The following is a 55,572-nucleotide window of genomic DNA, read 5'->3' as shown; positions in this document are numbered from 1 at the left end:
TTGGTTTTTTTTTTTTTTTTTTTTTTTTTTTTTAAGTGGACATTTAGATTAAGGTAGAGTAGAACTCTATTTCACATAAAAAAATTAAAAAAATTAATAATAAAAAAAATAAATTTGGTTTTTCCCTTAATAGTAAACTTAGTTGTTACACACCATATGCCGAAAATTATATTTAATTTTTTTTGAAATTTTATGTTTTTTTCTAATAACTATATGAAAAGTGTGAAGAGCCTTATCTACAGTAATATTATTTAGTCAAGTTTTGTCTTTTTGTTGAGCCAAAACGTGAGAACAGTGAGTTTGGATGAGAAAGGCAAAACTTTAATATTAAGGCGAAACAAAGGCTACCAATTAATTTTAAAAGACCAAAAAAAAAAAAAAAAAAAAACCTCAACACCTAAAATAGGCCAAGGAGCCCTTGCTACAGTCATTTTGGTTTAGTTAATTGATGAGCCAAACTCACCGTTTTAGTGGCCTCTTTTATTTTTTATTTTTTCTTTTTTTTAATAAATATTTATATGTACAAACATTGATTTGAGCTCACTTTAAAAAAATTATGTGTTGACACAGTGTTTTGGTTTAGTAGCAGTTATACGATATAACAAATTGTCACAATATTTTCATAATTGTTAAGTTGTTAGTTTTTTGTAGGTCAAAAAATAAAATATTTATTTGGAAATATTTTGACATTTTGTTTTTGTCACAATATTTTTTACAATTGTTGAGGTATTATTCCTTATAAATCAAAATAAAATAATAAAATATCAAACTAGGACCTACCACAACTAAAAACTAATTTATTATGAAAATGTTGTGATATTTTGTTGTTGTTACATATTTTTCAAAACTGCTGAGATATTAATTCCTCATAATCAAAATAAAATATCAAACCAAAACCCACACAATTGAAAATAGAGGTATTGTGAAAATGTTGTGACATTTAATTTGTGTCATATTATTTTCATGACCGGTGTAAGTTCCTTATGGGTCTATATATATATATATATATGTATAATTAGATTGATTGCAAACACAACTAAAAATAAAGGTATTATAAAAAATGTTGTGACATTTTGTTATGTTCCTAAACTTTTTTTTTTGGTTTAATCAACTTTGGTGATCCAAAATCCAATATTTCACACATAGTTTTCTCAGGTTGGCTTTTTTTTTTTTTTTTGTGTTTTTTTATTTACCACTTTAAGTAAAAAGAAAAATAGTTTTACACCAAAAAAAAACTTGGGAAAATGTTTTTTTTTCCTCTTTATATTGGGGTAATTCACAATTCCCCCTAAACTTTAAAACCAAACAATTTCCCCTTTTATATTTTATAAATTAGCAAATACCCCCTACTATTACTCTCTCAATTAAATTCTAAAGAATCTTATGATTTCTAAAATATTCCATTGTGCTATTTCTAAAATAGTCCCGACAAATTTTAATATCCCAAATTTATTCACATATTTTAAGTTTTATGGTAGTCATGTTTGAATTTCATTTCAATCTAAAACGAGAGCAGAGATTTTTTTTTTTGCATTATAGCCCATCCACTTCCCAATCATACTACATAAAATAAAAATAAAAAAAATAATTTCTTAACTTTTAAAATCAATATAGATGCATTAGAGTAGAGTTTTAAATAAAAAGAATGTTGGTATATTGCTCCTTACATTCATGTATTTCCAAAAAGGAGATTATTTGAAATACTTTATTAAAATTGATTGAGCTATAGATAAGATTATGCCTGACCTTGACATCCATCCCCACATACCAGGCAGTTGCAAGAGAATCAAATTAAAATTAAAAAAAAAAAGAAGAAGAAGACATGTGTACATTATAGAACATCATAATAAGATCACATAAATTAAAAATATATATATCATATTAATGTTATGGTTGTAATATAGGAAATCAATTGCCCATTGAAATCAAGACTAGCATACACTATATTAGCACACCTCGATCATGAGGGAGTCAAACCTCTGCAATAGATATAGGACATGTCATTATTGTTATCCTCATGCCCATCCTAGTTAGTAATCTTCCAAAGACAATATACCTAGAAGATTAAGCAACAACAATAGTAAAATATCCATGCTATAAAAAAAAATAGAAAAAATTATTGATTATTTCCTTCCAATTGTATATCATATAACTCACCTTGCCAGTATGAATACGATCAATTTTTGAAGCCATTGATGCTTATCAATGGTTGGAAAATCTTGGAGCATGCAGAATAGCACTCCTAAGATTACATTAGCAATCATGAAATATGTATAAACATATGATTGACTCCAAATTAATTTTACTTAACTCTACTCCATATAATTTTTTATCTATCATATGAGAAAGGAAGAAGTTTAAGAATCAACTTTTGTTATGGAAATAGTGTTTAGCTTAGAGATATTATGAGAATGAACCTACTACTGATCTAATGAACTCAAATGAAAGTAAAAAGGAAAAGAAATGTAAAGTTAAAGACAAATATTGTTATTTATATGTTTTATTAAATATTTTAGTACATATATGGTAAGTGAAGAATTTTTACTCAAAAAAAAAAAAAAAAAAAAAAAAAAAGCCTAATCTAAATGAAAAAAGAGTTGTTGTAAAGAAATTCAATCGCCAAAATTGTTACAACCTTATCGGCTTATCATGTGTAAGTTTTCCCTGTCTTGAAGAGTTGACTACCACATCTGATATCACCTGTCCATCTTGAATATTTATCTATACTCCCTCTCTCTAAGCAGTTTCATCATTATTTTTCTTCATCTTTCTCTTTTATCTTTGTCTCATAAATAACTAAATCATATCATTAAGGATGGAAAGACACCTCCAACCAACATCGCTTTTGACTTGTCGGTCCTGTCCCATTCACCCTACCCAGGTTTTTCCAACCACAAAGAATGGATGGGCCCTAACCCCATCACATCTCATTACCTTCCCTACAAATTACAATTTGAAACAAATGAATATATAATGTAACACATAGAATTCTCTCCCTTGCTTCAGAGTCTCACCATGAATTTAATTAGTGAAATTCACCATTCATATAAAATGAGGGAACGCCATCTCAATGTATGTTTAGAGTATTGAACAATCATTCATATATACATTATATTGAAGTTAAAGCTAATGGCATAATGTGACTATCATGAATGGAGATGTTGTATATAAGTACATTATTACAAATGTTATAGGTAGAGTGGGTAATTATTAAAAACTTTTGAAGTACAATAAATGCGTACTCATTTCTACTCTTTGTAATTTGGTTATCCTATGGCATGCATTTCTCTCACATGAATAATGAGTCGTGAGAGTGTGTGGGGTGGTAGCTTAGAGTGTCAATGATATTTCCTTGGATGGATCGAGGATTTGCTAGGTCATGCAACTTTTTTCTTATGAATTTTTTTTATTTTATATATAGAAGAATTTCATATTAACTGATTACTTTTTTTTTTTTTTAAGTAGTTTGGAGTTTCTGTTGTAATTTGTGATAGGGTATAGTTTTGATGTTATTTGTTGTTGGTTATGCAGTTTCTGCTCTTTGTAATTTGTATTATGTTGCTGTTAGAAATAAAACTCTTTATTCATTAAAAAGAAAAATTATATCGATATTATACTAAAAATGAAAAAAAAAAAAAAAAAAACTATACGGATAGATATGGTGATATATTGATATATATTGACCATTGTTTAAAACCTTATTTATTTATTTAACCTCACAGAGATGAAAAGAGAGAGGTTGTAGTAAATTGATTATGCTACAAAATAGCTAGAACAGGATTAGCTGTAACTGATAAAAGGTGTCAAAAGTGAGGGTGAGAAAAAGGGTGGTTGATATCTCAAAAGGGGACAAATTCATGCATGCCCTTGAAAGCTCTTTATTACTTTCCATCAGAAAATCATCAATCTTTTTCAAGCAAAGATTCTCAAAAATCAACGGAGTGACAAACAAGGAATTATCCTGATTAGCTTAATCCTCTAAATATAAGCTACTAAGCTAGCCTAATACACAAAAAAGTTCCTACTACTTCCTACTATAACTGTTATCCTCGGAGAAAACTATATGAAAGAATCTATTTCGAACATCTTTTTTTATTCGTGGACTTATCAAGCAGGAGCAAGAGATTCAAATCATCACTAAAGGACGAGTCAATAACATGTCTAATGATTAAATTATTTAAACTTTAAACCTTCATTCTTAGTGCGTAATATATATTATAACAAGTTGTGAAACAATCATATATATAAGAGGGGAAAACGAAAAAACATTTTTTTAATCATAAAAAGAGAGACTCACTACTTTTCTTTTGGTTAAAGAACATGATCACTATTTATAGAATAATTAATATGATTGGAGGTATTTACCAAATTTTTAAGTATCAATTAAATAAACATGGTTCGACAGCTTCAGACAATTAACAAACTTTGTCGATTGTGTGCAATGACGATTTTGAAGTCCTTGGAAAATGGTGATTTATGGTATGTTTAGATACTGTTAATTTTGCTGAAACTGAAAATTTATTATTGAAAGTATTGCAAATAAAGGTAAAAATTAATTGAAATAGTATAATAGAGCTCATGAATAGTGCCAAAAAATGCAATGGGACCCATGAATAGTAATAAAAATAAGCTAAATAGTGAATTAATTTATAATTTTAATTCACATCTAAACGCACACTAGTGTGCGTTTGGAACGCACATTGAACGTGCGTTTCTGCGTTTTGTTGGAAAATGATGGGTCCTATGCACTGTTCACGAGACCCACAAGCACGGAATTCAGCAAAAAAAATCTTTAAAATGGGTCTCACACGGTACTATTCACATTTAAAATTTATTTTACTATAGTGTTTTCAGTTTTTAGTAATAAGCAGTATTTAAACAAAACCTTAGATGATGAAGTGTGCATCTGGGACACTTTTCAGCTGGTTTTTTGGTCTAATGTTTGTGTGCATTTACATTTTTATCAACGGTAGCATTACTGTTTCAAGGGTCTCACATGCAGAATAGTAATATTACTATCTCTGCCTTGCAGTAATATTGTTGTTTGCGAGTCCACATTTAATATATTAAAAATCAATCATCTTATTCTATTTAGCTTTTACATTTTATCTACACAATTTTCAACAAAAAGTTAAATAAGTCATTTCCAAGTAGATCTGAAATTTCTATGTTTTTGAATGAACATAAAGATAGGAAGTAAGAAAAGTGTGGAGTCATTTTTCAATTAATGGTGTTCAAAGTTTGCATTTGATTAAAGGAGTTGATTTTTATGAAGAAATTGTAATATAAAGGTCGAAAATGATGGTTTACTATCCTAAGGGTCGTGGCTGTGCAGAGTTTAATGGTGCTCTTAACAATCTTAATATTCAAAATCTTTAGCTCTTTCTAGGTTACTTTCTGCATGCATTTGTGCGTTGATTCTTCTCTTTATAGATGGAGGAGTTCAAAAACTTAGAAACAAATTGGGACTTCTAAATTTCAAAGTTATTTAACTCATATTTATCTCCCAAGATGATTTGATAAGTTTACCAATTATAAAATCAAGCAAACATTCAAAATTACGCATTAAAAGTTCAAAGTGTTGATCAAATTGTTCCATATGCCATTCGAATACTGATTTTTTGTGAAAGTGCCTGAATTCTAGGCTTGTTTTTCAACTTTATCCAATTTATTTGGACTTATTTTTGTTTTTAAGGCTTAAACCAATGAGATTTGGACATATAATTAACCGAAATGAATTCTTTTGAAAATTAACCATAATTAATCTTGCATAATCACATGTATATAACTTTAATCCCAAGAATGTCTCTCGTTCATTCAAACTTGACATGGCTTGATCGTTCAATCCAACAGTTCAATTTTTGCATCCGAAATGTCATTTTGATCATTAGGATTTACGATAACATTTAGAAACAAGTTCTTGCTTATCTAAAAATTCAAATGACAAATTTCATTTTATGGATAAAATTACCCTTTAAAAATGATTATCAATTACAAAATGAGGTGTCTATATCTACGGACTTTGGCCATGATCTTGCTGTTAAACAAATCATATTGATTCTAAGGGAGTTTTCTCTACCATGGGCTTTAATGGTCCCTTGGGCTAAAAAGTCATCTTGATTTGGGCATGCTGGACCCATCCCACTCCAAAGAGTGAAAATAACGAAAGCAACAACAGTTGAATCAATCACAGTTGAGGGCTCGGCCATGAAGCAGATAAGAGAGAACGTTTCATATGGTAGCTTTCAACATGAAAATCCTACTCTTTTTTCAGTTCAATCCATAGGCAAAAAGAAGGTGAAAGCCCCACCATTTTCTCATACGCTTGCTCCTTCACCCTTTTATTTCTACCTTTTTTCCATCTTTTCCTAGTGTTTGTTCCTTTCACTATAAGATGCAGTGAATTAGTTGTAAACATCAAAGCAGCATTTGTACTCTTAAGGTGACATAACATGTGTACTTGAACTATAATGCATGGCCAAGAATTTGGTTAGGGAAAGAAACAATGTCAATCTCATCCAAACCTTGAATCAGTTGAATGCCATTAGTAACACATGCTCTAATACCTTCCTATTAGCCTTATATTCTGGTCCTGCACATTCTTTGTGGTCTCAATTTAACTTAGAAAAGATTTCTGTTCCATCAATACTTTTTTGAGCCCCCCCATTTATATTCCTGCAATCTCTGCCCTCAAAATCATTAAAGTTTTCTTCAAAACGTGTCACTGTAGATAAGACCACGAGCTGCACCAATGCCTAGCCTTTTTTTAATGTGCACATCAATTAGGCCAATCACAAAAGAACCAACAAAAAACCACTTGGTACTGACAGACAATAGAAGGTGTAGTTCTTCCTGTTTTATTGATGATCCACATTGTGAAAGTTCAAAAAAGTGTGCAGAGGTACATTCCAACTGTAAAGATTGGGCTGGCATTTTGGTTGCAGATGGACAATAATGGAGAGGATGGTCGAATAAAGTGGTCACATAAATCTACAAGAAGGACACCCCTAAAGTTGGGAGAGGGGACAGAGAACCTCCCACAAGTGAAGGGCGCCCATAGCTTTTTTGGGCTACCTTTTGTAAGGCTAAAAGTAATATTTGAATAATCAATTAACCGTGCAAAACTAAAGTAACAGTTTGTAATACCCGAGGAAAAAGAATATCTAGCCGAACAAATAGTTTGTAAATTTTCCAAAGAGTGTATATCTTTGGATGGAGTCATATCATTAAGGCTTATATTCATAGATCACCAAAGAACTTAACCCTATGTAAAAGCCTTAGATTTATGGGTCATTTGGACCAGGGAAACCACTAAATTTGGACATAGAATACTCCACATATACGCTTAATCTAGCCCAACTAAAAGCCTAGACATTAGAGCCCAAGTTACAGATTTCTCCTCTATGTTTTGCCTTTTTATTTTTATTTTTTTAATTTATTATTATTATTATTATTATTTTACTTTAATCAAGAAAGTACTAAAGGTGGACTACGTATATCCGAACCCATTGTTATTGAGCTTAGCTCAGGTCCAACTTTAATAACTTTTTTTTTCCTGAATTAAGGTTTAATAACATGAAGTTGCAAAGCTTTTGAAGTAATTGTAGTAATTTGCTTGTGTCTAATAGTACCATGCTACTTATGTTTGACAAACTGTAAAAAAATGTCAATGATCACATTTTTTTTTTTTATTAACTCACCGAAAAAAGGGAAAGCAAAGCAAGAACAAAAGCAAGCAAATAAAAAGAAAGAAAGAGAAAAAAAAAAAAAACAACAGCATGTTGGTTGTAATGTACACAGCTGTGGGGACACATGGATAAAACCATGATTGCAAAACCAAACACATCTTTCCAGGTAAGCAAGCGTGTGCTTACAGTAGTGTGATGGTATTATTTTTCACAAAAACATCATCAAGATTTCTTTCATCATAACCTTATATTCCTCTTATTAACTCATAAACAAAACAGCACACTATAATCACTTTTTTCTTATAAACAAAGTTATACTGACTTTTTCACAAAGCTCCTTTTTTGTCCCAAGTCTTTGTTGTTCTTCTTATTGTTCTTATATATAAAATTATCACAAACCCCATTCTTTTGATTCAGTATACTGTGTACATATATATATATATATTAAGAGTTCTTATTGTCTCCGGTGTGCCGGAATCTATGGATGAGTCGTGGCGAATGCGGATGGGAATGCCGAGCCTCCCGCGGCGCAGGTCCACGGAGGATGCATCGTCGAAACAGTTCATTTTTAGCCGCGGCGGCGAGGAAGCCGAAACTCTAGACCCGAGGACTTTGCCGATGTGTTTGGCGGGCCGCCGCGGAGCGTGCTTATGAGGAAATTCTCCGGGGACTTCTTCAAGAACAACGGGGAATTCTACGGGGAAGTTTTCCGGCCTCCGGAGTTTGTAACTCCTGCGGATAAGGACGGAAGGAGCTTGCCGGCTTTCAGGATTCCGTCGAGGGCGGCGGCGGCGGAGGAGGAGGGGGGTTTTACGGCGATATATTTGGATCGGAGGATGATCTCGACCGGAAGTCGAGGGAGCGGTCGAGGCCGAACTCGAAGGCGAAGTCGAAGTCGAAGTCGAACTCGTCGTCGGTGCTGAGCTCGGAGGATCTGAGCCCTCTCCACCGGCCGGCGATCGGAGATGACGTGGCATTGTCTTCCTTTGTTTCAAAGCTCAGGTTAGCGAGTGTACGAAGTATTTTTGTCCTGTGACTTCATTTCTAACCGTTTTTAACTTCAGTTACGTGTTATTTGACACTTGTGCCCCTCTAAATCTGTTATATTTGCCTGTTTGTGCTTTAAATTTTTGTAGATCGGTAAGGGTAGTATAGCAATAATGGAATAATGGTAGTACGACGTCGTTAGATTCCGATGATCTCTGGAGTGAAACTTTGAAAGTACTGTCTGTCATAAAGGAATGCAAACTTCACTGACATCTGACAATATTTCCAAATAAGGACAATCTTTCATTTCAAGTTTCAAGTTTCAACCTTTATAATCTCAAAAAAAAAGTTTCAACTTTTAAATGGAATAAAAGCAACATAAGTCTGACCCTTGCTTAATAAAAATAGAGTAATGTTACACAAACTTTTTTGCGTCGTACAGATGAAGCTGTAAATTCTTACTCGTTCTTACTTAGGATTATTATTTATATTATTTTTTTATTTATTAAATAACCACTCACTAAATTAACAATTAGTAAAAGATATTTTGGATCTAACATTTTTCTTAAAAATCTCGGGAAAGATAGAATTACACAAAAGTAACAATTTTTTTATTATAAATTTCAATATTTATTCAAGAAGAATTAGAGGAATAGTAGTTTGCTTTGCAAAAGTAATGATTATTTCAATCATAATAGTCTATGTTAATAATTATGAAAAAATTACAATAATAATGCAAATACACTTTATTTCACAATTTATTGAAGTAGTCATCTGTAAGTGGTAGAAAATATTCAAAATAATAATAATAATAATAATAAGGGATATATAATTATATGTAAGAAGTGGTGGGTAGAAAATGTCCACAATGAATCACTTTAATGAATTGTGAAATAGGATGAATCCTCAAATTTATTAAAAAATTTGTGAAGAATGTTGTATCTATTTTGGTAGCTGATATATGTAGTCTCCCAAATTCATTGCTTTACAGAAGAAAAAAAAAAGTATGAATTATTATAGAGTTTACAATTCAAGTCTTTCTTTTGTGAGATATGATGAAAATATGTCAATCAAGCGTGCCATTTGTCTATTTTGGTAGCTGATATATGTAATCTTCCCAAAGACATGTTAAATTTGGCACCAACTTGAGAAATTACCTAAATCAAGTCATTTTAGAACATCCTATATTTAAGTATTTGAAGGCTCAAACCATCAATCTCTATAGGATGAGGAATTTTGGAAGATAGACTTACTAGGCTATATATGAAGGCCAATCATATATAAATCGCAGCAAGCACTTTAGTCTTGAAGTTCTTCCCAAGTTGTGCAAGGCTCATAGCCTCATATGCAATTTTTGTCTGTTCATCAATCATCACTTATGAATTCTTACAATGAAATAGAACCTTACACATGTTTTATGTCACCCTCTGCTCAAAAAAGTTCACTATCTAATACAAGTCATTGGAACAATTGATATTATGATTTTCAATATCTCAGCATCCAAATAATTGAGACTTTAGATAACTTGATTATTACTGCAGGCCAATCAATATCCCATCCAGATGGAACTCATCAATTATGCCCAAAGAATATTCTAAGAAACAAGGGAAGCCTACATTTCTTAGCAATAGTTCTTCCTACACCGAGCAAGAATTCATCGAAAATGAGTACAATGAGAATTTCAGAAGCTTCTATAATGGATTCCCAAAACGGGTATCGTCCCCAGAAACCATTAGTCTTGAACCAAGTTCGTATCAAAGTGTCAAAGTATCTGTGGATGATTTGGAACTCATGAACTCCCCTGCATCAGTTGTCTCTTCACTTCATCAGGACCGAGAGGCTGAATCTGGATTTCAAGATCATGTACTACCAAAAGAAGAAGTGGGACAAGAAGAAGATGAAGTTATGAGCTCTTATGTCATTGAGATCAACTTTGACCATAGAGAGGGAACCAGTGAAGCAACTTCTATTGACGAGGCAATTGCATGGGCCAAAGAGAAATTTCAGACACATTCTGAGAAAGATTTGAGCACGAGACCACATGACAATGAGCAAAATGTTGAAAGAGAAGGTAATGTGGTTATTTTATTTGACATATATTAGGAGTCCAACTAGAAGAAAAATAACAAAATTTTCATATCATATGATACAGGAAGGACTAATGCAAGTGAATTATCAGATCAACCAATAGATGAGCATGGAATGATTCAGTCTACAAAGGTAAAGGTGTTTTCTGAGAGCATAAAAATCAAGGACTTTCCATGGTGTATCATGTATGCATTGTTAATAAATCTAATAAATAGAACGAGTAATGGTACAAATACAACGATTTTTACAACTACTAATATGGCTTGTTGTGATTGGAATATCACTTTTACCTGAATCCACCACTAACAGTGTTTTAATCATGCGCCAATCAGAACAAGCCATTTTAATAGTGGTGAAAATGTTATGTTATTAAACTTATTGAAATATGACAACCCCCACATAAACATTAAATGAATAGAGTGAGACCGTTTTGGGGGCCAAAACCGAAGGAAACCTTTCTTACGGCAAACGTAGAGAAGACAAGTGAAATTTATGTTGGGGGGCAATGCCTTGGCTACACAGCACTGGTGTAAGCATTAGCCACCAGAAAGGAGTATTCACAGTTTTGGTCCCTTGTAAAGTGTCTTCTCTACAACAAGAGGAGAGTCAATACTCTTGTAAATGCCATTTGCCTGGCCTCATCTAAGTCCCCCTTCATGAAAGAAGACAGTTTAAAAATCAAGTAATGACAAGGCCAGTGTGTTGAAAGTTCTTTCCCATCAACTTCTTTTGCAGGAAGAAGAACAAAGAAATTGGACAGCTGAAGAAGAAAAACTACAGCCAGAAAAAGATGTAAGCTTCTAACATGCCTTTATTGTAGGAAGTAATACAAACTTCGTGTCTTTTTCCCTCTCTTCCATTCTAGATAGCTCAAATTATCAACATTGGCATTTCCCTACATTTTTTATAATGAAAAAGATCTCTACTTTCATGAAAACTGTAGGTGGAAGTGGAGCTATTGGATGAATGCATAAGGGTGTGGTCGGCTGGCAAAGAAACCAACATAAAGTTGCTGCTTTCAGAACTACATCAAGTAAGAACTTTTGTGCTTGACTACATTCATAAAGAAACCATTGTTGTTAACACTTTTATTTTATGGCCATCATAGCTTCATAATATTGGATGACCAGTCAGTTGTATAACTATTTTGCTTGACATTGATTCAGGTTCTATGGCCCAATAGTGGATGGTATGCTATCCCTCTAACAAGCCTAACAGAAAGTACACTAGTGAAGAAAGCTTATCAAAAGCAAGGCTTTGTCTCCACCCTGACAAGCTGCAACAAAGAGGAGCAACAATCCGACAAAAATATATTGCAGAGAAAGCTTTCTCCATCCTTCAGGTAACTTTTGGCTCTTGCAAAGAATTTGTGCAATTTAGACACTAACAACTAGAAAAATATTTGAGAGAAAAAGGAATAGTAAAACCACTGTTGGTAAAAAGTTTTCAATTTTGATCTTTACTACGTTTAAGATGATGCGACTTTCCTGTGTTGCTATAGGATGCATGGGCTGCTTACGTATCTCAAGATATCTTCCTTGACTAATGGGACAGTATGGGATCCTTCTTGACTTGGAAGTTGAAAACACAATTAACAAATCTGAAGATTCGATTGCTGAAGCAGTCCCGTGAAACATGGACAATGAATGAAGCTAGTGTTATTGGTAAAAATGGTTTGAAAGTCCACTAGATCATCATGTATTCAAAAGTTTTGTTTGTTTGTCTGTTTGACTTTTTTTTTTCTTTTTTTTTTTTGGTGCAATATGCCGCATCTCATTTGCTGTTGTAAAACCCAATAAGAATATAAGCAATGAGGATGAGACTGAGAGTGATAGTGATGATGATGACGACTAGATTTACCTGTATATTATGCCAAGGTTCAGACAAATTATTTTGACTGTGATCCCACGCGTCTTTTGTGTTGAAATATTTCCGTTAGACATTTGTCAAGATTGTCATCAGACTTTGAAGGACCAAAATAGGCATGGCCCACGAACGGCTGTGACAAACTTTGTAATCTATGAAGCCAACTTACCTCATATTTTCATATATATAAAAAGTTGGGTTAAAATTACACATAATATAACTTTAAGCAATATTACACTTACACTCTCTTAATATTTTTTTAATCAGATGCAAATTTTAATAAATTCATTATTGGATTATACTATTTTCGTATATTCTCCATGTTTGCAAAATTTCAAAGTAATCAAAGATTAATAGTCATGTCATCAATTAATTGTTTAAATTTAAGTTTTTGTAGTTTAAAATAATCCATAAAAGATAAATTTATGGATCGAATGGTAAATTACATTCAATTAGCATACATGATAAGAACATATAGAACATATAATCTAACTATGAGATGTTACCTGTGGCTTCCCATATGCCTCACAAGGCACTGCTACCTTTATTGCCCAAGCTTAATAATTCATGTTTTTGCGTTTTTTTTTTTTTGCTTTACAGGTTTTTGGGTTCTTGTTTTGCTAAAGATGCTGGAGGAATGAGTACAGTAAGTGCTCCTTCTTAGAAAATGGTTTTGTCATAACTTAGATTATGTCAAAAATATGTCCTTCTAACTAACCGTATGAGTTTTCCCCACCTCAAAGAGATGACTATCTAGTTCCACGTTATCTCTCTCATGTCGAATATTTATTTATATTTTCTCTCTCTCTCTAAGCACTCTCATCATTATTGCTCATCTTTATCTCATTAACAATGAAATATCCTCGTTATAAATGGTAGGACACTCTCAAACCTATCTTGCTCTTGACCTGTCTTATTCACCCTACAAGCGTTTTTTTCCAAGCCCTAAAGAGTGGATGAGCTTTTCCTTTTGAGTCCCGCCATGAATTTAATTAATTAGTATCACCATTCATATGAAAGAAAGAAATACCCCATCATTGTACTTTGAATAATTACTTATATATTACAATTTTAGACTGAAGACAATGCTAAATGGCATCGTGTGACTATCATGAATGAAGATTTTGTATATAAGCACATTATTACAAATGTCATAGGTAGAGTGGGTAATTATAGTATTCTTCGGAAGTACAATGCATTCATACTCTTTTTTCTCACATGAATAATTAGTCCTAAGATGCGGAATATAAGCACGTCATAGGGAGGGGCAGGGTAGCTTCATGCAAGAGTATTTGCTAAGTAATGCAACCTTCCCATTAGCACTATTTCATATTAACTGATTACTCTGATTTTTAAGTAGTTTGAAGTTTTTGTTTGTAATTTGTAAGAGGTTATCATTTTGATGTTATTTGTTGCTAGTTCTCCTGTGTGGCATGCAATTTCTGGTGTTTGCAAGTTGTATTATGTTGCTGGATCAATAGATATGGTGACATATTGATATTTGGCAGTTACATAAAACCTTATTTATTTATATAAGGTGAAAAGAAAGAGATTCTACTAAATTCATTATGCTACAACATATTTAGAAAATGATTATCTAGTAAAGTTGTTAAAGGTGAGGTGAGGGAAAGGATGGTTGATATCTCATAAGGGGACAATGCATGCCCTTGAAAGCTTTCTACTTTCCAATAGACATCATCAATCTTAATTTCAAGCAAAGATTATCAGCAATAACGGGGTGACAAACCAGGAATTATCCTGATTAACTTAATTGTAAATATAAGCTAGCCCAATAGATAAAAAAAGTTCCGAATTCTTCCTACTATATATAACTGTTATCCTCGGAGAAAACTATATGAAAGAACTTTGTGGACTTATCAAGCTGGAGCAAAGATGCAAATCATCACTAAAGGACGAGACAATATCTCTGTAACATGCCTATTGATTAAATGGTTTAAGCCTTCATTCTTAATGCATACTCCCTAGTCTCCCTTTGCTCCAAATTGTTATATCTATTTATAGAAAACCCAACTATTTAGGAGAACATCATAAAATGTCTTTTCTCTTTAAAAATAAGTTAGAAGTTTTATAATTACCCTTACACAAATTTATAAAAAAAAAATTAAACAACCGTGTATAAAAAAAAATAAAAATAAAAATTTTGCCAAGCAAATTTTAAAGTTATTGCAGATTGCAAACTCTATTCGCATACTACCCCTACAATTATAAACTCTATTGGCAATAGATTACAAACTTATCTTCAAATTTAAATTATGTAGCCACCAAAGCTCATCCAAATTCAATCTTTATTTTCAAATTAAATTTTAATATGATTACTAATAAATTTTACAAGAGCATAATGAAAATGTCAATAAAATATTGGAGTTTGACTTTTCAAACAAGACTTAACTTTGGGACATTCCAAAATGGAATATAGGCAAAAAAGTTTTGGGATGGAAGAAATAATATATTATAACAAGTTTGCGAAACATTCACATAAGAGAGGAAAATAAAAACATTTCAACTCATAAAAATACACTTACTACTTTTCCTTGGTTAAAGAACGTACACCCCTATCCATAAAATAATATGATTGGAAGTATTTACCTGATTTTAAGTTTGAGAAGGGTAGCTAACTTACCTTGGCTGCATCAAAAGTTCAAATTATTGATCAATTGGTTTTATATGGCGATAGGTATACTAATTTTCAGTCAAAGGGCCCGAATTCTTAGCTTGTTTTTCAACTTCATCCAATTTATTTGGATTTATTTATGTTTTTAGGCTTAAACCAATGGGATTTGAACATATAATTAATTGAAATTAATTCTTTTGAAAATCAATCATAATTAATCATCCATAATCACTTGAAACTTAATCCCAAAATGACTCTCATCACTCGAAATTTGACACGGCTTGATCGTTTAATCTAGTAGTTTGATTTTAGCATCCAAAATGTCGTTTTGATCATTAGGGTTTAGGATAAATTTAGATAATGGTTCAAACAGCAAATTTACATTTTCTTGATTAAATTACCCTAAAAAAATTGATCTCCAGTTGCAAAATAAGGTGTTTAATTACGTGTGTGGACTTTGCACCATGATCTCATTGTCAAACGAATCACACTAATTCTATGACATTGGTTTCATCATAATATCTACTTTTAAGACTCTGATTTTCCTCCCCCATTTGAAATTTGACAACAAGCTTACCAAAGCTTCTATTGTTGAATATAAATTTGATATCACCATTTGACTCGAGTGGCCTAGTTGTTTGACTATTGAAACGGCCCTGAATCTTGAAAAAAAAAATTTAATAAATAAAACATGCGGTCTTGTTTTGTATTCACAAACATATACTGATTTCATATGACATCCAAAGGCTCTAAGTTTGTTGGGATTAATTAATGAAACAAAAAAGTGAATGATGAATATAACATATGAAGTTTTCATAGACTATGAAATAGACACAAAAACTTTTATTTCAAAAGCAATTTGATTGAATGTTTTATACAATATTTATATATACTATAAAAATTAGAATCCCAATTTTTTGACATGAGAGTGTCAAATAAAGTACAAATGGAACTTCAATAATGATAAAGTACAAATGGAACTTCAATAATTTAGCATTAACATTTCTAACTTGCTAGATGTCCAAAAAATGAGAGAGAGAGAGAGAGAGAGAGAGAGAGAGAGAGAGAGAGAGAGAGAGAACTTTAACAAACATATGTAACATAAATAACAAATACATTATGTTTATTAAGTATGCCAATGAAGGCAAATCTAGCATACAAATCAAGTTACTTTAAACTTAAATAATCGAATGTATGAATTTTAAATTATACTCTATAAATAGAAACTTATATGGATAGATTTAAATAAATAAAAGTACCTGATGAAGTGTGAATTCGTTAGCCAATACGTGTAGACAGAAATGATCTCCAGCCTCCTGCAAGTATGTACCCTCGAGTGTGGTTACCGGTGTGGTGCCTGCCATAACGTCTCCGATGCCAAAGTCAGTATTGGAAATTATTTAAGAAAGAGCAATGTAGTGTATCAGAGAAATTTTACAGTAACTATCTCAATGTGCACATACCTCATTCTTGGCCAGGTGGGGGGCTTTATATATGTTGTTAGAGTCTCTAGCCGTTGGGCAATTAAGGTGGTTCTTAACACCCCTCTGAGTAACGTTTTCTGGCCTCATCATGTTGCTTTTAATTTTATCCCAACGGTCAGTACAACTAGTTTTGTAACCGTCCAGGGCGTTTATTGGCGGCATTGAATGAGGTGTTTAAGCCTCGTCAGTGAACTGGTAACTTGTCAATGTAAATCCGTCTCGTCGGACCAGTTTTCCTCGTCTATGCATGATTTCGTCAGTCCCATCAGTACCAACTAAAACTTTTTAGATATCTATTGAATTTAGAACATACTAACATAAACATATATTTTAACATAATATTTAAATGAATCATAATCTCATTTGAAAAGAAATTTTATGATGTTAGATACTTATTAGATATTGAAAACAAAATTTGTTAAGTTTATACTTATTATTATTATTGCATATATGTATAAAGTTGATAGGAAGGTCATTCCATTCTCAAAGATAGTCAAGAGCCCAACAACAATGCGCCATTTGTGAGAAGCAATATATCCACTTGTCTCATATATTTATTCAAGAATCTAGCCACGATTGACCATATGATGCTTAAAAGCATTGTGAAATTTAAAACCTTGTCATTAGTTTCACTCTTGAAATCATTGTTTTCAGAGAGATATGTTTCTTTGAAGGCAATAGCCAAGCCACTAACAATGGTTAAAGCTGCTGTGTGAAAACCTCTAAACTTATATGGACTGTGATAATTGTTTAAGCCACTAAGAGTCTAAGACACTCTAAAGCAGCTAGTTTGTGGAAACCTTGAGAGATGACATCCATTATCCAATAAGAAATGATGATTTAAATTCAATATAGATTTACAAAATAATAAAAGTACCAAAAATCGTCATGGTAACACATCTACATTATTTTATTGCACTTGTTTTTCATTTTGGGTTTTACAATTTTTTGAGCAATTTTGTCCTTTCTTTGTCTTGTCGTCTGTAGAGGTTGTAAAATGAGTTTCTACATCAAATCACATTTTACAATTTATTATGGATGCTAGCTACGTTTTGTTCCTTGCTTCATCATACTGCATTTGTACTGGCGAGAAAAGGCTTACTGAGAATTGTGGGTGGTCCATTGGGAATAAGATAACCCGCTGAGGAGTTTAATGGTGACTTTGACTCACTAGGAATTCTTTGAAGGTTTTGACCTACGAAGAAGTTTTTGATGATGGATGACTACTAGAGAAATTTTTTTTTCTTCTCCTTCATGACTTACTGGGGATATTTTGTGGATTACACTCTCGAGGGGGTTTTATCAAACAAATAAATAATTATGCTTTCCTCATTCTAAATAGCATAATGAATAATGAGATATTATGGGTTTTGGCTTCGAGGAAAAGAGGTTTAATGAGTCTTAACAATAAATATAAACACAAACATAAACATACATTAATATTAACCCAGCCTAGAAACCGTTTTATGGATTGTGAGCTTTGAGTATTTGTCGACAAACTATAGGATCCTAGGTGGATGCATGAATGCCATCATCATTTGGGTGGAGGCATTTACTATTCACATGATTTAGAATACAATTGGTAATGCATATATGTTAGGCACTGATAATGTAATATCATTTTTTTTTAATGATTTGTAATTGCTTCTATGTTTCTGAATCTATCGGAGTAAGATTAGAGGAAATGTTCCAGTTGTTTGAATTATCTAAATATCCACAAAAAGGTCCACATAAAGAGAATATGGGCAGTTTCGAATTAATCATAGTAACTCATAATGCAGAGGAAGAGATGTCATTAAATTCAATCCCTCAAATTTGGAGTAAAATTCTTCACTTACCATATATGTACTAAATATTTTAATAAACATATAAATAACAATATTTGTCTTTAACTTTACATTTCTTTTCCTTTTTTACTTTCATTTGAGTTCATTAGATTCAGTAGTAGGTTCATTCTCTTTTTTTTTAATAAATATTTATATGTACTAACATTGATTTGAGCTCACTTTAAAAAAAATTATGTGTTGACACAGTGTTTTGGTTTAGTAGCAGTTATACAGATATAACAAATTGTCACAATATTTCATAATTGTTAAGCTGTTAGTTTTTTGTAGGTCAAAAAAATAAAATATTTATTTGGAAATATTTTGACATTTTGTTTTTGTCACAATATTTTTACAATTGTTGAGGTATTATTCCTTATAAATCAAAATAAAATAATAAAATATCAAACCAGGACCTACCACAAAAACTAATTTATTATGAAAATGTTGTGATATTTTGTTGTTGTTACAATATTTTCAAAAGTGCTGAGGTATTAATTCCTCATAATCAAAATAAAATATCAAACCAAAACCCACCACAATTGAAAATAGAGATATTGTGAAAATGTTGTGACATTTAATTTGTGTCATATTATTTTCACGACCATTAAGGTGTAAGTTCCTTATGGGTCTATATATGTATATATATAATTAGATTGATTGCAAACACAACTAAAAATAAAGGTATTGTAAAAAATGTTGTGACATTTTGTTATGTTCCTAAACTTTTTTTTTTTTGGTTTAATCAACTTTGGTGATCCAAAATCCAATATTTCACACAGTTTTCTCAGGTTGGCTTTTTTTTTTTTTTTTTTTTTTTTTTTTTTTTTTTTTTTGTGTGTGTGTGTGTGTTTTTTATGTACCACTTTACGTAAAAAGAAAAATAGTTTTACACCAAAAAAAAAAAAAAAACTTGGGAAAATGTTTTTTTTTTTCCTCTTTATATTGGGGTAATTCACAATTCCCCCTAAACTTTAAAACCAAAAAATTTCCCCTTTTATATTTTATAAATTAGCAAATACCCCCTACTATTACTCTCTCAATTAAATTCTAAAGAAATCTTATGATTTCTAAAATATTCCATTGTGCTATTTCTAAAATAGTCCCGACAAATTTTAATATCCCAAAAATTTATTCACATATTTTAAGTTTTGTGGTAGTCATGTTTGAATTTCATTTCAATCTAAAACGAGAGCATAGATTTTTTTTGCATTATAGCCCATCCACTTCCCCAATCATACTACATAAAATAAAAATAAAAAAATAATAATTTCTTAACTTTTAAAATCAATATAGATGCATTAGAGTAGAGTTTTAAATAAAAAGAATGTTGGTATATTGCTCCTTACATTCATGTATTTCCAAAAAGGAGATTATTTGAAATACTTTATTAAAATTGATTGAGCTATAGATAAGATTATGCCTGACCTTGACATCCATCCCCACATACCAGGCAGTTGCAAGAGAATCAAATTAAAATTAAAAAAAAAAAAGAAGAAAAAAAGAAGAAGACGTGTACATTATAGAACATCATAATAAGATCACATAAATTAAAAAAATATATATCATATTAATGTTATGGTTGTAATATAGGAAATCAATTGCCCAATTGAAATCAAGACTAGATACACTATAATTAGCACACCTCGATCATGAGGGAGTCAAACCTCTGCAATAGATATAGGGCATGTCATTATTGTTATCCTCATGCCCATCCTAGTTAGTAATCTTCCAAAGACAATATACCTAGAAGATTAAGCAACAACAATAGTAAAATATCCATGCTATAAAAAAAAATTAGAAAAAATTATTGATTATTTCCTTCCAATTGTATATCATATAACTCACCTTGCCAGTATGAATACGATCAATTTTTGAAGCCATTGATGCTTATCAATGGTTGGAAAATCTTGGAGCATGTAGAATAGCACTCCTAAGATTACATTAGCAATCATGAAATATGTATAAACATATGATTGACTCCAAATTAATTTTACTTAACTCTACTCCTTATAATTTTTATCTATCATATGAGAAAGGATCGGAAGTTTAAGAATCAACTTTTGTTATGGAAATAGTGTTTAGCTTAGAGATATTATGNAGAAAGGCAAAACTTTAATATTAAGGAGAAACAAAGGCTACCAATTAATTTTAAAAGACCAAAAAAAAAAAAAAAAAAAAAAACCTCAACACCTATAAATAGGCCAAGGAGCCCTTGCTACAGTCATTTTGGTTTAGTTAATTGATGAGCCAAAACTCACCGTTTTAGTGGCCTCTTTTATTTTTTATTTTTTCTTTTTTTTAATAAATATTTATATGTACTAACATTGATTTGAGCTCACTTTAAAAAAAATTATGTGTTGACACAGTGTTTTGGTTTAGTAGCAGTTATACAGATATAACAAATTGTCACAATATTTTCATAATTGTTAAGCTGTTAGTTTTTTGTAGGTCAAAAAAATAAAATATTTATTTGGAAATATTTTGACATTTTGTTTTTGTCACAATATTTTTACAATTGTTGAGGTATTATTCCTTATAAATCAAAATAAAATAATAAAATATCAAACCAGGACCTACCACAACTAAAAACTAATTTATTATGAAAATGTTGTGATATTTTGTTGTTGTTACAATATTTTCAAAAGTGCTGAGGTATTAATTCCTCATAATCAAAATAAAATATCAAACCAAACCCACCACAATTGAAAATAGAGATATTGTGAAAATGTTGTGACATTTAATTTGTGTCATATTATTTTCACGACCATTAAGGTGTAAGTTCCTTATGGGTCTATATATGTATATATATAATTAGATTGATTGCAAACACAACTAAAAATAAAGGTATTGTAAAAAATGTTGTGACATTTTGTTATGTTCCTAAACTTTTTTTTTTTTGGTTTAATCAACTTTGGTGATCCAAAATCCAATATTTCACACAGTTTTCTCAGGTTGGCTTTTTTTTTTTTTTTTTTTTTTTTTTTTTTTTTTTTTTGTGTGTGTGTGTGTGTTTTTTTATGTACCACTTTACGTAAAAAGAAAAATAGTTTTACACCAAAAAAAAAAAAAAACTTGGGAAAATGTTTTTTTTTTTCCTCTTTATATTGGGGTAATTCACAATTCCCCCTAAACTTTAAAACCAAAAAATTTCCCCTTTTATATTTTATAAATTAGCAAATACCCCCTACTATTACTCTCTCAATTAAATTCTAAAGAAATCTTATGATTTCTAAAATATTCCATTGTGCTATTTCTAAAATAGTCCCGACAAATTTTAATATCCCAAAAATTTATTCACATATTTTAAGTTTTGTGGTAGTCATGTTTGAATTTCATTTCAATCTAAAACGAGAGCATAGATTTTCCTTAATATTAAAGTTTTGCCTTTCTCATCCAAACTCACTGTTCTCACGTTTTGGCTCAACAAAAAGACAAAACTTGACTAAATAAAATTACTGTGGATAAGGCTCTTCACACTTTTCATATAGTTATTAGAAAAAAACATAAAATTTCAAAAAAAATTTAAATATAATTTTCGGCATATGATGTGTAACAATTAAGTTTACTAACAAGGGAAAAACCAAATTTATTTTTTTATTATTAATTTTTTTAATTTTTTTTATGTGAAATAGAATTCTACTCTAGCTTAATCTAAATGTCCACTTAAAAGAAAAAAAAGAAAAGCCTAATCTAAATGAAAAAAGAGTTGTTGTAAAGAAATTCAATTGCCAAAATTGTTACAACCTTATCGGTTTATCATGTGTAAGTTTTCCCTGTCTTGAAGAGTTGACTACTGCATCCGATATCATCTGTCCATCTTGAATATTTATCTATACTCCCTCTCTCTAAGCAGTTTCATCATTATTTTTCTTCATCTTTCTCTTTTATCTTTGTCTCATAAATAACTAAATCATATCATTAAGGATGGAAAGACACCTCCAACCGACATTGCTTTTGACTTGTCGGTCCTGTCCCATTCACCTTACCCAGGTTTTTCCAACCACAAAGAATTGATGGGCCCTAATCCCATCACATCTCATTACCTTCCCTACAAATTACAAGATTAAACAAATGAATATATAATGTAACACATAAAATTTTCTCTTGCTTCAGAGTCTCACCATGAATTTAATTAGTGAAATTTACCATTCATATGAAATGAGGAAATGCCATCTCAATGTATGTTTAGAGTATTGAACAATTACTCATATATACATTATATTGAAGTTAAAGCTAATGGCATAATGTGACTATCATGAATGGAGATGTTGTATATAAGTACATTATTACAAATGTTATAGGTAGAGTGGGTGATTATTAAAAACTTTTGAAGTACAATAAATGCGTACTCATTTTTACTCTTTGTAATTTGGTTATCCTGTGGCATGCATTTCTCTCACATGAATAATGAGTCGTGAGAGTGTGTGGGGTGGTAGCTTAGAGTGTCAATGATATTTCCTTGGATGGATCGAGGATTTGCTAAGTCATGCAACTTTTTTCTTATAAACTTTTTTTATTTTTTTTATTTTATATATAGAAGAATTTCATATTAACTGATTACTCTTTTTTTTTTTTTTTAAATATATCGATATTATACTAAAAATGAAAAAAAAAAAAAAAAAACTATACAGATAGATATGGTGATATATTGATATATATTGACCATTGTTTAAAACCTTATTTATTTATTTAACCTCACAGAGATGAAAAGAGAGAGGTTGTAGTAAATTGATTATGCTACAAAATAGTTAGAACAGGATTAGCTGTAACTGATAAAAGGTGTCAAAAGTGAGGGTGAGAAAAAGGGTGGTTGATATCTCAAAAGGGGACAAATTCATGCATGCCCTTGAAAGCTCTTTATTACTTTCCATCAGAAAATCATCAATCTTTTTCAAGCAAAGATTCTCAAAAATCAACGGAGTGACAAACAAGGAATTATCCTGATTAGCTTAATCCTCTAAATATAAGCTACTAAGCTAGCCTAATACACAAAAGGTTCCTACTACTTCCTACTATAACTGTTATCCTCGGAGAAAACTATATGAAAGAATCTATTTCGAACATCTTTTTTTATTCGTGGACTTATCAAGCAGGAGCAAGAGATTCAAATCATCACTAAAGGACGAGTCAATAACATGTCTAATGATTAAATTTTTTAAACTTTAAACCTTAATTCTTAGTGCATAATATGTATTATAACAAGTTGTGAAACAATCATATAAGAGGGGAAAACGAAAAAACATTTTTTTAATAATAAAAACATTTTTTATGAGAGACTCACTACTTTTCTTTTGGTTAAAGAACATGATCACTATTTATAGAATAATTAATATGATTGGAGGTATTTACCAAATTTTTAAGTATCAATTAAACAAACATGGTTCAACAACTTCAGACAATTAACAAACTTTGTTGATTGTGTGCAATGACAATTTTGAAGTCTATGGAAAATGGTGATTTAGGATCTGTTTGGATACCGCTTATTTTGCTAAAACTAAAAATTTATTATTGAAAGTACTGTAGGTAAAGATAAAAGTTGATTGAAATAATACAGTAAGGCTCATGAATAGTGCCAAAAAGTACAATGGAGTCCATGAATAGTAGCAAAAATAAGCTGAATAGTGAAATAATTTATAATTTTAATTTACATCCAAATGCATACTTAGTGTGTGTTTGGAACGCACGTTGAACATGCGTTTCTGTGTTTTGCTGAAAAATGGTGGGTCTCATGTACTATTCACGGGAGCTGCAAGTACATAATTCAGCAAAAAAAACCTTTAAAATTGAGTCCCACATGGCATTATTCACATCTAAAATTTATTTTGCTACAATGTTTACAGTTTTTAGTAATAAGCAGAATCTAAACAGTCTCTTAAATGATGAAGTGTGCCTTTGGGATACACTTTTCAGCTGATTTTTTGGTCTACTGCTTGTGTGCATTTACATTTTTTATCAATGGTAGCATTATTGTTTCAAGGGTCTCGCATGCAGAATAGTAATATTAGTATCTCTGCCGTGCAGTAATATTATTGTTTGCGAGTCCACATTTAATATATATATATTATAGTAGTTTCAAAAAAAAAAAATCAATTATCTTATTCCATTTAGCTTTTATCGTTTATCTACATAATTTTCAACAAAAAGTTAAATAAGTCATTTTCAAGCGGATCTGAAATTTCTATGTTTTTGAATGAACATAAGGATAGGAAGTGAGAAAAGGGTGGAGTCATTTTTCGATTAATGGTGTTTAAGGTTTGCATTTGATTAAAGGAGTTGATTTTTATGAAGAAATTGTAATATGAAGGTCGAAAATGATGGTTTACTATCCTAAGAGCATCTCCAACTGTGTAGCTAAAAGCATAAAAATCTCTATAATAGAGAATGAGACCATAAAAATAGTATCCAATGGATTCTCTATACCTAGAATTTTTTTTGACTCATGAACAGTAGCTCATCAAGTCTGATGGGCTACTGTACATTAGCAATTGAATTTCTTGGATTAAAAAATTATACCAGCTACTTATTATATCAATTCTTTCTCTCTCCTCTAGATTTCTTTTTTTCTCTCATTCTCTCCGTTTCTCACATTATCCAAACACAAAATACAAAAAAAAATCAAATTCTTAAAATAAAGTTGAATTAGAACAAGCAAATATGAAAAAGAAAAAAAAAAAAAAAAGAACAAGTCGATCTGACCTAGCCTGGTGATGGGGGGAGGTGGACAAGTGACAATGGGGCGGCAGGCATGGTAGTGCTACATGGTGAACCCCGATCTCCACTGATGGGGCGGCGGATGAGCAGCAGTCTCTCTCTCTCTCTCTCTCTCTTTGTGATGTGAAGTAAATGTGGTTGTTGGAATGTTCTTGAGGTGAAAAAAATAAAAATAAAAGAAGGGAGGATAGAGATAGTAGTGGACATTGGAGACTTGTGTGGAGGAGAAAGACAAGAAAAAGAAAAAAGAAAAAAAGAAATGAAATGTGTATGGATGAAAATGAAATGAAAGAAAGAAAGAAAGAAAAAAAAAAAAACTAATTGAAAAATACTACCATAATATTTTCACAATAAATTTTAAGTAACAAATTGTTATTAATTAATATTGGCGAGTAAAAAAATAATTTCAGTGGTGGGTTTAAATTAAAACTACTAACAACTTTTCACATAAATTTTGTTGTGAAAGTATTGCGTAAAATGTTGTGAACATAACACTTCTCATTGAAAAATATAGTTGTTAAAAAAAGAATAAATGATGATTAAGAAAAGAGTAAACAATGAATGAAGAAATAATATTTAAATAAGATAAAGAGTGGGATAGAAAATCTGTTGGAAAGTGTATTTAAAAAAGTGGGTAGGTATAAGCTAAATGTCACTATTCATTCTCCAAACAGTACAAAATTTTGGAAAATCTGCTGGAGATGCTCTAAGGGTCGTGGCTTTGTAGAGTTTAGCGGTACTCTTAACAATCTTAATATTCAAAATCTTTAGCTCTTTCTAGGTGACTTTCTGCATGCATTTGTGCGTTGATTCTTCTCTTTATAGATGGAGGATTTCAAAAACTTAGAAACAAATTGGGACTTCTAAATTTCAAAGTTATTTAACTCATATTTATCTCCCAAGATGATTTGATAAGTTTACCCATTATAAAATCAAGCAAACATTCAAAATTACGCATTAAAAATTCAAAGTGTTGATCAACTTGTTCTATATGCCATTCGAATACTGATTTTTAGTGAAAGTACCTGAATTCTAGGCTTGTTTTTGAACTTTATCCAATTTATTTGGACTTATTTTTCTTTTTAAGGCTTAAACCAATGAGATTTGGACATATAATTAACCGAAATAAATTCTTTTGAAAATTAATCATAATTAATCTTGCATAATTACTAAATCACATGTATATAACCTTAATCCCAAGAATGTCTTTCGTTCGTTGAAACTTGACATGACTTGATCATTCAATCCAGCAATTCAATTTTTGCATTTGAAATGTCATTTTGATCATTAGGATTTCTGATAACATTTAGAAACAAGTTCTTACTTATCTAAAAATTCAAATGACAAATTTCATTTTATGGATAAAATTACCCTTTAAAAATGATTATCAGTTGCAAAATGAGGTGTCTATATCTACGGACTTCGGCCAGGTCTTGGTGTTAAACAAATCACATTGATTCGAAGGGAGTTTTCTCTACCATGGGCTTTAATGGTCCCTTGGGCTAGAAAGTCATCTTGATTTGGGCATGCTGGACCCATCCCACTCCGAAGAGTGAAAATAACGAAAGCAACAACAGTTGAATCAATCGCAGTTGAGGGCTCGGCCATGAAGCAGATAAGAGAGAACATGTCATATGGTAGCTTTCAACATCAAAATCCTACTCTTTTTTCTGTTCAATCCATAGGCAAAAAGAAGGTGAAAGCCCCACCATTTTCTCATACGCTTGCTCCTTCACCCTTTTATTTCTACCTTTTTTCCATCTTTTCCTAGTGTTTGTTCCTTTCACTATAAGATGCAGTGAATTAGTTGTAAACATCAAAGCAGCATTTGTACTCTTAAGGTGACATACCATGTGTACTTGAACTATAATGCATGGCCAAGAATTTGGTTAGGGAAAGAAACAATGTCAATCTCATCCAAACCTTGAATCAGTTGAATGCCATTAGTAACACATGCTCTAATACCTTCCTATTAGCCTTAAATTCTGGTCCTGCACATTCTTTGTGGTCTCAATTTAACTTTGAAAAGATTTCTGTTCCATCAATACTTTTTTGAGGCCCCCCATTTATATTCCTGCAATCTCTGCCCTCAAAATCATTATAGTTTTCTTCAAAACGCGTCACTGTAGATAAGACCACGAGCTGCACCAAGGCCTAACCTTTTTTTATTGTGCACATCAATTAGGCCAATCACAAAAGAACCAACAAAAAACCACTTGGTACTGACAGACAATAGAAGGTGTAGTTCTTCCTGTTTTATTGATGATCCACATTGTGAAAGTTCAAAAAAGTGTGCAGAGGTACATTCCAACTGTAAAGATTGGGCTGGCATTTTGGTTGCAGATGGACAATAATGGAGAGGATGGTCGAATAAAGTGGTCACATAAATCTACAACAAGGACACCCCTAAAATTGGGAGAGGGGACAGAGAACCTCCCACAAGTGAAGGGCGCCCCTAGCCTTTTTGGGCTACCTTTTATAAGGCTAAAAGCAATATTTGAATAATCAATTAACCGTGCAAAACTAAAGTAACAGTTTATAATACCCGAGGAAAAAGAATATCTAGCCGAACGAATAGCTTGTAAATTTTCCAAAGAGTGTGTCTATCTTTGGATGGAGTCATATCATTAAGGCTTATATTCATAGATCACCGAAGAACTTAACCCTATGTAAAAGCCTTAGATTTATGGGTCATTTGGACCAGGGAAACCACTAAATATGGACATAGAATACTCCACATATACGCTTAATCTAGCCCAACTAAAAGCCTAGACATTAGAGCCCAAGTTACAGATTTCTCCTCTATGTTTTGCCTTTTTATTTTTATTTTTATTTTTAAATTTATTATTATTATTATTATTATTATTTTAATTTAATCAAGAAAGTACTAAAGGTGGTCATTTTCTAGATTTTGGAGGTATTTTGGTCATTTTTTTGGGTTTTGGGAGTATTTTGATAATTTTCAGGTTTTTGGGGCATTTTGGTCATTTTTTAAGATTTTAGAGTACTTTGGTCATTTTCACTTTAGTGGCATTTTGGTAATTTTGATAATTGGGTAATTGGGTGGTTTGGGGTTTACCCATAATAATTGGGTTGGGTTGGATTTGGGTTATAAGGAATTAGTTAAATGGGTTTTAAATGGGTAAATGAATTTTATATACCCAACCCAATTATGCCCACTCCAAACCCACCCAAACCTGCCCATTTGCCACCCCTAATGCTAATCCGAACCCATTGTTATTGAGCTTAGCTCAGGTCCAACTTTAATAACTTTTTTTTTTCCTGAATTAAGGTTTAATAACATGAAGTTGCAAAGCTTTTGAAGTAATTGTAGTAATTTGCTTGTGTCTAATAGTACCATGCTACTTATGTTTGACAAACTGTAGAAAAAAGTCAATGATCACTTTTTTTTTTTTGCTGAGTAATGATCACATTTGAAAATGGTATACATTGGTTTAAGCATGCGACTAAAATAGAAATATCAGAGGCATGAAATAGTCCGTTCATGTCTAAATTTTAGCTACAATACAATAAGTTTAATGTACAGTGAACTACACCCAAAGGATAAACAAACTGCAACACAGGCTTTGCTGCAGTACTGTTTGGGGGGGCTAAACCAAAAGATGTTTGCCTCGTGTCACTTGCGTATGGATGAAGATTAGATGGTGAGTTGAATATGTAATGTTTCATGACTTGATTAGTGATATAGCTATTGATACCAGAATAAATGAATAATATATATATATATATATAAGTTTGTCGAATCATAAAGGCTGCTATAGGAACGAGTAATTCAGAAAATGAAGACAAATCACCAACAACTAGCAAGAAAGACCGCAAATATTTTGGGCCACATTTACATGCCACAAGCTCTTTACCTTCTAAGAGTTTATGGTGGATTGAAATATTTAAAGTTACCTTAGTTTTTAAGGTACAGCCCACCCTAGAAGTTTATCATTCATTGTTAAATAAATGTGTTAGATTTCGTCATAATTATTAACATTTGAACAAACATCGACAAGAATCATTTTGATATTTACTAAAGTTTAACAAACAAACACCTCTTGGAACACCTGGAGGAACCTTAGTTGTACTCCTGGCTAACTTACAAATTGAAGATTGCCTTGAAATTACTGAGATTTCGATGCTTCTTGAATGTGTTATACCTGAAATAATGCAAGGAATTCAAATCAGAAGAATGTATTGCATTAGGCAGAGCTGCAACTTTCCCAAACTAGAAAAACTGAAACTCACAAGCCTATCACAGCCAAAGATGGCCTAAAGAGATTTGTGCCCCAAAGATACTCTTAAATGCTTGATTATGGAGGTCAAACTTTGAAAATACAGTTTCTCATTCTGCACCTGCAAAACCTTTAAGTAATTTAAAATCAGATTTTGTGTAATGTTGAAGAAAATAGCAGCAAAAAAAGGGATATTTGGAGAAAAGATGGTTTCATTAATAAGCATCACACTGCAGACATAATCAAAGTTCTAAGATTTCTGCAGCTGGAGTGTCTTTTTTCTCCATCTTTTACCAAGTCAAGAAATCATTTATGAAAGCATGATTGCTTGCTTTTCAAATTATTATAGTTAATTCTTTGGACCTGAGGAGTTTTTTAAGATTCTTCAGACCTGAAGAGTCATATATACCCAAAAAAAAAAAAAAAGAAAAGTATTACCCTACTGTAAGTGGACTACCACTACCTCCCTTCTCAAACACATCACTGGAAGACTACAGTGGTTCTGTTCCTGGTAGATGTTTCTAAATTTTTAAGATAATATTTTGTGTATCATTTAAGCAAAAACTGTGTGAATTCTATTTTAGCAATAGTAACAACAACAAAGTCTTAGTCCCAAAACTTGTGAGTTGGTTATGGATCCACAACAGACTAATTGGGGACCACGTGTATTCTTCTCTATCTTAACCATTCTATTCTATCTAACATCATACTCCCTATCACCTACTTAATTAACATATCATTACTACTATCAATATTATTTTAGAGCTTCCTCTACCTCTTTTAGTTCTCTCAACTTGGATCAAATAGCTCTCCCTCACTAGTGCATTAATCGCTCTTCTTTGCACATGATCAAACTATCTCAAGAACTCTCCCTCATCTTTTCATCAATATGACGTCACCTCTATACTTTAAATGAAATCTTCATTTTGTATCTTATATTTCCTTATATTTCCATTTATCCACCTTAACATTCTAATTTCAATTACACTTATTTTATGAACATGTTTCATAATAGTCCAGCATTCAGTACCATATGTTACTACTAGTCTTATAGTAATCTTGTAAAGCTTTTTCTACAATCACACTTTACTCTTGATGCGCTTCTCCCCTTCATCTATCATACTCTTATCTAATGATTTACACCCTCTTTGATCTCTCAATCCTTATGAAGTAGTGATTCAGGATATCGAAATACTCACTTTTTCATATCTCTTGAAAATCAAGTTTTACAACCCCAATTTTATTTCACCTTTTACTAAACATACACTCCATATTCTATGTTTTAGACCTATGTAACATAAAGCCTTTACATTCTATAGCATCTACTAAAACTATATCCTCTAAAAGAAGCATATGGACTTCATTTCGATTGGTATAATAAGTTCATCAATATTTTTTGCAATAAGATGTGTTTAGTTGATCCTTAATTACATCTCCTTCATACATATCCTTAATCGCCTTCATATACTTTAAAGGAACCCCTTTTCTCCAAAATCAACCACATAACTTTCTCCAAAATCAACCACATAACCTCTCCATATATCTATTATATGTTTTCTCTAAGTCAACAAAAACCATATTGAAAAGGTAATGATCACGATGACCATATCATATCTAACCTTTATATTACAATTTATGCTTCTAATAATTATTTTTTATGCTGACACTATTTATGCAAGGCAAGGGAAGCGAAAGGCACTGCTCCTTTGTCATATTATTTTATGGCAAGTTCCTCCTAATTCCCCTTTTTAACTATACAAACTTTGGGGAAGAAGTTCCAGCCATAGATACACCCTAGGGACATCGAGGCAAGCACAATCACTTTCACAATTGGCATGGTCACAATTGACCTTGACCTATCAAAACAAAAATTGTTGTGATTGACCTTAATTCAGATGAGGAAATGTGCAAAGACATCATCCACAAAAGGAGTGGATGTAATTTTGTACTTAGTTTGACATATAATTTGCATATTATATTTGTTTTATGAAATATAATTTAGTTCTTCTAAAAATATTCCTCAGTACATAGAAGACTATTATCAAGTGATGAACAACATAATAAGTTATCATCCTTCAGTCAAAGGGCAAAAACTTTAAAATAAAAATACACAAACTCATGGACAGTTTAACAAGAAGAATAACTGCATACATGATACATCTGTTTTTACAATATTTCGAGGACTATGTGCAGGACTGCAGGGAAACTTTTCATTTAAAAACTGCAAATACATGTAGGGGACAACAAACAATGACACAAACCAGAATAACTATCAATAAATTTTAGTATAACAGGTCAAAACATCCACTAAACAGTTACAACCAAAAAAAAAAAAAAAAAATTCAAATATTAAAATTCAAACTGGGGAGCTAACATATAAATTTAGTTCTCTGAACCTCTTTAGAGAAGAAACTGACAAAACATAAGAATAACTTGTTATATGTAAAAAGACCACATCAGTGACCTCAAGAGGACAACCACAAAATATGATTCTACTTAATTAAATCAAGGGAAAAATGCAAAAAAAAAAAAAACTCATGTGGTTTGGGTCTGTTTCAGATACACCCATGTACTATCAACTTAATGTTATTAACTCATGTGGTTTGAGGAATGATGATAATTGCTCCGTCTGTTACACTTGCATCAACTGTGATGGATAGATTTTTGAATAAATTAAAACATAATTTATTTTAAATTTTAATATAATTCATCTTAAAATTATTTGTCTGCAAATTAAAAAAAGGTAAACACATGTTTAATTAATGAGAAGAAATAATAAAATTTTGAATCCTGCTACGATTGAACCTTGCCAAAAACATTGATTACAAAAAACAAAAGTTTACCAATCAGAAAAATTTCACACCATCTTACTACAATTAAAACTTTTATTAATTTTTTTTAAAATAATTTTTTTTATAATAAAGCAGTTGCGTGCATCACTTCCCATCCATCACAATAGATAGAAGTACAACAGAGGGAGCAATTTCATCATTTCTCAAACTTCATAGGTTACACTAAATTGATGGTTGTAAGTACAGTGGTGTCATTGAAATAGGGAAAGGCCAAACCACATGAGGTCTTTTTCACATTTTTCTCTTTAATAAATGATTATGGAAGAATGGGACTTACCCTGATAAAGCACTTAACAATGGTAGCACATAATGATGATGAAATAGTCAGATGGATATCCATCACTCTTGTAGCAAGAATAACACCCACTAAGTTCCCAAATGCTCTTGACACTGAGGTGAAATGTGTCCACGCTCAACAAAACGTATCATAAGCGTATCTGCCTCCTCACATTTACCTTCTAGCATCAGTCTTTTGCTCACCTTCTCGCATAACTTCAATTCAGGGATCAGATTCCGGTTGAACATGCGGCAGGCCACTTTATATGCTGACAAAGGAATCCCTTTGCTCAAATAACTCTCCATAAGTATGTGACATGTTTTAGCGTCAATTCTTGAAGCTGTTCTCAACACCTTACCTAAGAGTTTATCCGCCTCCTCAAGATTTCCAAAACTACAAAGCTTTTCAATAACTTGATTATACACTGTTCTGCATGAATGTCTTGAGAGCATTTTCTCCAATAGTTTCAGCAAATCTTCCACCCTACCCATCTGACAATACCGGTGGATAACTGTCCTGTATGTAACAGGAGTAGGATCCAAACCCTTCTTCAGCATCTTCATTGTAAATTCAGTTGCTTCTTCTATTCTACCTTTCTTCCCCAATGCATCTATCACCGTAGTATACGTGACTACATCAGGGTGCTTGTTGTTAAGATACATGTCATCAAGCAATGATAGAGCAGCTTCCAAATCATCCTTCAGACAGTATCCATGAATTAAAGTGGTGAAGTTTACCACATTAACAGCACATCCCTTATTCAGACACTCCTGCATGAACTTTTTAGCCTCGTCCATTTTTCCCTCTCTGCAAAGAGACTGAATCAGTAAGTTAATTTCAACTGGGGTTGGAAAAAAGCTTTTTCTAATCATCTCCCTTACAATATCACAGGCCTCGGACAATTTCCCTTCCCTACGTAGACCATGCATCACAACACCATAAGTGATGGCATTTGGGGTCCACCATTCTTCCTCACTCACGTTCATCATCTCTCTAGCTTCTGACGACTTTCCACTCTGACAAAGCCCATGTAACAAGGCCGTATATGATACAGTGTTTGGTTTACAGCCATTTTTGTACATTTGCTTAAGCATCTCTTTAGCTTTGTCCACCTTTCCTACCAGGCAAAACCCATTAAGAACAGCAGTGTAAGTCACAACATCAGGAAAGCAACCCTTTCTGAACATTTCATTTACTAATTCTTTAGCAATGTCAATCCTTCCAGCCTTGCAAAATGAATGAACTATTGCACTATACCCAACCTTATCAACACGAAAACCCCTCTCCTCTGCTTCCCTCAAAAACTCCAAAGCCTCATCTCCATGACCATGCTTGGAGAGCATGTGGATAAGAGTATTGTAGGTAACCTGGTCTGGTATCAATTTACTATCCTTCACCATCTTATCCATCAATTCTCTCACTTCTTTAACCCTTTTCTCTTTACAGAGAAAACTCATCACTGTATAGTAGCTAACCTTATCTGGGTAGCATCCCTTCAGAGGCATTTCAGCGATTAGCTCAATAGCATCGTCTATACGATGCAAGTCACAATACCCCTTGATCAAGCTATTATAAGTGACAACATTAGGTGTGATTTCAACAAGTTGCATTCGGGCCAAGAATCTCAATGCCTTTTCCAGTTTATTCCCCTTCACCAAAACATTGATTGCAGTGTTACATACTGACAAATCAGGATCAACTCCTGCTCTTTGCATCAAAGTCAAAACTTGCATTGCATTCCTCAACTTGCCTGCCCGACCATACGACACCATCACATAACCAAATGCTTCAGGCCGGCACACAACACCCCTGCGGGCCATGAGCCGAAGAACCCGCCTAGCACCCTGACACAATTTAGTCTTACTAAGGACCTCCAGCATTGTATAGTAAACAATCGGGTCATGTCTGTACCGCCACTGCCGATCAGCCCAATAGAATAATTTCAAAGCAACCCGTTCATCCCCCTGAGAGCGCAGAACAGCACAAACTTGGCGAGGTTTAAGGCTTCTTAGTAAGTGCCTTAATTCCCCTTCAAGCTTTGGATTCCAAGCCGACCTAAGTTCAATCAACCTACAAATCTCTCTCACCAAAGGGTGTCTTAATTCATCCTCATCCAACTCAACTCTTCCAATACCTTCCCTTTGTTCACCATTTCTATTAAACGAATTCAAAACCATAAAATCATCATCATCACCATCACCATCACCATCCTCTCCTACTTCTTTGTCGTCGTCATCATCCTCAAACTCTTTAGCCTCATCAAATTTATCAAAGCTAGAGTCTTGCTGGTCCCCATTATCCCAGGAACCCATTTGCCTAAATCTGCCATACCCATCACCAGTCTCATCAATTTCACCTTTCCCAGCAGGTTGACCTCTACTACTAGCAAAAGATGTTCTTGATAAAAATGAAGAATAATGTGCAACAAGTCCAATACAAGCTAATGGGTTTTCAAGGAAATAATAGCTAACCTCTTGCCCATTAAACTGACCACTATTGCCACAAACGCGTGTATGAAAATGTAAGAAAGCAATAAACTTATGAGGTTTTCGAATTCTAAAGTAGGAATTGAAGTTATATAACATGGCAGTATAGTTTGGAATCTGAAAGTAACAAATGTAAAGAAGAAAGAAAGGGAGCAAAGTGGGGTTTGCCTGGGAGCTTCCTTCTTATCAATGCTTGCTGCTGCTTCTCAAACCGAACAAAGACAGACAGAACAGAGCTTAAAACGTCACAGTTTCTAGCAATGAGGCTAGACCGACGACAGCGTTTGTTTTGGGTAGAAGAAGAAGCCGCAGCGTCAGCGGCAGCGGCGGCTGAGAGGGAGGTTTGGGAGAAGAGAGAGGTGAGAGGTGAGAGGTGAGAGGATCGGTCTGGTCTGGTCTGGTCTGGTCTGGGATAAGAAAGAAGTGAGAGCTACCTCTAGAGACAGTGAAATACTAATAATTTTTTCACCAAAAAAGAAAAAAAAAGAAAAAGAAATACTAATAATTTTTAAAAATATATTTAAATAAAATAGATAATATAATAGGTAATTTGATGTAAAGGTTTTTAAAAAGTGATTTGTGTAAAATAGAAAAGAGTGAGCTTTTATACTAAAATAGATAGCAAATTTTACAAAGACTAATGGTTGATGCAAACGCTCTTAAGATCGGTTTGGAGAATAAAAAAGTGTGGGATAGAAAATGCCAAATAGAAGGGAAGGAAAAGTTAGGAGATATAAGAAATTTTAGATTTGTCTCATATTTTTTGGTTGGAGGTGAAAAAATATATGAGGAGTGGAAAACTATCTTTTTTTTGTTGAGAAGAAAAATTTGAGGATAGAAAATGTAATTTGTATAAATTTACTCTCATATCCTTAGTACATATTAAAAAAAAATCTTTTTAATTATTAAAAAACTATTCCTTATTATCAATTAAAATTTATAGAATAATATCTTATAAAAATTAACACTTTATTCATATATATAAATATATATATGTATACACACATTATCCTCTTCGCATACGTGTTGCGCATACTTAGAGGGGTTTTTTTTTTTTTTCTTAGTGCAAAATTTTTTATTCATTATAATTTGATGTTCGCGTGTATGAAAATGTAAGAAAGCAATAAACTTATGAGGTTTTCGAATTCTAAAGTAGGAATTGAAGTTATATAACATGGCAGTATAGTTTGGAATCTGAAAGTAACAAATGTAAAGAAGAAAGAAAGGGAGCAAAGTGGGGTTTGCCTGGGAGCTTCCTTCTTATCAATGCTTGCTGCTGCTTCTCAAACCGAACAAAGACAGACAGAACAGAGCTTAAAACGTCACAGTTTCTAGCAATGAGGCTAGACCGACGACAGCGTTTGTTTTGGGTAGAAGAAGAAGCCGCAGCGTCAGCGGCAGCGGCGGCTGAGAGGGAGGTTTGGGAGAAGAGAGAGGTGAGAGGTGAGAGGTGAGAGGATCGGTCTGGTCTGGTCTGGTCTGGTCTGGGATAAGAAAGAAGTGAGAGCTACCTCTAGAGACAGTGAAATACTAATAATTTTTTCACCAAAAAAGAAAAAAAAAGAAAAAGAAATACTAATAATTTTTAAAAATATATTTAAATAAAATAGATAATATAATAGGTAATTTGATGTAAAGGTTTTTAAAAAGTGATTTGTGTAAAATAGAAAAGAGTGAGCTTTTATACTAAAATAGATAGCAAATTTTACAAAGACTAATGGTTGATGCAAACGCTCTTAAGATCGGTTTGGAGAATAAAAAAGTGTGGGATAGAAAATGCCAAATAGAAGGGAAGGAAAAGTTAGGAGATATAAGAAATTTTAGATTTGTCTCATATTTTTTGGTTGGAGGTGAAAAAATATATGAGGAGTGGAAAACTATCTTTTTTTTGTTGAGAAGAAAAATTTGAGGATAGAAAATGTAATTTGTATAAATTTACTCTCATATCCTTAGTACATATTAAAAAAAAATCTTTTTAATTATTAAAAAACTATTCCTTATTATCAATTAAAATTTATAGAATAATATCTTATAAAAATTAACACTTTATTCATATATATAAATATATATGTATACACACATTATCCTCTTCGCATACGTGTTGCGCATACTTAGAGGGGTTTTTTTTTTTTTTCTTAGTGCAAAATTTTTTATTCATTATAATTTGATGTTGATGATTTTTTAATCTCCAAAATTCTTAGGGGTGTAATGAGATGGAACACAAAATATAAATACATTTGAAAATATATAAATCTCATCACACCTCTAAGTATATTTGTAATTGAAAAATGCATTAATCTCGATTTATGAAGAATGAAAAGTTTTGTACTTTTTGAAAAAAAAAATTTTTAAAAAGTTCTAAGTACACACAATGTGCCTGCGAAGAGGCTAATTATTTATTTGAGTTAGTATTCTATTGGCAATATATTACAAACTTATCCTCAAATTTAAATTATATAGCTGCCAAAGATCATTCAAATTCAATCTTTATCTTCAAATTATATTTTAGGTGAAAATACCATTTTGGTCATTACATTTTGGGGTCATGATCAATTTGGTCTTCACATTTTGGTAGCGGTTTATTTGGTCATGTTATTTTTAATTTGCAATCAATTTGATCCCTACCATTAACTCACTAACGGAAAATGCTTACATGACAAACAGATTGCATTGTTGGCACATCTAATATTAATATATTAACTAAAATGCGTGTTTGAATTTTAGAGACCAATCAGTGCTTACATGGCAAAAAAATCTCCATCAGCTTTTTTTTTTTTTTTTTCATTTATTTTATAATTTCTTCACCAAATTTTTTCCTTTCTTTGTTTTTTTCTTTTATTTTTCTTACAATTTCATTAACCAAATATAATTTCATTTTACTTTTACACAATATTCTTCATTATTCTTCCCCCGAACCCAGAATTTGTAGTTACTAACCAAACAAACTTTTTGCCTCGTCATTTACTTTACCAAATATTTTTTGTCTCAACACCATTCATTGTTCTTCTTTCCCAAACCTAGTTGGGAGTTTTAGTAAAAAAATTCATTAAATTTAATTTCATTCCCTCTCATCTCTTCCAATTTTAGGAGTAATGAAAATCTGAGGTTTTAAGGGAATAGAGAGGAATGAGTGTTCCCTCTTACCCATTATATTCCCTCTCACTTAAACTCCCAAACGAGGGAATGAAATTCTCTTCATTAAAACTCCCAAACAAGAGAAGGAAAGAATATTTTAAAATTATTCTTTTTATTCTATTCCATTACCTCCTCCCAAACGAGAGCTAGGGAAGAGATTGATGAGACTCAGAGAAGCGGAGGGCTCTCTTCAAGTTTTATTTTATTTTATTATATTATTTCTTTTTATGGGATTATTTTATTTTATTTTATTTATTATTATTAAAGAAATTGTAAGAGATAAAAAATAAAAAATAAATTGTTATATATATATTTTTTAAAGCTGACATGGAATTTTTTGATAAATAAGTGTTGATGTGGCTACTAAAATTCAAACACATTAGCATTTTATTTAATATTTTAATATAGACGTGCCAATAATGCAATCTGTTTATCATGTAGGCATTTTCTAATAGTGAGTTAAAGGTAGGGACCAAATTGATTGCAAATTGAAAATAACAAAGACCAAATTGACTGCTACTAAAATGTAGAGATCAAATTAACCGTGACCCCAAAATGTAAGAACAAAAATGATATTTTCACCTAAATTTTAATACGATTACTTGTAAATTCTACAATGACATAATGAAAATGTTAATATTATAATGAGATTTGACTTTTCGAACAGGATTTATTTTTTGGACATCCCAAATTGGAATACAGGTAAAATAATTTGGGATGAAAGAATTAATATATTATAACAAGTTTGCAAAACATTCCCATAAAACGAAAACATTTTGACTCATAAAAAGAGACTCGCTACTTTTCCTTCGTTAAAGAACATCCCCATCTATAGAATAATATGATTGGAGGTCTTTACCATTTTTAAGTTTGAGAAGGGTGGCTAACTTATCTTGGCTGCAGTTCTACAGGGCCGTCTTGACATAGTTTAAAACTTTAAGGTTATATATATATATATATATGACTCCTAGATTTCTAAGTTATTTAACTCATATTTATCCCTGAAGATGATTTGATAAGTTTACTTAGAAGGAAAAATCGAGCAAACATTCAAAATTATGCATTAGAAGTTCAAAGTGCATTTTTTTTTTTTTTTTTTGAGAAACAAACTAATTGCTAAGCACACACACAAATTTAAAGTGTTGATCAATTGGTTTTATATGCCAAGAGGTATACTAATTTTCAGTCAAAGTACCTGAATTCTTGGCTTGTTTTTCAACTTCGTCCAATTTATTTGGATTTATTTTTGTTCTAGGCTTAAACCCATGAGATTTGAACATATAATTAATTAAAATTAATTCTTTTGAAAATCAATCATAATTAATCATCCATAATCACATGTAACTTAATCCCAAAATGTCTCTCATCACTTGAAACTTGACATGACTTGATCGTTTAATCTCTATTAGTTCGATTTTTGCATGCAAAATGTTGTTTTGATCATTAGGATTTTGGATAGTGTTAGATAATGGTTTAAATGAATTTTTTTTTTTTTTTTCATTTTCCTAATTAAATCACCCTTAAAAAAATTGATCCCCAGTTGGAAAATAAAGAGTCTACCTGTGTGGGCTTTATGCCATGATCTCATTGTCAAACCAATCACGCTGATTCTACAACATTGGTTTCATCGTAGTGTCTACCATTAAGACTACGGTTTTCCTCCCCCATTTAAAATTTGACAACAGGCTTAACAGAGCTTCTATTATCAAAATAAATTTGATATCATCATCCAGCTCGAGTGACTTGGTTGTTTGGCTATTAAAGCGGTCATGAATCCTAAATAGAAAAATAAATAAATAAATAAAAGATACAGTCTAAATTTGTATTCACAAACAAATGATCATTTGTATATGACATCCAAAGGCTCTAAGTTTGTTGGGATTAATTAATGAAACAAAAGAGTGAATGATGAATATAATAGATGAAGATTTCATACGCTATGAAATGGACATTAAAACTTCTATTTCAAATGCAATTTGATTAAATTATTACATATAAACATATGTATATTTACTATAAAAATTAGAATTCCGCTTTTTTGACATGACATTGTCAAAGAAAGTACCAGTGAAACTTCAATAATTAGCATTAGCGTTTTGAACTTGCCACATGCACACAAAATAATAATAATAATAATAATAATAATATATGTACATAAATAACAAATACGTTATGTTTATTAAGTATGTCAACGAAGGCGAACCTTTCATACAAATCAAGTTACTTTAAACTTAAATAACCAAATGTAATAATTTTAAATTATACTACATAAATGGAAATTTATATGGATAAATTTAAATTAATAAAAGTACAGACCCACACTTTATTATTTGTAAATCTCTATTGAATTTAGAACATAATTTTTAACATAAATATATATTTTGACATATTTAAATGAATCATTATCTCATCTAAAAAAGAATTTTATGATGTTAGATACTTGCCAGAGTTGAAGACAAAATTTGTGAAGTCTATACTTTTTAGTTTTTATTGTTGTATACTTGTATATATGTATAGAGTTGACAAGGAGGTCATTCCATTGATGAAGATAGTCAACATGTTCATTTGTGCAACCGAGCCCAACAATAATACGTCATTTGTGTGAAGCAATATATCCATTTGTCCCATAAATTCATCCAAGAATCTAGCCACGATTGACTCAGTATGCTTGAAAGCGTTGTGAAATTTAAAACCTTGCCATTGCTATCATTATTGAAATTAATATTTTCAGAAATACAAACTCCGACCAATGTAAATACAAATGCTATATCACTAAGACTATCAAAAGCTGCTTTGTAGAAATCTTGAAAGACAACGTGCATATGCAGCTATGAAATAATTAAAATTCAATATAGATTTTTACAAGGGCAAATTACATTAAATCTAATAGTGATTTAGCCCGGTCCATTTGCACCTTGCCTACTCGTGATTTAAAACTTAATACTTTGTCCACTTGTGCTTAACTCTGTTTAGTCTCCATTACCTACCTTCATTAAAATCAAGGGTAAAAATGTATTTTCTCTTCCCTTTTATGTCTCTCTCCTCCAAAAAAAAAAAAAAAAAAAATCAAAAAGGGGATTTTGCTGATAAACAAGTTGAATCAAAACAAGATCAAATTGACAGGCCAACTCATTTACTTCATCATTTCTCTCTCTCAAACTCTCATCATCTCTCTCTCACTCACTCCCACCATATCTCTTTCTCAAACTCAAATTTATCCCTTTGTTTCACTGCACCGTTAGTCAATCTGGGTTTTTGATCTGAGTAAATTATCTGATTTCACTCTCTCTCATCTCCTTTCTCCGATAGTGGCGCTGACAAGGCCGATTAGCCACCACAACGAAAACCTAGATCAACCACCACTATCTTTGCTTCATGGATTTTTTTTTTTTTTTTTTTGGTTGCTTTTGGGTTGTGGGTTTGATAATGATCTAATTATGGTGGGGTTATGAGTTGTGGCTTGCGATGGTTATGGATTGTGGGCGAGGTGGTGGTGGTGCTGAGTTGTCGATTCTGGTAGTGGTTGTGGTGGTTGTGGGTAGACAAGAGAGAAAGAGAGGATGAGGGTGATCAGATTGCAACACTTCATGGCTTTCAAATTTTTATTTTTTCTTTTTTCTTTTTGGTTATGGGTTTGTCCTACAAATGTCATGTTGAGATTCATAAACGTAGCACCCCTTTGCATCCAAGAAAATGCAGCTAATTGGCCTACCATATCTGATGTGATCTTGATGTTCAACAAGGAACTGCGTTTCTACCTTCACCAAAACAACCAACATTTTCATTTGCCAAAGGTATGGATGATTTTAGTTCATCTAAGCTAATGCCACAAATTTGTCCTGTAAATGATGTTACAGTCTCAATTTTGGAAGCTCAGTGACAATTTTGAAATCGGTGATCATACCTCAATCGTTCATCTTCTTTTATCTAAGTATGTTTATATTTGCATCCCCTCTGAGGGTGGCAGGGAATGATCTGTAGATAACATCATCTGGGGCCTGTTGCAGGTTTAAAATGGTCTTGAAGGCCCCTATATGGTCGAGGGGATCTTTCCTCCCATCATAGAACTCTAATTGCGGTAGACAGAATTTTGGAGGTAGGGGGCACTCCAAGACACCGGGTGTAAAAGGTGAATATGTCCTTTTAAGCATGCCATCCAAGTTCGTTGTTGTCTTTCCCTTCATGGCATTCTTCACTTAGTCGAGCTCTTTTTGCAGATTCCGCATCAAATTGTTATTACCAGGTATAGACTGTCCAGTGTACTTTGTTATATCTTTTTCCCTTGCTATTCCTAGGGTTGCTGGCTTCCTCATCATGCCTGCTACGACTTCGCCGATGATGCAAAGTGTTGCTGCCCTCTGGACGGGCTCGTCATTTCAGCTCTTCATTTTGCCTCATTAACTTTTGCACATTTGTTGTTAAGGCTTGGATTTGTTGAGCCATCACCACGGGATCTGGAGACGCTGCCACTTCGTTGTCCATCTCGAGACAGGAACTTTATTGGTAGGAGCACGATGGTTCAAGTAAGGGTTAACTCGCTACGTCCCCACAGATGGCGCCAAACTGATGAAGCTGGAAATGTGCCTCATCATTATGTTCCTCGTTAGTGCAATGGACGATCTTCGGGACCTGTTGTTAAGACAAAAGGAAAGCAAAAGAATGTCTTCATCGGCATGAGGCCAGTTGAGAATACTCCGATGCTTAAGTTAGATTACATACTCCCAGAATAAACTTTCTCATAATTCTCTTTCTCTAGTAATTTTTACCTGTCCCCTACCTTAGTGCTGGGTTCACCTTTTATAGTTTTCTTCAAGTTGGTGCAATTATGTTCATCAAATGCTGGGTCGAGCCCACTATGACGTGGCAAATACAAAGCCTACTACAACGTGGCAAATACAAAGCCCGCTACGATGCGGCACCATTTATAAAGCCCCGTTATGATACAGCAATTTATTAAGTTCGTTGCTACATGACAATATTTTACAAAATCCTAAACCATTTTTACAAAACCCAAATAATAATTTGGCACTATTTTACAAAGTTATCCAAAATGCTATTTTGGCAAAGACAATTACTTTATGCTCAAAGCCCAAACATTAATATTTGTCACTATTATTAATTTTACACTATTTCATAAAACCCAAATGTTATTTTGGCAATTATTTCATAAAACTCAAATGTTATTTTGGCACATATTTACAAAATCAGATACTATTTTGCTTCCATACAATCAATTAATAAATTAGTCAGGGTTTTGGAATTTAGCAATCAGTCAGGATGCAAGAGTGGATTGATGTGTTGGGCTTTGGGCCTCAATCAAAAATTATATAATAAGGAAAAGAATGAAAATTATAAGTAAAGGTGCATTTGAAGCTCCTCGTGACTGTGGTCATAAAAAAAAAAAAAAATTCTATTGGCACATTAATATTATATTTTTTGGCATTTGTTTCCGCCACTATATGATCAAGATCTTTTATTTTCTTACTAAGTTTTGGTGATCCAAATTTTGATGCTCGTAATTACTATCTTGTTGAATCATGTTGCATTTTAAGGAGGTGCTCAAATTATCCATATTGGAACAACTTTTTGAATTAATCTTACTTGGGCCAAAGCTAATATTGATTTGATTAGGATTAATGGCCTAAACCTTTAAGAGTATATAATGCAGAATAGCAGCAACCAGATACATGTCATTTTCCATGACGGTGAAATCTCTATTCCATAGGTTGATATATGCATGGTAAATTTTTCCTTTAAGAGAAGCAAAAGCACTTTGTTTGGCAATGAAAATAACAAAGCAAAAGAGGATGATATCTAGATTACTTCGATCAATATTGCAAATTTAAAGCTACAAGTGACAAATTGGATTTGATTGAAAGCTGTTAGTTCGTTTAGAACCTAACAAAACCGGCTGCAAATTAATGCTGCTATTTCGCTACAAACTCGAATAAGATATAATTCAAATTTTTTTTTAAAAAAAAAATTTACTTTTCAATTAAGGGAAGGAGATTCAAATTAAGGTTCTCTTCTATGGAGAACCTAATAATAATAAGATAGAATAATTATACAATATTTTCGAATTATAATGACATTCAAAATCGCAACAAACTATTTAAACATTAGAATAAAAACTGCAATAATATATGATGCCATTTATAGGACACTCAGTACTACCAAAATGACCTATTCATCAAAAAACTCAAACATGATGACCTTAAATCTCAGAAAACCAGCAAAGAAAAAGTGTGAAACTACATGAAACTCAATATGGATAGGTAAAATAAATTCGTTTACAAGCAGCAAACAAGCTCTAAAGACATTGAACTCAACCAAATTACAAGGATTCAGCACCGGTATTTATCATCTCCGGTGATTCTGAATCATTGTAGCAAGATTCGGTGATATCTGAACCCGAAAGAGAAGTAAATCTGTTATATCTGTTCATCTCATGCTGAATTGGAGAATCACTACAGGTTAATTCATCAATGGGATAGTCATATTCACCTTCCTCCCTTGCAGCATCTGCGCTCTCTTGCAACTGCAGTGCATGTTCAAGTCCTACCTCCACTTCACCCATTGCTGGACGATCCTTTCCCTCAATTCGCACGCAAGAACTCGCAATGCCGACATAAATCTTGAAACACTCTGGAGCTATCTTCCCCATTAGATACGGATCAATTATCTCATTCATGGTCCCTTCTTGTTTACATTTGCTGGCCCAGCTAATCAGATGAAGCCGTTCCTCTTCCAAATTCGGATCTATTGCTTTTCTGCCACAGAGGAGCTCAAACAGTACTACACCATAAATAGCATACACAATAAGTAGCATACACAATACAATGGTTTTTCATAATTGGATACATACAGACACAGTGTATAGATGCACTTGTGGTCGCTTAAAAAAAAGTTAAAATAAAAGGCAACTTGACAGCTTGGGATTTATTAGATTTTGGTAAGAGCATCTAAATCAAAGCATCTAAAAAATATAGTTTTTAGCAACTCAAAAAAACCACTTTATTTATTTTAATAATTTACTTTATACTATATTCAATACCAAAAGTTTTATTTTAGCATACTACACATTAAAATGATATAAAAAACACAATATAATAATAACCACAATAAACATAAACCACCATAGTACACCTATAGCCACCATCATTGGCACCTATAACCTCTGTAAATCAGAACCCTTACCACCCAAAACCAAATCACAAACTCACCGAACCCACATCATAACCACCAATCCAACCCCACAACCACCATAAATCACAAACCCACACAGAGAGGAAGTGGGTTTGAACTTTACCGCAAAGAGGAAGTGCCTGGAGAAGAAGCTTACAAAGTCTAAAAGAGAAAAAGGGAGACGGAGAAAGAGGGAATACCAGAAATCACAAGCCCACGCAGAGAGAAGTCGCTAGAGAAGAAGATTATGAAGTCTAAAAGAGAAAGAGGGAGATGGAGAGAGAAAGATAAAGAGAAAGAGAGAAAATGTAGAGAATGAGTGAGAGACCTAGCAAGAGAGAGAGAGAGTGAGAAAGAAAGAGAAAAAAAAAATAGCAATTTGTAGTAGTTAGTTGCCACTACTAGCAACTTATTGTAACAAGTTGCTCTATTTTTTAGATTTAGCACCTTTGATCTTTGATGTAGAGCATGTTTTAGTTTTTTGAGCTATAAAATAGCACAATAGCAATTTTCACATCTTTGACGTGAATACTCTAAATATGTATATTGTTAGGTGAAGTCCATATGTGAGTTATGGATATTAGTGACACCCATTCACTGTTTGTTTTTATGGATTTCGCTTTGATTAATGCTAGCATCACATAAAATGGCACAATTTGTGCCACAACTCGTCCACATGGCGAGTTGTGAGTGGTAGTGATGTGTCCTTACATGAATCCATTATCACACCTCTATTACTCATAGGCCATAACTCATCACTCATCACATGATCAAATTATACCACAAATTGTGCCATTTTACTTAGGTTGTGTGTTGTTTCGGCTGTAAAAGGAATATGAACAATATTTTACACCATAGGTGGTGTTTGGATTGGCTGAAAAATTCAGTCAAATGTAAAATGATTTTTATTGACCGTAAAATATCAACTCCTGCAGTGTAAAATAGTTTACACTTCAACTTTACCATCAAACTACTTACACCAATTTTCAGCCTACCCGAGAGAGAGAGAGAGAGAGAGAGAGAGAGAGAGAGAGAGAGAGAGAGAGAGAGAGAGAGAGAGAGAGAGAGAGAGAGAGAGAGAGAGAGAGAGAGAGANCAACAACAACAACAACAACTAACAAGTATTTTGGTAATTGTATTACTGAAATACTTTCCTCATGGCACACAAATATCTGCCCGTTAGTAAGAGTGTTAGTTTTGATTTCTAACTTTTAGGTTAGGTTTGGATACCACTTATTTACTAAAAATTAAAAATTTATTGCTAAAAATACTGTAGCGAAATAATTTTTGAATGTATAAATAGTATCATGGGATCCAAAAATACATGAATATGCGTATTTTGCTAAGTTTGGTGGTCCCATGAATGGTACCATGGGACCCTAAGTAGCTAAGAACTACTTTTGATGCTATCCAAACTCACACTTAGTTTCTTTTTTGAGAAAAGGGTAAAAATTAAAAAATTGGTTGCTATAGTGATAGAAACTTGGAGGAAAAGGTCTTTATCTTAAGAACCAACCTGTAGACTGCCAAATGGTACCATAATAACATTAGGAAACTAATATATTTATTCTAAAACAAGTAGATATTTTAAGTTTTCTTTTTTTTAAAAGCACACATTTTTTTTATTCTATACTTTCTAAAAATTAATAGTCAAGACAATTTGAGGGTAGATTCGAACATTAACCATCTTCTTTAGAGATATCAAAAGCGTCAATTAACATAATTCAATTAACATAGTTATGACAATGTTGTATTAGTGACGAAGTCGAATTGGGACTGAAGGGGGCCTTGGCCCCCAAATTATTTGAAAAAAAAAATAGTGTATATATATAATAGGGTTATTTTAATAAAGAAATGTTATATTCATAATATTTTTACAACAAATTTTTAAGTGATAAGTTATTATTGGCTATCACAAGTACACAAAAAAGTTATTTAAATTGTAGATTAAAATTAGAACTAATAACGTTTTACTACTTAACATTTATTGTAAAATTGTTATAAAAATGTTGTAAAGTAACACTTAAATTATTCTCCTATACTAGATAACCACGTGTGTGGTTAAAATACTTCCTGCAAAAGTAGGTGCGTAGTTGGGTAGGCTACCCCCACTTTACCATGTACTTTTATTTTATTTTTCATTTTGTTTGATTTGACTTTTCTCACTTTTTTATTTGTTCCTAAAATTTTAAAATAATCAATATATCAATACATTATAAATGTATATGATGAAAATATGTTATTTTTATCATTTAATTTATATATAAAATAATATAACATGTATTTTGTGGGGGGAGAAAAACCCAGCCCAGCTTATTCGGCCCAAGGCCCTAAAAGAGGAACATTCTTCATCCGAGGAGATGAAGCCTTCAGTCGGAAGCCCACGCCAATGGGGGATGCCTGGAGACGAACACGTATACCATCCGAGGAGATGCTCATACGTCCGAGCAGTCATGAGTCCTCGGATCCGAAGAGGTTTGATCAAACGCGAGTATGGGAGGTTCAAGTGATCTATTTGACAAGTGTAAGGAGGGAGAGGAACCTCGAACACACATGAAGATAACAGCAACAGGGGAATATCAAGGAGGCGTACTTCAACCACCACATTTAATGCCCTGTACCTACCTTTCTGGCCGCATTTATGTGGACAGGACACCTGAACGGTGCTTTCTCAGCTACCGCCACTCACATAAGGCTAAAGGTGGGATGATGGGACATGTACTCGAGTGGATGCCTGGATGATGAACAAGTGGACGGAGGAGATGTAAGAAGGTAATGCTATATAAGGGAAGGGTACCTCTGATGGAAGGGGATCGAAAAACAGGAGAGAGAAAGGGTACCTTAGATGGTTGTAGCTCCAGCAATTGTAACCCTTGATTATCAATGAACAACTTCTCTTCGGACAGAGTACTCATATTAGTCCGAGAGCACATTAATTCAACTTCTCTCATTGGTGTTGCTGTTTAATACTGTCATTTTCATTATTTGCCTAGCCCTTTCGCCCACTCTCTACAAAATTTATTGTTTTGGGCTCAGAGGGTTCCAAATCCATACCTCCTTGGGCTTGGGCCGCAAAAACTGACCCTACATATTTGATTGTAGTTAGAGATATTTTTTATATATATTGAAATATGAATGATTGTTTGTCTTTTATTTAGAAATCTTTAAATTATTAGTATTTTTAAAAAAAAATTAGTCATTATATTTAATAGGTGATAATTTAATTTGAAAAATTTAGGTTTATGGACAAGTTTAGGAGATGATAATTCAGAAATAGTACACTTTTGGATTTGATTATTAAATTGTATGTACATTACCATTAGTATGGATATAATTAATATATACACAAATAAATAATTAATTGTCTAATTTTATGTTTGGCCCCCTCAAATATAAATTTCTGACTCCGCCATTGTGTTGTATACTAACTTGCCCTTTGCTTTAGGATAGGTTTTCGAAATTATCATATTTTATAATTAAAATTCTTTGTTTTAATATTTTAATTAAAATGTATTTTAAAATATTAAGTATGAATTTTGCTTATTATTTAAAGAAAGAATATTATTAAAATATTAAAATTTTCGACATATTTAAAGAAAGAATATATAAGAGCATTCACAGCAGTGGATCTATAATTTTAGCTATTTAACACTAATAAAAGTTATTTTATCTATTTTACCTACACACATACTACATTAGTGAATCTATTTTAGCTTTCAACATAATAAAATAATATAAATATCACAATAAAATATTATAACCACTACAATAAAATAATATATTCTACTACCCAAAAAACATCGCAGCACCATCCACAACCACAACCACCTCTACCATCAGCCACAGCCACAGCCACAACCACCACCACCACCACCACCACCAGTCCACAGCAAGGAAAAAAAAAAACCGAAATCTCCAATCTTTTTCCTTAGCCATAGCCACAACCACCACCAACACCATCACCACCACCACCAGTCCACCGCAAGCCCACTGCCACAAACACAAACACAAACACAAGCCCACTACCCACAACAGATCGAAAAACACAAACACAAACCCAAATCAACGCTGGGCATGAGATAGCAGAGAGAGGGTGGAGCTTGGAGGTTCGGCCTTTGAGGTGGAGAATGCAAAGACCGGAGTTGAGAGAGATGGGCAGCTGGGACGGCATCAGTCCAAGAGAGACGAGCTTCAGAGGCAGATGACGATGGTCTAGCCAACGACGACGTTGACAAGATGACAGTGAGCTTGAGAGGCTTGAGATGAGAGTGAACGAGAGAGAGAGTGAATGAATAAAAAATTGTACCGGTTGTGATAAAATGAATAAAAAAAAGGAAGAAAGTTGTACCGCTGAATAAAAAAATTGGTTTTTATTTTTTGCTCCAGGCTACGGTGCACATCTATTTATAGATGTGCACTGTAACAATTAAGCTAAAAATTTTAACTATTGCTCCACTGCTGTAGGGTGTTTTTTGTATTTGTGGAGTAAATTCTTGTTAGTTGTTGTTGTTGTTGTTGTTTTTTTTTTTTTTTTTTTTTTTTTTGTATTTCGGCAACACATTACTCATTTCTGTCTCTCTCTCTCTCCTAACGCTTCTCTTCTTATTTTTCAAATAAATTTAAACAGTATTTATATCAAAAATAAACTTTATTTTTTTACAATATTCAACCAAAAAACTCTTACATTGAGCCAAACATAGCCTTAATCTTAGCTCTTTTTTTATTTATTTTTATTTTTTATTTTTACACTTTTCCAGACTCACCCTTTGATACTAAAACGGACACCAAATGTGAACACCGATTTTTTTATTATTTTTTATTTCCATCAGGAAAAAAAAGTGAGCACTACTTCTTTGACCAGATGGCTGTTCCGATAGTATCTGAGTTTGGACAACCGCACCACAAATATCTAAAATATAAAAAATTGCGTGAAGATGTTTTAACCGACCTGCTCCCGTACAATTAATTAATAAATTAGTCAGGGTTTTGGTGTTTAGCAACCAGTCAGGACGCAAGAGTGGATTGATGTGTAGGGCTTTGGGCCCCAAGCAAAAATTATATAATAAGGAAAAGAACGAAAATTATAAGTAAAGGTGCATTTGAAGCTCCTCGTAATATTACTAAGTTTTGGTGGTCCGTTGTATCCAAAAGAAAAAAAAAAAAGTTTGGTGGTCCAAATTTTGATCCTCGTAATTACTACTTTGTTGAATCATTTTGCATTTTAAGGAGGTGCTCAAATTATCCATATTGGAACAACTTTTTGAATTAATCTTACTTGGGCCAAAGCTAAGATTGATTTGATTAGGATTAATGGCCTAAACCTTGAGAGTCTATAATGCAGAATAGCAGCAACCAGATGCATGTCATTTTCCATGGCGGTGATATCTCTATTCCATAGGTTGATATATGCATGGTAAATTTTTCCTTTAAGAGAAGCAAAAGCAATTTGTTGGGCAATGGAAATAACAAAGCAAAAGAGGATGATATCTAGATTATTTTGATCATTGCAAATTTAAAGCTACAAGTGACAAATTGAATTTGATTGAAAGCTGTTAGTTCGTTTAGAACCTAACAAAACCAGCTGCAAATTAATGCTGCTATTACGCTACAGACTCGAATAAGATATAATTCTAAATTTTTTTAAAAAATTTACTTTTCAATAAGGGAAGGGGATTCAAATTAAAGTTCTCTTCTATGGAGAACCTAATAATAATAAGATAGAATAATTATACAGTATTTTAGAATTATAATGACATTCAAAATCGCAACAAACTATTTAAACATTAGAATAAAAACTGCAATAATATATGATGCCATTTATAGGACACTCAGTACTACGATAATGACCTATTCATCCAAAAACTTAACCATGATGACCTTAAATCTCAGAAAACCAGCAAAGAAAAAGTCTGAAACTACATGAAACTTAATATGGATAGGTAAAATAAATTCGTTTACAAGCAGCAAACAAGCTCTAAAGACATTTATCTCAACCAAATTACAAGGATTCAGCACCGGTATTTATCATCTCCGGCGATTCTGAATCATTGTAGCAAGATTCGGTGATATCTGAACCCGAAAGAGAAGTAAATCTGTTATATCAGTACATCTCATTCTCAATTGGAGAATCACTACAGGTTAATTCATTAATGGGATAGTCATATTCACCTTCCTCCCTTGCAGCATCTGCGCTCTCTTGCAACTGCAGTGCATGTTCAAGTCCTACCTCCACTTCACCCATTGCTGGACGATCCTTTCCCTCTTCTCGCACGCAAGAACTCGCAATGCCAATGTAAATCTTGAAACACTCTGGAGCTATCTTCCCCATCAGATACGGATCAATTATCTCATTGATGGTCCCTTCTTGTTTACATTTGCTGGCCCAGCTAATCAGATGAAACTGTTCCTCTTCCAAATTATGATCTAATGCTTTTCTACCACACAGAAGCTCAAACAGTACAACACCGAAAGCGTAGACGTCGGATTTATCGGTCAGCTCCTCGCTCCGTAGATACTCGGGATCCAAGTATCCCATAGTACCCTTCACTACAGATTCGACCCTAATTAAAGCCTTTGACAAACTCGGGGGACCCATCTTGGACAACCCGAAATCTGCCAACTTGGCCTCCCATTTCTCGTCCAACAGAATGTCACTCATCTTCCCGCCACGGTGGATAATAGTATGCTTTAGCCCAGTGTGAAGATAGTGCAGTCCACGCGCGACTCCAATGCAAATCGCTAGTCTTTGTTTCCACGGGAGGGGATCGTGGTTAGTGCCGCAGATGTGTTGGTGCAGGTTTCCATTGACCATGAATTCGTAGACAAGGCACCCTTCGCCTTCATCAATACAATATCCAATGAGAGGGATGAGGTTAGGGTGGCGTATCTGGCAAAGCAACAGCACCTCGTTCGTTAACTCGCGACAACCCTGGCCTGATGACGACTTGATATTCAAACGCTTTATTGCAACGCTTATGCCACGGTCATCAATAAACCCCTTATAGACTTTGCCAAAACCCCCCTCACCAATTACTAAATCGTAAGCGAAGTAATTGGTAGCTTTCTTGATCTCAGCGAGTGAAAATCGACGACATAATCCCTCAGGAAGAACTGAAGAGTAATATTGTTTTTTTTCGTCTGACCTTCCCTTCCCGGACCTCCTTAATAACTTTGAAATAGACTGTGATATACCTTCCATTGACGCTTCGGTCCTATGCCCACGAACGACGAGAGAAAGATGCACTAGGAGTGGAAAGGATTTATTGTTTTGGAACCCCCTGCAAACAATTTTATCTAGTGCCGTTGCTGTTGTTTTTATTTATTTATTTTGCTTTAATATATCATGGTTGACCGAAAAAAAAAAAAAATTTATTTATTTTGCTTATTTATTTATTTTGTTTCTTGGAGCAGATAAGGGTAATTAATTATGGGCTAAGTTTGTTGCGTAAATTTGCTGCGTTTACATTTGGTTCAAAACAACTCATAATACTTGTGTGTAACAAAATTTTCCCAGGGCGTATATAATATAAAAATGATTTTATTAATATGTGTTTTTAGAGCATATATTAATTTTTATTTAAAATTTTTTTTTTTTGAGAATTGAAAAAATAATGACAATTTTTTTAATTTTTGAAAAAATATTTTCACAAATAAAAAGTTTAATATATGTTTTAAAAACACATATTAATTAGATCCATATAAAAATATTTATGTAACCCAAGAATAAAAGAATATAGTCGATGTTGTGATTGTGTGCGAAGAAATATAAACAACTCATCCATTTCAATGTGTATATAATATAAAAGTCGGATGCGTGTCTATATTGCGTTGACTTGAGTGGACACTTGAGTGTATTGGAGAGCTACATTTTTCAAAAGAAAGAGCCTACACTACGGTCCTAAAGGAAAACGACAAGATACAACGAATCCATTCCAATGTGTTGCTTATCATCATGATAGATGTAAAAGTCCGTTCCAAGGTGGTTACAATGTTACATCCAGCATTCTAGAACAGACTAGTATTGGTGCTAGGCTGTTAATGAATGTCATTGAGTGGTGGATAGAATGTATTTGACATGATTAGTAGTTATTTTGGCAATTGAAAAAATAGATAGGGGCAAAAATCCGACTTCCATACATGGTGACTCATCATGATAGTAACCTCTTAACTGCTTCCAATTAGACTCTTACTATGATTCAGCAAAAAAAAAAAAAATTAGACTCTTGCTATGAAAGCAATATAGGGTTACAAGGAGCACCAACAACTTGCTAGTGTAAGGACTTGAACCCGCAATCGAAGTTGTGCTAGCCCAAGTTCCTTACTGCTATACCACCAACCCAGTTGGTACATGAATTGTTGAAATTAACCTATTTCATACCATGTCTTAGTTTGAATTATGTGCATTTTCTGTGCTCAATCGGTGGTGAAATACATGTAAAGCTTGATTTGTGTTCTGTCTAACAGACTGAAATGGAAAATGCGTACCTTATAATGATATTTTTGAGGCTATTTTTAATTTTGAATGAATCTTTTGTATGAATAATCCTGACTCTTCTGTTATATCTTTGAAAAGTGATAGGTATTATAAGAAGGATTTGTTTTGTGATGGATTGCCGGGCTTATGAAGATATGTTTTTACCAAAATGCTCCCATAAAATCAATGAATTAGTCAGGTTTAGCAAATCAGTCAGTGTGTTACATACAGCATACATGCCGATAAGCAAGAGAAATTTGTGGCTGGACTCCTCTCAAGGTCTCCGTCCAGTCCAGCCTGAATGCCTGATTGAAAGCAAGCAATCCTGGCGACACTTTTCTTTTCCAAAGTAAGAAAATATTCCATCATCGAAACAGAGACCTCTACAACAAAGAAGCCATTAACTTTTCAAAAGAAAGAGACTAAACTATAGTCCGAAAGAAAAACCAATCAAAAAGGTGTGACTGGTTTTTCTTTCGGACAGGCTGGCTTTTGTATTGGGAATGTGTAGATCAAGAATGATACAACTAGAGAGTTAAAGTTAGTGATTTAGTTACCAGATTAGATTACGGAATTGTGTTGTGCTCATTCAGATTTTTTTTTTTTTTTTAAAGAGCAATAACATTAATTATCACTTTTTTTTTTTTTTGGTAAAGTGGAATACAATAAAAGAAAAGAAAGGAAACAGAAAAAACTAAGGCATAGCAGCACAGCTATTGCTACGCCTACAATACAGAGTTTCTAAGGCATCCTGCCTAATTTGATTCAAAATACACGAAGGGGATTATCAAAATAAACAAAATCTGTACAGTGATTTGCTCCCATCTTCGCCAAAGCATCGGCACATCTATTCGCTTCCTATAGCAGTGTTGAACTCACTTTGATCCCTTCGTCTTAGTGGCTCGTGTATAACATCAAGCTGGAGGCACCCTGCCGGAAGGTCAAATCTTCAAAATATCTTCCTCAAGTGGACAAACAAATAATTAAATGACATTTCTTGCACTATGGTAAAATCTAAATTATCTCAATCATTGCAAATAAATTTGTAACTGATTATATATATATATATATAATATTACGTGTACTAACGAAATGATGATATGATAAATGTTTAACGTATTCAACTATCAGAGACTTTACTAGTTGAACTAACTGGAACCCATCCATGACTTATAGTTAGAAGTTAAAATTTAACCAAAAAAAAAAAAAAAAACACCCATTATTGCTTATGGAAAAAAATGAGATCAAAACATCCCAATTCTGGAGTTAGGCTCAAAGAATTGAGATAAAAAATCACTACGTAATTTTATATGAAATTTATATTATCAACAAAAATGCCTCTCAATAGAAAAAATAAATGACAAAATAAAAAACTTCACGGTTGAGATTGACAAAAAATCTATATACATATTTAAAGCTAAAATTGAGAGAAAATCAAATTAGAATCCAAATAAAATTTCAATTGGAGTCTAATTTTGTGCTAAGTGTCCCATTTAATTTTTAATTTTTAATTTTTGTGCCAAGTAAATTATTGAATGTAAAATTTTTTGTAACAAATGAATTATTGGGTACCAAAAAAAAAGTTTAAATTCAATTAAATTGTAAATTATATATATATATATATATATATATATATATATA

At 32.5% G+C, this 55,572-nt stretch overlaps 3 protein-coding genes and 1 non-coding gene across 5 annotated transcripts; 1 reads left to right on the top strand and 3 right to left on the bottom strand.

Annotated features, from left to right (window-relative positions):
- The first annotated feature begins 7,934 nt into the window (after positions 1–7,934).
- Positions 7,935–12,666, top strand: LOC112032960 (uncharacterized). Its single transcript, XM_024065728.2, is given in 9 exon segments — positions 7,935–8,292; positions 8,295–8,494; positions 8,497–8,690; positions 10,217–10,746; positions 10,828–10,895; positions 11,499–11,555; positions 11,707–11,796; positions 11,930–12,105; positions 12,265–12,666. Coding segments are annotated over 9 exon segments (1,509 nt in total). The 5' UTR covers positions 7,935–8,168; the 3' UTR covers positions 12,335–12,666.
- A 16,457-nt stretch (positions 12,667–29,123) lies between these two features.
- Positions 29,124–35,568, bottom strand: LOC112032942 (pentatricopeptide repeat-containing protein At5g41170, mitochondrial). Of its 2 annotated transcripts, none has more exons than XM_024065708.2 (3): positions 32,653–35,568; positions 29,537–29,653; positions 29,124–29,448 (listed from the first exon to the last, which is right to left on the bottom strand). In XM_024065708.2, the coding sequence occupies exon 1, from the start codon at positions 35,235–35,237 to the stop codon at positions 32,742–32,744; it is 2,496 nt and encodes an 831-aa protein (XP_023921476.2). In that variant the 5' UTR covers positions 35,238–35,568; the 3' UTR covers positions 29,124–29,448; positions 29,537–29,653; positions 32,653–32,741. The 2 variants fall into 2 exon arrangements, with proteins under 2 accessions (XP_023921476.2, XP_023921475.2); XM_024065707.2 differs by having other exon boundaries at positions 29,537–29,644.
- An 8,803-nt stretch (positions 35,569–44,371) lies between these two features.
- LOC112032949 (uncharacterized) lies at positions 44,372–46,442 on the bottom strand. The gene is made up of 2 exons (XR_010628668.1): positions 45,659–46,442; positions 44,372–45,068 (listed from the first exon to the last, which is right to left on the bottom strand). It is a non-coding gene; the product is annotated as an uncharacterized LOC112032949 (transcript).
- A 5,116-nt stretch (positions 46,443–51,558) lies between these two features.
- Positions 51,559–52,656, bottom strand: LOC112025089 (receptor-like protein kinase FERONIA). Its single transcript, XM_024057752.1, has one exon. It carries the CDS (start codon positions 52,654–52,656, stop codon positions 51,559–51,561), a length of 1,098 nt encoding a protein of 365 aa, XP_023913520.1.
- Positions 52,657–55,572: the final 2,916 nt, after the last annotated feature.

This window comes from Quercus suber, unplaced genomic scaffold (assembly GCF_002906115.3).
Source record: "Quercus suber isolate HL8 unplaced genomic scaffold, Cork oak 2.0 scaffold_60, whole genome shotgun sequence".
NCBI lineage: Eukaryota > Viridiplantae > Streptophyta > Magnoliopsida > Fagales > Fagaceae > Quercus > Quercus suber.
Note: the sequence above shows the minus strand (reverse complement) of the source record. Positions and strands in the feature narration are given on the sequence as shown.

Bases quoted from the DNA above. Each gene is read 5' to 3' on its own strand.
- LOC112032942 (XM_024065708.2), bottom strand. From the start codon at position 35,237: ATGTTATATAACTTCAATTCCTACTTTAGAATTCGAAAACCTCATAAG.
- LOC112025089 (XM_024057752.1), bottom strand. From the start codon at position 52,656: ATGGAAGGTATATCACAGTCTATTTCAAAGTTATTAAGGAGGTCCGGG.